Source organism: Passer montanus, unplaced genomic scaffold (genome assembly GCF_014805655.1).
Source record: "Passer montanus isolate IOZ18808 unplaced genomic scaffold, ASM1480565v1 scaffold5, whole genome shotgun sequence".
In the NCBI taxonomy this organism is placed as follows: domain Eukaryota; kingdom Metazoa; phylum Chordata; class Aves; order Passeriformes; family Passeridae; genus Passer; species Passer montanus.
In genome coordinates, this window is record NW_024369929.1 from 14,149,022 (window position 1) to 14,221,110 (window position 72,089).

At 45.1% G+C, this 72,089-nt stretch overlaps 1 protein-coding gene and 1 long non-coding RNA gene across 3 annotated transcripts; one reads left to right on the forward strand and one right to left on the reverse strand.

Moving 5' to 3' along the window:
• Positions 1-3,101: 3,101 nt before the first annotated feature.
• Positions 3,102-44,006, reverse strand: LOC120509032. 2 transcript variants are annotated; one of them, XR_005629138.1, is made up of 5 exons: positions 42,783-44,006; positions 10,822-10,976; positions 9,032-9,199; positions 4,812-4,875; positions 3,102-4,000 (listed from the first exon to the last, which is right to left on the reverse strand). It is a non-coding gene; the product is annotated as an uncharacterized LOC120509032 (long non-coding RNA). The 2 variants fall into 2 exon arrangements; XR_005629137.1 differs by having other exon boundaries at positions 3,102-4,242.
• On the forward strand, positions 43,873-53,230 carry ARRDC4 (arrestin domain containing 4). Its single transcript, XM_039723235.1, has 8 exons — positions 43,873-44,470; positions 45,473-45,539; positions 45,814-45,961; positions 47,938-48,040; positions 48,749-49,005; positions 49,660-49,822; positions 50,309-50,463; positions 50,578-53,230. The coding sequence occupies exons 1-8, from the start codon at positions 44,086-44,088 to the stop codon at positions 50,632-50,634; spliced, it is 1,335 nt and encodes a 444-aa protein (XP_039579169.1). The 5' UTR covers positions 43,873-44,085; the 3' UTR covers positions 50,635-53,230.
• Positions 53,231-72,089: the final 18,859 nt, after the last annotated feature.

Genomic DNA, 72,089 nt, shown 5'->3' on the forward strand with positions numbered 1-72,089 from the left:
GTGGCAGGAGATTTTTATTTGGCTCCATCACTACTTCGGTTTATCAGTAATAATTAATGACTTGTGCAATTGCATTCCCCACTTTAATCAAGGACAGATATTTCCAATTCAGAGTTGCAGCAAGAAAACATCCACAAATGGGCTGTCTTTTCTTTTTCCTTTTCACAGGCAGATGCAGACAAGGGAAAAAAAAGACTTTTTTCTCTTTTTGCTTCAGGTGTATATAAAGCTTTGCAGCTTCACTTCCAAAAGGACTTTCCGGGAGTGAGGTTCCTAAGTTACATGCCTCATTCCCTCCTCCCAGAAGTGCACCCTAAATAATTTGGGTCCTGACTATTAGAAATCATCATGTGAAGCCCACTGAATGGACAGGAAGATTTCCAGTGATTCATCTGTTTTCAATTACGCCCCTAAGAGCACTCCTGCCCTTTCTTCCTGCTTGTAATAGCTGGAGAAGTCATTAGATCTGCTGGGGCTCTGGATGGTCTGCCACCAGTTTCTGGGGACTTGGATCAATGCTCTTTGACTCAGTTTCCCTGTCTGACCTTTAATATGGGCAAGGAGTCTCCAGGGTATGGAAGGTTTTCACCTGAGATGGAAGCTGCTGCTCCCTGGCGACACCACAACTGCTGTCAGTGATGGTAGAGCTGAACCTGCAGATGTGAAATACAGCTGGCATTTCTGATTTCCGTGTCATCCCACCTCCAGGTAAGGAAATAGAGCTAATTTTGGGACAAGCCCACCACATTCAGTCTTCTTAACCTTCAGTCTGGATAACTGCAAAGATGAACAGAAGAATTTTATGCATAACATTTTAACTTGGCTTGATGTGCTTCCCAGTAGCATGTAAATAAACTGCCTGATTCGGAGCACTCTGTTCCTGACATATAACCCACTGCTCATTTAGCAGATTTAATTTTGCAGGCTTTGTGCATTTTTTATGTGACAATGATGATGTGAGGAGGCATGTCTTTATCACAGAGAGCCAACAGCACAGACTCTTTTTTACAAAAGGCCCTTCTTGCTGCTCCTTGGGAGCAGGAGCCCAAGATAATTCTAGCACAGGGTGAGCCATCTGTGACATGGGGCAGCTTTACTTGCAAACTTTATAACTTTTAATTGCTGCTGTATTTCCTGGCACTGTCAAGTAATAATGTCAGTGGATACCAAACCTTAAGTACATAGGACTCAATTATGATCCTGCAGAACACAGAGGCTGCTCAAATCCAGTCCAGACTGTGAACTCACAATCTGCTGTTTACTTAAAGTATAGAGAAAGCACTTGACCTCTTCTCAGTGGCATCCATGTGGAAACACTCGACAATAGAGGCCTTCCTTGGTTTTCTTAGGAATCACATTTCAACATTTTTATCTCCTCTAATTAAGGTCAATGGTCACACACTCCCACTTCTCTCCTCACCCCACTCTTCCAAAATTGCCGGCCCTTACCCAGCTCCAGTTACCCTGGATGAAACAAACGGCCCAATTTGTGCACGCACAGTTCTGGGGGGAATGAAGAGAGTCCTGGAGATTTGAGGCTGTGCTGAGCCCAGAGCTGTGTCTGAGCTCTGGTGCTCACATGCCCGTCCACCACGACGAGCAGCAGAGCCTGATAGCCAGAAGCAAACAGTAGGCGGGGGGTAGGATTGCTGTGAATGCAATTCCACTATGAGAACATCTCCTAACCCGCAGCACATGTTCCCACCCGGTGGGGAAGGTGTGAGCGAGCTCTGAAGGAGGACGGCGAGAGCGAATCTCATCTCCCTTTGCAACGCTGCAAGTGCTAATTGCAGGCGGGGAGGAAGGGTGTAGCTGGTAGACGTCTCAAGCCTGAGGAGCACAGCACCAGAACTCCTGTTGTCATTGTGGAAGGAACCCAGGAGTGCTTCACATCCCAGCATCCCTGGGAGGATTCACTTCGGCACTGCTGTGCTTTGTCTGCAGCCCTGGCTGCCTCTCCTTGAAAACCCTCAGCATTCTCAGCGGGGCATTTCCCAGGAATGAGAATGATCCAGCCAAAGCCATCGTGTCAGGATGCAAAGGGTACCTGCTAGCCCACCTCAAGGCTGAAAGAGCACATCCCACCGACTCAGGGGCTTGTGGGGACTGGATTTATCATCAGAAAACGCCAGCACCTTTTAGGAGGAGTATACATCCTGCTTAGTAATTACCTTTTCTCTACTAAAAAGATTATTTCTTTTCATTATTTTTGTTGAGTAGGTGGCAGCTATGAATGGTTAACAGTGGAAGGCAGAAGTTGGTGAAATAAAACTCTGTGCTTCTAGAAGTCATTTCACATATGTAAAAACAAAAGTGGGGCAGCCAGCTGCAGACCTTGGCATTACTTAGGCTTGTGCCTGATGCATGGCACCCTTTCCCTTTAAACTGACTTGCTCTCATTTCTCACACAGAGCAGAATATCACTTCCAGAAAAGAAAAGAGCTAATGCTGTCCCTTTCCTGTTATATAAAAAAAAAGAAAGAAAACCAGAACAAAACTAACAGAGTTGTGCCCTAAGTGAGATTGTCTTGACCCTTTGCAAAGCCAGATCCTCAGAGCCTCTGCCAGCACACGCTTCCAGCATAACTCTGCTCATGCTGAGCTCAGCCGTGGGTGCAGGATCAGGGCACCTGTTCTCTGTAGAGAATAACTACCCAAAAACATGATTTTTTTTTCTCCCTCTATACTGTTTTTTTAAGCTGAAAAATGTGTGTTTTGTTCTAAGAGAGGAGTAGGGCAGGCTGTGGTGCTGAGCAGCGCCGTGGGTTCCTCACCCCAGTGCTGTGGGGACTGCATCCATAGTTTCCAGGCATCAGGGAGATGTGTTAGAGCCATCCAACATCCCAGAGAGATGGATTTTTCATGTAAAAGTGGAAAGCTATTAGCTCCCAAAATGTTCTCTTGGCAGCAGCAGGGCAGTAAGTGCTGCTACAGGGAAGGCAGGTGCTGGGCCAGCATAGTCCTGCAGAAGGTTTTGTGTTTTCATATATTGAAGAATAATGTAATAAAAACCAAGGACTTTTATTCCTGAAAGAGCTCAGTCACTCATGCCACAAGGAAGATTATGTTTAATTAAATATTGAACCCCTTTATATATCTGTACCAAGCTCTGAATCACACTCCCTCTCCTTACAGCCAGAGGACATTCCAACATCTTCAAAGACTTTACAAATGAAGTTAGTTGAGAGTTTCATTTCCCCTGGAACTGAAATTGAGCTACTTTGGAGATGGAAACCAGCAACTCTTGAAAATCCCTCTTTCGGCAGAGCAGGCCAGGAAGAGAAAAAATATATACAGTATCCCAGAAGTGAGCCCCAGGATGACTTTTTAATAGCAGAAAAACTATATTATTATTTAATAACAGCTTTGCTGTGTTGGGGGGCAGGTTACACCTCTTCCACTGAGTAATGGGCCCTTGCACTTCAGTTACTCCTTGTTTGATTCCTGCAACACTTTCCTGACTCCTTTTTGGAGAAATTTTCATATTCCTGCTAAAATTTAGTCACTGGGGACTGCTTAGACATTCTCAGACCCCCCTCCTTGGATTTAAACTCCATCTTTTTTGCGAGTGTGCTGTGAGTTTTCTTCATTGCTGGGATATGTGTTATCTTGCTCAATTGCATTTAATTTGGTCTCAATTTGCATATTCGCGTCCTGGGCTGAATCCATCAAGATTTTCCCATTACACATTTTGCCTCTGCTGTTCCCATGACACATGTTCCTTCTGCTGTGGCAAGATCTACTCTGTGGATTCATCTTTTCTCCTGAGAAAAGTGAGGCTGCTTCTCCGAAGTTCAGGTTCTCGCCGTTCGGATTTTCCGTGCCTTCCCCGGATCTGCAGCGATGTCAGTTCACGCACGATCTTCCTCAGTTCAGCAGGGATGAAACTCAGAACCCTTTCTCACTTCAGTCTCTCAGCTGGCTTTTGAGCAAAAGCCTGTGGTTTGTGCCGTGTCATCTGGTTTGCTGTTGGGTGTTTGGGGCTTGCTTGAAGCCATTTCTGCAATCAAAAGAACTCGGTTTTAAATACCAGCCAAAGGCTGGGCACGTGTGTGCAGCACTAGGACCCCTTTTCAAAGAGCACCTTTGGGTGAATCACTTGACCTGGCTTTACCTCAGTTCTCCATGTAGAACAGAGGAAAATAATATTAATGCAAGTCTAACTTTCTTCAGATACTGGGAGGCTCAGTGCACGACCAGAGGTGATGTTCTCGGGTATTACAGTAATAGGGGTCACAGGAGCTAGATGGAAAAGTAAAGCAGAAGCTAGTTAAGACTTTCTCAGCTGCAAAGGATTAGTGTTCATTTTAAAATCTCTGGCTCTTGGCAAATTGGGACACTTACTAACCTGTAGCTTAGGAAAAAAGAAAAAAAAAAAAAAAGCCAAAGCAGCTGAAACAAGGGTGTTAGCAAGTCTGGCAGCACAGCAGCACAGTGCACCTTATCTCTATCCTGGTGGAAAATCAAAGGCACATTTCCAGCTGTGCCCGTGAGCACTGTTTGGTCACTGAACAAAGCAACTGGCACCTCGTATCCAACCTACAGAATGATCACAGCCTGCTTCAGGTGCACAAACAAGTGCAGAAATGAGCTCCATGCACAGAACTCATTGTTATTCAATCAAGCCTTTAATTGTAAATGTTTTAAGCAAGGAATTCTCTGTTTTATGAAAGTGTGCTCAGCATTACTCCGCCGCAGACATCTGTCATTCAGCAGGCGCCACCCAATAAAAGTGCTTAAAATGTTCTGTTCCTCAATTAAAATATAAACCAGAGCTGTTTAAGGGCTTTTACGAGGTGATTTCTATTTACCTGACAGATTTCCACACTGGAGGAGCACAAAGCAGGATTTCAGCTTCTGATCAGAGTGATGGCTCTGCAAAATAGTAAAGTTTCAATTGTTTTAATTTATTTCTTTTGGGCTTTGGGGGGTTTTAGGTTAGTTTGTTTGTTTGTTTGATTTCAGGAATAATAAAAATCCATTAAGAAGAAAGGAATTCCTATGCCAGATAAAAATGAGGAAGGACTTGGGAGGGTCATTGCTGATCACACATGCTGGAGGAACTGGGATCCAGGATGGACACTTGGAGCCTGTGCCAGCACCTGCTAACCTTTCCAAATTTCATCAAACAAAAGCCAGGGGAAAGAGTGCTCTGCTCTGGTCTGAAACAGCCTCTTATGAAGAGAAACAAGACTATGGCTAGACAAAATCTTCCATTTTCCCCAAAGAAACACTGCATGAATGCTCTCATGGTTATTACACTGCAGATGGATATTTCATCTCCCATCCTGCCTTACTATGGCTCTCAATGAAATCTTTCTTTTCACCTTCCTGCTATTCAAGCAGGAGTGGATGTTTTGCCAGGTAACAATATATTTTGGACCAGTTTGCCTTGTCCTGCATGGCCATTAAGCCATTGTGACACTTGACCACACCACGATCACAGCTGATTTCTGACAGCATGGGCAAGCCAAGGATGCAGCCTGTGGGGAGGGAAGGTGGCTGGGTTTGCCCCATCTCCTCCATGGCTGGGTCCACCCTGCTCCTCCCTGCGGCTGCTTTTGGGCGCCTGCAGGTCCTCAGAGCCTCCACAGCAAGGCAAACTGAGATTCCACATGGCACCAGCCTAGCCCAGACAATGCAGGCTTCTCCCAGGAGTTCCAGGGCTCCAGTGTTCATCCTGCCTCACCTCGCTGAAGGGACAAAGCTGCCTGTGTCAGAGGTACCAATAAATAATTGCTGGTGCTCAGCCCCAAGTTGTGAGTCCCAGCTGAGCTGACTCAATTAGATTCTTCAGGGGAGATGTTAATTCCCTTTTAAAATTAAGGGAAGGAAAAGCAAATGGCAACTAAACCAAACAACAGGTAAACAAGCAGCTGCTGGATTTTGTACCACAGGTATTCAGAGGAGGCTTTCTGCCTTGAACCACACTGCTTGGAAAATGCTGGGAAATCTGATGTTAGTCCTTAACTCAATGTGGTGTCTGGTTTTTTTCCTCTCCAGCAGCAGCATGAGTTAAGGACGAGGCATTAGCCCTCACTGTGATCTCCACAGTGTCAGTTCAAGTCAGATTCTTCCCGTTATTTATATGTTCCCTTTTGTGAGTGTATCGATTATACAAGTGAGTTCTCAAGTGCCTGGGCACTCAACACAGCCACACAATGGAGGAAAGCATCAGGTTAGCATGGAATTGCACATGTGCTGAGCATGCCAGGGGACAGGAGTAAATAGTGACATGTACAATTCAAAGCCACCTCTTCAGAGCTTTCTGTTTTGCTGCACAGTGACTAAAAATAAAACCTCAATTTCAATTTCCAAGGTGTAGCAATCAAAGATTGTCAGAGTTATTCTTAGCCATGGCAGAATTGCCACCTTCAGGCCATTGCTGAACATATGAGATTATTCCATGATAATCCAAAATCCAGCACAAGCTCCTCCCTCCCCTCTATTTGTTTTACCCTCTGCATTATGAATGCTGTGGGTAAGGGCTGTCTGTTTCACAGGGGGCTTGGTATCACAGGAAGATGGTTGTTGATCTCTGGATGCCTGCAGGCCAGCAATCTGTGCTACAAGTTACCCCTCTTTAAAAAAAAAAAAAAAAGAACCAAAAAAAAGACAAGTGGATAAAACTGATACAAGCATCTGTAACAAGCTAATTGGACCCTTGTGGGCAACACAGCAGATACAAAATTAAAACAAACAAAACATCTCATTGTACAACTGTACTTCCAGGACCGCTATCACAAAGGGACCCGTCTGGATTTTTATTTTAGTTTCATTTTGTCTAAAAGGACCTAATTACAGCCAGAGCTGGAGTATCACAAATCTGTTTTCATCTATAAAGAAAGGATATTTTGCCTCTGAACCTGAGAAATTGTTAGAAGTTGGTAATTAGTATGACTTGTTAATAGAGTTTGGCTGTGATTAAGCTGTGATTGAGTGTGAGTTTGGTTCTTGTCAATGTGAATGCCTGTAAGGTTGAGAGATGTTTAATGAGACACCTGTTGTCAGCAGCACACGGTGGGCTTTGTTGCTCCTGATTGGAATTTGTACCACGGAGCAGCAGCACCAAAACACAGCAGCAGCACTGAAATGCAGCTGCAGCTGCAGCAGGCACAGGCCCAGCTGGAGCATCACTGGCAACAGCCAAAGGTCCAAGAGAAATGGAGGCTTGGACCCCCTGCACTGGAAAGCTCCAGGGATGCTCCATGTCCCACAGGTCACAGTGCCTGGGGTGATCCATCATCAACCATGCAATTACAGCTGACTTGGGCAGTGCAACAGGCAAAAACATTGACATTTTATCTGCTCACTAGGGAATGATGGCCTGTGCTGCTGTGGGAGTCTCTGGGAGATGGCAGGAGCGGGGATGGAGCTGAGCAGGTTTAAAGCTCTCTTCTCCCCAAAATGTCCAGCCCTTGGGGAGCTGGAAATAGTGGGGCTCTTTAAAGTGTGACATTGATGGAGAAAGGTTCTGTCCAGCCTATCTCTTGATCATCCTTCCTTGGGCATTTTCCTCAAGGGAAACTCAGTACTTCTTGGCCTTTGAACAGAGAAAGTTTCATTCATTTATGGTATTTTGTCTCAAAAATCAGCATACTTTTCCACATGACTCCATATAATCACTTCCCACACCAAAACCTGGGCCTAATGACAAATTTTTGTACTTGGGGCTACATACATAAAATACAATTTCCCCCTCAATATCTATTAAATACTTTCAAGTGGCTGCAACTTAAAACATACCTGGGTTTTACATGCAAAAAGCCAAAGAAGCTGGAAGAAATCACGATAGCCACTGTCGCAGCCTTTTAATGTGAAATGCCTGAGCTGGGAACAGGAGCAGAAGCATTTCTGCTCTGGAATGTGCCTCGGGAAGGAGCCCTTGGCTTTGTGATGGATCGGAGCAGCCACTGGATGGCATCGCTCTACACGAATGGACCTGCGAGACGAGCGCTCAGCACGGGCTGCCGTGCCAAGGAGATTAATTCAGCCCCGAGAGGCTCAGGCCACCGTGACCTTACCAATTCTTTAAATAACATTCAGAGTTCCCCTGGCTGCCTGGCCGGGAGCTCTGGGCACAGAGTTTGGTCAGAGAGAACAAAGCCGACACCCTGAAGCAAACCTATTTCTAGGCTGAGCGCGTTTGTCTTTCATTTTACGTGAGATCAAATATTCAGCCAGTTTTTGATGGGTTTCCCTCTCATGAGATGGGAAAAAGAGTCATTTGTAATTTCTGGCTGTATCAAACCAGTGCAGAGCAGGCGTGCCCGGCCAGCGAGCGATGGCTTGACTGAAGCCCTGGTGCTGGCCAGACAGCTCTGAGCAGGTTATTTGTGTGTAGCAAAAGGAAAAACCAAAGAAAAAGAAAAAGCAATTGTTGTCTGGCATGTTCTGCTTTGCTGTGAGCTCCAGAGCGTCAAGCCTGGGTTGTTACCCACGTGTGGTGCTGCTCCCTGTGACAGCAGCCTCTCAGCACGTGTTAATACAGCTTTGCTTTCTGCTACATCACTTATTGATAAGGAATCAGCTGGTGGCCAAATAACCTGATGTTCATATTTTCCCTGGGGTTCTCTGTTTCTTTCATTACTGACACTCTGCGTTGGCCTTGTTCTTCCAGTGGCCAAGCCAACTTGAGAATGTCACTGGCCAAGTTCATGCCCGAAAGAAATCTGCTGCTGGCTTTGGAGGTGCAGCAGGATATTTGGGACTGCCGCCCCACAGAAGGTGTATCTGAAGGGGGATACACCATTTGTGGGGGTCAGTTGGCAGTCATGGCCAGCAGATGTATCTTCAGTTAGGACATGACACGTTCAGGTGAGTGCTTGTACATGGGCCAGTAGGTTCTGGGCACAGAACCTCCTGTCAGTGCTGCCCCAGTGTTGACCAGTTTAATAATAATAAATTTAATTATCATATTCAATTATATGATTGAATTTTAATACTAGAATGGTATGATGAAAAAATTGCAGTATAAAATAAATGCTACATTTGTTTTATGATGCCATTTCTCTCCTTTTTCTGGACTTACCTCGCAATCCAAACAACAAGAGAACTGTATCCATCTTGATGTGCTCAGCAGTCCACTGGTAAATGCTTTCTGCTGTCAGAAATGCTCAGGCTTGGTGGGAAATTGAGGTTACATCAGCAGGAGGCTGCTCAGGTCCTGCTTCTGATGGCCACAGCTCTGCTACAGCGGCTGTAAGAGGAGACCAGAACAACTGACAGTGATTGCCTGTTTCATGTCTCCTGTTTGGTGCCACTGCTTGAGGCCTGGTTTGGTGCCACTGCTTGTGTCACCCATGGGAAGGCCTCTGTGAGGTGGCACCAGAGAGCTCAATGGTTTTAATCTCTTTCATTGACTTTAGAGGAAATGGCAATTTCTTCCCTACTTCAGCACTTCAGGGCTGTGTTTGAACACAGGCAGGATACAAATATTTAATCAGGAGTGTAAAGTCTAAAATAAGGGTGTTTCCTACTGTTCCTGCATTGCATGGCAGGCTGTGTTTGGAAAACATTCCCTTAGACCCAGCATTTATGGGATGGCAGAAACCCCAGCTAGGGTACCCACTTCCGTGCTGGCTGTTCTAGGGGAGAGCTGTTTTAATGCCATCACCTCAGCACACAAATTTACCCTGGATCTTTCTAGACTCAGGGCAACACTCCAGATCTCCAAAAAGTCAAGGTGTCCTTGGAAACTGCAGGGCAGCCCAGAAAACTGGCGGGCAAAGGGAATTCAGAAAAAAAAAATCAAATTCTAGACTAATTCCAAACCATTACAAAACTATGAGAAAAACTGAACTGTATCTGCTGAAGTGTCTCATTCTGTTTGGTGGCACAATGTAACAGGGGATCTGTCACTGTCAGCACTGCTCGTGTCTCACTGAAAGCTGTGGTGCCTTTCACCACCACGACATAAAAATTCAAGCCAGCTGTCCCACCTGCCGGAGCAGCTTCTATTCTGGGCTCCCATGTGCTTATTGATTATCTGGGGCTTATTGTCCCTTGACATTGTTAGGGAATATTCTGCTGGTTGTAGTCATTGGAACTGACACAGGCAGAACATTCCGTGCCAGGACGGGCTGTGCCAGGCTGTGGCTACATGTCCAGGTTAGACTGAGGTGGGATTGGTACAAAATGAAAAGAAGCTTAAAAAAAAAAATATTGTTTTGAGAAGTCACCCATGTCAGAAAAGACTGGGGGCCTCCGTGACTCTGGCTGTCAATAAGGTGTTAGGTAGGGGAAGATTAACACCCTTTAGCAATGACACAGCTGTTCCATTGAAGGTGATAACATGCAATCAGGGGAGGGAAGAGTCTAGCACAGAATAATGAACAGAGCAAGCAAAGATCAGTAAAAGGGAAGGTTTTAGCCCAAAAAGCTGAAATAGCCTCTTAAAGCTGATTATTTTAGTGGGTATAAATAAGTATAAAAAGGCCCAGAGCCTCACTTTAGGTCTGCACAACGAGCTCAAATATTTACCCCTCTTTCTAAAATCAGCCTGGCTCCTAAGAAGAATAAAAATAGTGATAATGTAGAGAATAAAGTCTCTTATCTGCCTTGGCAGTGAGCGTGCAGATAAACACAAAAATCCTTACCCTAAAGACAGCATGTAGCACTGAATCTTCTCCTCTGAAAGCACAGAAAAGTATGATAAGAGTAGGGTTGGGAAGACAATAGATTTAATAATGGAAACAACCTAGTATTTTGTCGACTCTTGTCTTCCTTGGAAAGGAATCAGGACAATGAATTTATCCCTCCACTGTTGATGGCTAAAGGTAGAAATTAGTGTTGTGATCCACCCTCAGCTTTGCTGCTCACCTGAGCATGTCCACTGCATCAGGAACCTCCAGGTCAGTAGATTTCCCCAGGGGACTGAAATATCAGGATGCTTAATGCAGAGTTAGTGGAGATAATGCCAGTCAGGGGTGCAGTTCCAGCAGATGTGAGGCCACCATTGTAACATCTCTGCTCCCCTGTGGAAGAACAGTAGATCTTTAGCCACATGGCCTGTTCCATGATTAGATTTTGGCTGGACTTGAGGAAGATGGAGGTCTAGCTGGGAGATGGAGCAGGAAAAGCGATCACCCCTTTAAAATGCAGCTGGGTTTAAGCTGCTCATGACCCGTACTGTGAAGACAGCTCAGCCTTCAGAGGCAGTGTTGGGGGTCTCAGCTAACACACACATGCAGAGAAAATCCAAATCCCATGGCTCTCACTGAGAGACCACTACCAAACTCTTCAGAGCCCTGAATTCCTGCTGGGTAGGAGCTGAGAATTGCCTGACCCACGGGTCCTTTCCCACCTCACTCTCCACTCCCCATCCCGTGGATTACACACACACACTGAAAAGCGATTACTCTCAGCCCCCCAGCCCAAAGGAGAAGGTCCTGTTTCCTGCTGCTGGACACAGGCCAGTCACCCAGCTCTGGCCAGACCTGCCCATGCCCCTTTCACTCCAAGCTGCCCCACAGCCATCCCACAAAAGCTGTTCCAAGGAATGAAGTGAGACAGGCCGTGCCACTGGCTCACAGGGATGTGACAAGAGCTGCATCTGCTCGCTCTCCGCGGCGCCCAGGAGCTGTGACATTGCTGTGGGTACAGCCTGGAACAGAGCAGGCAGGAGCTCCAGGGAAGAGGAGAGGGTCTGGATGGAAACAATAACAACCACAGGGACACCACCAGCACCAGCGGGAGCAAAAATGTTGCTTTACCACTTGTGAGTGCAGCAGAGCATATGGCCAGTCTGGGACTGTTGTCAGCAGCCCAGAATGGGGTAGCTCTGTTCTGGCAAACTCCACTTTTTGTCTTTATGACCAAAGAATGGTTGCATGTTGGAAGCTCTGTAGTTGCTAGGGGAAGAGCCATTAATATGCTGGTGACTGAGAAGTCAGCCAAAGCAAGTGCTGAGATAAAATTACTTTTTCCCACTTCTGTTTCACCCTGAGTGTGTTATTCAGTGTGTTTTCTCTGCTCAGGGTACCTCACACACACTGTGCTGTGCTAACTTCTTTGTCCTTTCTGATTATATTTTTCACCTTTTCTAACCATGACTCCAAAGAATAATACTAATCTGACAGACTAGAAAGACTTTTACATCATAAATCCCTACTTACTGGCAGAGTAAGACTGCAGACTGTTTCTCTCCCATAAAAAACCCTTTTCTCTAATAGTCTGAATATTAAGAATAGAAAATAAAATAATAGTGATGGAGATGGTGCTAAATCAATGCATGAGACTGGGAGTACATCCAAAGGAGGGTGATCCTACAGAATAATGGATAATTTGGTGAAGGGGCTGAAGGATGCTACCTGGTTCCCAGCACACAAGAAGTAGAGTGCTTCTCCCTGCCCAGCTCCTGGGGCAACTGTGCATAATCTCATTCCAGAATAACAATTGTTTTTTCCCCCTGCAGTTTTACTCTGCTGGGGCAAGCAGTGCCTTCCCAGGTAAGGCTCTCCCCTCCCACACTTGCAGCCTGTTTCTCCATACAGATCACTGCAGCCCTCAAATCTTGTCTACACAAGGTGTCAAGTCCAGTTCTGGAGACATTTATTCCAAAACAGAAATGAGTATTCTTATTCCAAAATAAATACCTCTGTAAATCTCCTGAGTGGTGGAGAGAATACAAGGTGAGCACCCCCTGAGCAGCCTCCCTCCCTCCAGCTCAGTCCCATCATAAATAACAGTGGAACTGAACTATACACAGAAGATGACTTTTTTTTTTCCCCAAAGCCTTCGTTTTAAAGCAACTGTTCCCAATTCTCTCCAGTAATTCCCTAGACACGTCCCCTTTCCTCTGGTACACAGGAGTATTGCTCCAAACCATTCTTGAATGAAGTCAGCTCTGCTTTGCCTCTTTCCACACCACTCAGATCCACACCATTTACAGACATTTTCAAAACTGGGAAACAATACAAAGCCACACTTTGTGTGTGCATGCAATACCCTGCAAACACAACTATTCATTAAAAAAAATAGACTAGGCACTACGACTGCCAGCTCCTGACTCTGCTGTGACACAGACACATTTTTTTTCCACCAGAGGATTTTTTTTTGCCATGAGACACCGAACAAAAGTCACGAGCAGTTCCTCTGATCAAAAGAAATCTCTGTGAGAGTGTGGCAGCTTCGCCCCATCCCTTCATGCCAGCCACTGCTCATTTCCCTGAACACTCGCTCTCCTCTGCACTCTTGAGAAAGTCAGAGCAGATTCAGCACTGTGCAGTAATACACTGAGAACAAATGTGTTGTTTCTATCTGTGGAAAAGGAGTTTAACTATTCCTAGGCCACAGAAAGCTCATATACAAAGCCAGGATCTGTTAATATTTTGCCTATACCATCGATATGGATGTACCTGCCCTTGTGGTGCTGATCAGTGGTGTAAATAAAAATGTTATTAATTTATAAAATGCTTTGCCTTTATTTAACAGATCAATTAAAGTCTTAATAAAATTATAACCATTACAATAACCAGTACATCATAAGCTGTATGGAAACCTTCTAAATCTTAAGTTCATTTTCTCTACAGATCTTCATTTAATCACAGGGTCAGGGTAGGATTTCAGATGCAGAGCTGTGTCCCCTGTATCTGCTCCCTGGCAATATCAACACCTCCAAACACACCAAGTGACTTCAGTCTGCTCCACATGCAGATACTGTGCAATAAATAATGAGCCATATAATTATAGTTTGAGTATTGAGTCAGCCTGTGAAAGCTAGAAGTGTAGGAGGTGAGTTTTGTGAGGACAGGAACAGCATTTCCTGAATGTACTTGGGATAATTTCAGTCAAACCATGAACAAGAGTGCTTTGGGTAGAAAGATCTAGAGAAAAATGCATCTCTGTTCTGCATGAGACTTGACTGTTTTTTCCATTGGCTTCCACACTAATTTGGGGCAAAACCACACTGACCTTTTCCTTTAAAGAAAACAAAAGTGAGTCTCCAAGGCAGTGGGAACCATGAAATCAGGAGCTGGAATACAACATTGTGGCTTCTTTTTAGAAAGCCAAAGAGCAGCTAGGAACCTCAAAGCCTAGAAGAGACAGGAATCCTGGACCACCATCCTTACAGCTGCTGACTTCCAGTGTAGGGATGTGGAAGGAACAAGCCCTGATGTGGCAATCCCTGATGAGTGCCCTATTGTTGTAAGTTCCCAGCTGACCTGCACCAAAGCCATAAGCCTTGTAACACCAGCTGCCCACTTCATCCTTTCCTCTGCAGGAAATAAAGAGGCAGCTTGGGATCCAGTGCTCCCAACTTCTGGCTTCTCACTGCCTTGGCAGATGCACAGCAAAGGAAGCAGGAGCCAAGGAGACCAGTGGCTCCCAGAACCTCCCCAGGCAGCTGTGATAAAATGAGCTAATTGGTAGGGAAAAGCAGATTCTCTTGTAACTTGGACAGCATCTGATCCATCAGTTTTCTTTAATGGAAAACTGTCCCTTGAGGGATTTGCATTGGCTCCAGTCACTAATGTCATGAAAACCACATGGGTAACCATGAGCTTTATATCATGTTTGGGCAAATATTCCATCTCCATGTCTTTCACAAGAGAAGAAATAAATCATTATTCAAATTTCACACATGGTGAAACTGAGGCACCACGAGGTGCAGCACCCGAACCAGTATTTACAAATGCACTGGTCCAGCTGGGGCAGGTTGTCAGCTCTGCTCACCTCTGCTCTTTTAGCACAGGCTTCCAGTCATCACTGCACACAGGCAGTCACAGTGGCAAAAGATCACGGATTCATCTCTCTCACCTTTTGAATCTGCAGCATCACTGCTCAAATATGGCTTCATACTGAAATATTCAGAACTTTTTGTTTAAATGAAAGGATGCATTTCAAGGTGAGAGAAGAGTGAGGCTGATTCTTTGTCCGGAAAAGAATACAATTGTCTCAAGAAAATAGCCCTCATTGATTCACATGGAACAATTGGGCCGCCGTTAATAGCTATTAGTTTGGTGATGAGAAGGCCCTATTTAGTGAGGCTAAAGGATTAAAGAGGAAACAATTTGAATTCTGTCTCTCACAGCACACCCCCTCCAAAACCTCCTCCGCAATTCGACCACTGCCCGGCTGACTTTAAACTGCCAACGCTGACAAAAAGGGGATGTTGCATCTTTTACAAACAGCCTTTTGTTTGCTGCTCTGACACCTGCGAAAAGCAAAATTGTTATTTTCTTGCTGCTTGTTGCTAGTTTGATGCCCGCTCTGGGGCCCTACATCAGAGACACAGCTCAGAACAGGTTGCAGGGGTCCGTTTCCGTGCTGTCTGCCGATGGTGCTGCCTGGAGGAAAACCATGGAAACGGAGTTTGACAGGCTCGCGGGGACCCGCGGCTGCCAGAGCCGCTGTCTTTGAGCGCCTGATGAAGACATCACAGAGCAAACACAACATTAAAACACTGCCGGCTGCTTTGCATCACTTAGAATGCAAATCTCTTTGTTCTGCTCGGCCTTTGCATTTGGTAGCCAAGGAATCTGTGCCATGGTCGAACACGGATTTGACGACCTTTTTTTCCTTCCCTGCACACTGCCCCAAAAAAATAATAAATGATTTGTTGCGGTAGGGAGGTTTGTGTGGAGATGTACATGTGAAACAGCCCTGGATTTTTGCAGTTCCTGGGATTTCTATGCACAAATTAAATGCCCACATTGCAGAGAAGAGCAAGCTGGGCTGCTTTGTTGCTCCCTGTGCATTATTTGATTTGGATTCATTTACATGGCAACTCGCAGGGGTACATTTTATGTCATCTTTATGTCATGGATCAAAAGGCAAAAGTGATCTTTATTTGAGCAGTATGCCCCTTCTGACCTCTTCAAGCCACACAGATGAAAACAGATGGGGAAAACCCCAAACCCTCTCACCTCCAGAATTCCAGTTTTACAACTTTTAATGCTAAATTTGAGGAGCTGTGTGATTATCAATTCCCCCTTCCCTTTGCAAGCAGCCTCTATTTTAGCTGCAATTTCTGACTGCCTTGGTCAAGGTCAAAATTTTTTGCCTTGGTGCTCGGATGTGCCATTTCAGCAGCTCCTGACAAGATGTGCTGAACCTGGGGCAGCCTGGAAGCTTTTGGTGCTGATTGGAGAAACTCTGGTGAACATCTGCAGAAGGACAGAGCTGGTGGGGTGCAGCAAACAAACTGATCATCCTCTCAGAAGCAGGAATTTCTCATTTTGTTCTCCCTGTGCTGCCTAACTCACCCAATACTCAGGCTGAGAGGGGGTGATCCTCACCCAGCTGGCAGCAATACCCACCTGGGGGCTACAGGCCACAAGTTATTATTTAAGCACAATATATAAATCCACCTCAACAAATATTCAAAAAGACTTAAATGGGGATTTAGGCTAAGATCTTTCTCAAAGGCTTTCCTGAAAATACAGCTGGAGGCCTTATCTGGGTAGCTTCTCAGTAAGATTTGCGAAGCTGGCCTGAGAAAGGAGCTCATGATGGGATCAGTTCTACTACTGGGAAGAGAGAATGGACACAAGGATAAAGACATTTCCAAGTCATGGCCAAGTCCCTTTTTTTCCTTGTCACTGCCACAGTGGATATTGGTCTATGTCATCTGCTGGTCCAGATGATCCAAAGTTAGGATCTTTCTATAAAGCTGGAGAAGAATGATCTGCCCAGATAAGGTTTTCCTGCTTCCAGTACTGATCCCAAGCTGCTTTGAGTCCCTTTTCCTTCTACAGCCTGGGAAGGACCCACTTTACAGCACAGTTAGCTGTGCCTGCAGAAACTATTATTTGTAGGTGAAATTAGTGTAGAGTTATTGGAAAAATATGGCTTCAAATCTCCATAAGAGTGTTGAAATGTCACACTGTATTTTGGCAGTCACCAAGGAGATCATGGTGCTCTCATTTCTCTCTGCTTCCTATGCTCCTTTGGATTATGCAAGTCTTTCTCCTTTTGAACTCTTTTCCACCCTTTTTATTTCTTTTCAGGCTGACTCCTGGAAAGACTTTTCATTTTCTTATGGACTCATTGACGGAGCTTTCCTGACTCAAATCCCTCTGCAGGACTTTGCAGAGATGACATCAAAATATCACCATTTTGAGGCCACATGCTTTTCCTGCCCACTGACGTCCTTTGAGTTTGAATTACAGTGTTCAGTTTTGACTGTGAGTCAAAGCTGGCGGTTCCTGACTAACCCAAAGCCAGAAAAGAAGAATGGAAACCAGAAAGGCACCCCAGAATGTCTGAGCAGAAGACAATCAGATTTCTGTGTCAAAAAGATGGCAAAACTAAGGATATGGGACTTGCATGAAAAACCTTGTAGACAGGGGTTTTCTTTCCTCTTCCTTTTCTTTCTCTCACAGTGGGACAAATTCCACTTTTATTTCAGTTCATCTGTAAAACATGAGGAACCAGCTGAGCATAGCATTGGTTCAGAATGAGGGCAGCTGACAAGGGAAAGGTAAAAGGAACTTGTAACTGCTGCCGTTCTCTCCAAGAAATTATTGCAACATGAAAAAGAACCCCTCAAACTAAGTTCTAAAAGATAAAGAAAGGCATCAGGACATCATCTACCATTCCCTGACACAGAAGACTCCAAGGTATAATTATTAATGCATTAGTCATTTAAATTTAAATATAGGCCATCACCTCCTGACCTCTCAGGTTTTCTAGAGCTTATTGTCCTCTGATGCTTGTTTAGGATGGGCTGCAAACAGGGAACAGGCAGCTCTAAGAGTCTGGGAGCTGAGTTACTGCTCAGAACTTGGGTAAGGGTGGAAAAGGAGGATATGAAAAGGCAGAAAAAGGTTGAGACCAACAGCTTTAGCACACACACTAGATGTCTGGGGTATTTTGGGGTGAATTTTAAGTTCCGTAACTTTTCATACATGTTACCTCAATTCAGGGACTGAGATACCCAAAGAATAAAGGCTGCTTTTTGTACCCAAGGTACTCTCCAAACTCTCCTTCATCTTCAAAGACTTTGGAAATTAATCACCAATGCAAGCTGTAAAACCTGGCTCATCTATACCACATGTCACTTCCCAGGGAGCACAGAGAGAGAGGTGTGATGGCACCAGGCATTTCCCAGGGAAGTGTCCCCACTAACAGTGACACTGCTCAAGTGGAGCCTGAGTCCCATCAGTGGGAAAGACCCCTCCCCTCCAGACAGCAGCACTGATCAGAGAGTTTGGGACTCCCAGTATGTTACAATTTGCAAGTCCACAGCCATTAGACAGAGAGGGAGATTCAGAAACAGCCTAATTAGTTGCGTTTTCTTTTCTAACCCCAGTCAAAAACCAGTCAGACTGTGCTTTAGATTTGACATCCTATTAAATGCAGAACACAGGCCAATAGCTTTCATTTTCCCTTGTGATGCCACAGACTGTTGTTTTTATAGCTTGACAGAGAGACGTAATTAGGCCTCAAAAAGGACAAGTCTAGACTATTAGTTCCCCACAGAGGCTCCCTGGAAAATCAGAACCCACAATTATTCTCCACTTTCCCACTGAGGCAAATTTGTGGATATCTGCTCTCCTGCCTCAGATTTTCTGCTCATAACCTTTAAGCCTGGAACTTCATTGTCCTTTCACTTGAAGGGCACAAGGGAAGAGGCAGGGAAGGATGGAGCTGTGCTGGATTTTCCAAAGGGAGAAGAACAAGTTAAAGACAATAAATGGCACTACTAATGCTGTAGGTGTGGGTGCTTCTCAGTGCTGCAGCCAGACTGGCAGAGAAATTTATTGCCATGGTTCTCAACTTGCCTTGCTGCCCAACAAAATTTGGCTTCAGAAAAATACATTTTACAACTTCTTACTTCAATTACATGTCAAATGAACCAGGCCAAAGCAGCAGTCTGACTGTGATTCCTCTCCTGGTGTCACAGCAGCTGTCATCAGAGCAAGGCTTTTAGTGACACTTCTCACTGAGACCCTTGCTTGTTCTCCTCTCTGCTTCTGAGTTACCTGCTGCTTCACTTTTATTTCCTCAACCACTAGGAAGCAGATTCAGGCTCTGGCTACACAGTGTCTCCCTCACAAGCAATTCCTCGGTGGTTTGGCACACACCAGCTGCCCCTTGCTTAGTTTCCAGGGGCTTGGATGGTCCTGTTGAGCTGCAGCCTTGGACACACCTGATGCAAAGGCGCTCTCAGCCTTAATGTGAGCATGGGACACTTTTGTTTCTGCAACAGAATCATATTTCAGATGCATCTTGAGTGTATAATCCCCAGTAATCCTCAGCTCCTGGTCTGCCTAGCCAGCAGTCCATGATTCTGTGTAAACCATCCTACAGCTGTCTTTACTGTATCACATATTACTGTTTTCAAGCCATTTCCTCAATCTATCAGCATTGCATTGAATTCCACCTTCCAAAGTGTTACTCAACACATTTCCTGGGAATTTGACTCACAAGGAGCATCAGATCCTGTTCCCTCTTGCCACCTGCTTCCCACTGCAACCCTTGGTGCACGATATGTTCCTGTCCCAGGGAGGTGCAGTGCAGAATACGCTGCAGGTTCCTTTTCGTTGTGCATTGCAGCATTTTCTTTTCCTCTCTGAGCTGTCAAATTTACTCAAGACTATTTTGCTCCATGGATTCATGGAGTCATAGGATCACAGAATGGTTTGGGTTGAAACAGACCTTGAAGATGACCTTGTTCCAACTGCCCTGCCATGGACACCTTCCACCAGACCAAGGTTGCTCCAAGCCCCATCCAACCTGGCCTCCAGCACTTCCAGGAATGGGACGTCCAAAGCTTCTCTGGGCAAATCCCATACCACAAAAATTAGAAAAAAATCTGGGCAAAGCTTATCTGCCATTCAACAATTTGCCTCTCAACAAATGCCAGAAAACGTTTTCCATTTGTAATAATCCAGGTTCATTCTTTAGCCATGGGTTATCACATCCCTACTAGGCAGCAACAGAAACCTCAGCACCCCAGGGGTGTGTAGTTTCTAAATGTCCCTATTTTGGTGACACTGGCACCTTTCCTGGGCTGAAGGGGTCACAGAGAGCTGTGCAGATGCCAACTGCAGACCAGTGCCCTGCAAGCACTCAATTAGCCCGGCCATGTATGCTCAGCCTCTCGAGCCCTCAGTGGAAGTAAAATGCTTACACGATCCCTCTGCCTACAAGGCCTTGAAATCTTTAGGGGGCCTGGCTTTGCTGCCTGGTTTTCCATTGACAGGCTGATAGAGACATCACAAATCTCTCCAAAGGCCAGTCACTAGGCTTCTTTCAACATCAAAGGGTGTCAATGTTCACTCTGCCTCAGAGCCTGAGGCAATATAAATCACACATGGATATGTGAACTGAGTGTTTGAGGTTAAATTCTCTCTGTATACACAAAAATTTCACCTTGGGTAAACTGATACTCTGGTGTTGTCTCCCCATCAACATCAAATACTTTCTGTAAATCATAATATCCCAATGGAAAACAAAGTTTTATAGGTGAAAAAAAAAAACAAAAGAAAGAAAGGAAGGAAGAACTAGGGTGTTGTGGGAAGAGATTATTAACTCATTTTAAATATATATTGTAATTATATTGGAAAAAAAGTCAGTAAACTGATGGGGTTTTGTTGGGCTGTTTCAATACTCAGTTACATTCATTTCCTCTTGAACTGAACTGAGCCTCCAGTCACAGGGAGGTGAACAACCTCCCCTGGATCATCTGTGGGCTGTTCCTGCCTAAAAGCACTGACCAGCTCAGGACTTCCCATGCAGCATCTGCTCCCCACACCACTCCTCCCTCTCCCACCCGTCACCCTCGGCAGGAGCTGGGCTGCCCAGATGCCACCTCTGTGTCCAGCCATCAGCTGGACAAGGCAGAACACCCAGGTGGTGCCTTTGGGAGAGCCTGACCCATCCTGACTGGCACAGTTGTGGCACCTCTGCTCTGGAGAGCCTCTGCTATTATTATCAACACCTTGATTGAAAGGAAGGGACTAATGTCAGAATAAAAATGATTTACTGCTCAGATAAACATCAGTCTCAATGATTTTAGAGATTTTAGAGGAGTAAGAGTTCAGCCACAGCTCAAGGTAGTCACAAATTTCTTCATTACAAGGCAATATATAACGTTCTAGTCCAATAGAAAGTTGCCACAAAGTTTATTTTGTTTTTCTGACGTACCACCTTTACTTAATTCTGCTGCACTGCATATACTTTCATCCAATGGGCTACTACTATACATACACACATACACTTCTATTATAACATCTGGACTCTTAGCTTACTCTATGCAATTACATTACTACACTATAAATTGCATACTATACTAAAAACAGTTTCTTTCTTACTTAAGGCATACTCTTACTTACAACTATAGAAACATAAATTTATAATTTTTCTGCTTAATGTCTGCGTACTTTTATTTTTACATCAATCCAAGCTTCTTCCAAGGCTGCAAATCAAACATTTCAGTATCTGTGGAAGCATCTATCTTCCCATTTCCTTCACTCTGCCACTTGCAAACAGGAGACAGGACAGCTGGGGCTGTCAGTAAATGACACTCTGGTTCCTGCCTGGCCTGGAGCCGGGTGGCACTGCCACATCAGCACATGTGCACTGCTGCCTGCTCCCCGCAGGACCCGGGCCAGCATCTTGCAGGATGCTCAACAAACCCCCCTGTGCCAAGCCTCCCGGGGGTTCGCTGTTCCCGGGAAAGGAATGGCTATTAAAGTCAGGCTGATGGCTACCCGATAGCCTTGCTTGGCTCCCTGCATCTCATCTGCGCTCTCAGCAGCCCGTTCTATCCCCGGCTGGGCTGGGCAGGAGCAGATGGAGCCCAGCAGCCTCTGCCTCTCCTGCAGGGCTCACCTTTCCCTCTGCTCCTCACACCAGAGAGGGATTCCTCCCTTGGGCAGCCACCCAGACAGCCTCCGAGGCTTTGCACTAAGCAGACACGGGAGCTGGGAAACTACCTGCCTTAAACGGTGTGGGTTTAATGAGATTTTTTTTATGACCTCTGCAGTAAATTGCCTGTGCTCGGCATTGTGTTGGAGTGAGTAACACCCGGCAGAAATCGTGGCGAGGCAGTAATTGCGGAGTAGCTGCCTCAGATCTCCGTGCCATCAGGCAGGGATTTTCATTTCATACATTAGTCACAATTTGCATATAATCACAGTCATAGTTGCATATAATCAGTACATCCCTTTGAATGTGAAGGAAAAAGGGGTGAAAGCTGCCCAGCACTGAGGAAATGCACAGAGTGGCTGTGGGTTTTATGGTTCTCCCCATCCCTCCCAGCCTGCCAGGGGCTGCATTGCTACTCAAGTCACACACCCCTTAGCACAACCTCTGGATTAAGGCAGGGAAAATGTGTTTGCTTGTCCATTTCTGGAAGGTTTTAGTGAGCATTGGGTGGATTATACATCAGATTTTCCATTATTGCCATTGCCCAAGCAGCAACAACAGCACATTCCCAACCATTTTTTTTTTTTTTCCTGGAAAGCCATTTCATAGAGATAATGACTCCTCAAAGGGATGGGGGGAACATCTCCCTGCTTTGTCCAGTGAAGCCCAAGCACACACACCTCAGCATTACAGGTACCTCAGGAACAGTAATTTTTGTTCCTGGCCCCCTCCCTTCTCCCACCAAAACATCCTCCTGCTTCTCAGGACCATGTTTGTGCTCTGAGTGATGCCAAATGCACCCAGCAGTTCCCCTGTCCTCAGAAAGATTGTACAGAAAGCAGCTTGAAAAGTCAGAGGTGATGGTCAGAAAAATGTCCCTATCACCATGTTTGAGGAGATACTCATCACCTCAATGCTCCATAGCCAGCAACCACAGCTTGGAAAAAACTACATTCTGGCACACAGAATCCTTTTTTGGCACGACACTGTTAGAGGCAATATTTCAAGCTGTAACTGGGGGAATTGTGGTTCACCAGCAGCCTGAATATTTACACTTCTGTGGTCTGTGCTCTTGGATGTTCACTCTGAGCCCATCACTCAGGCACCTCCACACCTCAGTCCTGCCTTCAGAGTCTCACCCAGCAGAAGGAGCAAGGCTTTTCCTGGGATTTTGAAAAGCCTTCAAAGACCATCATGGGATTTTTATCTCATTTCTGCCCACTATTGTAAAATAATGACGTGAAAATCTTTATGTCTCAAATAGCATTTGTCTCTTTCTGGTTCTTTTTTTAAACTGCAGTCTGCTCGGCTGCAGTCAGGGGATGATTATCTTGCAGAAGTTGTACCTTGCCCATTGATTCACTGGGCCCATCTCATGTCTAGCTTAAAATCTGCATAATGAGAAGAAAGCCATTTTCCTTGCGATCCGTTCTCCTTTTCAAAGCTCCTCACGTGCCAGGTTGTTGTTTTTTAATCACACAAAATGGTATATATTAATGAGCTCTGAAGTTACATAAAGATAGATCTGAAGCATAAAAACACTAATATGCCCTGTAGCATTCAGTGCTTTGAACACGGAATGGCATCTGTGTGAGAGTGTGATTGCAGGCAGCTATGGAAACCAGTGCCAAAAAATGAGGAAATGCTGAACAAGACGTGCAAGATTGGAAAAAAAAAACTGGGAATGAAGATATTCAATTTGCATTAAAAGGCCTAGCTCGCTAGCAGCCCAAATTGTGCAACTTTCTGCAATGATTATTTTCTGGCATTCTGCTGGCAATGTGGAGATTGTCTTATCCCTGGAAGAAAATTTCCTTCCCCCTCCAGCCCCCAACAGAAACAAAGGGTGAGCCAGTTCCCAGGTCAGTTGTGGCTATTCCAAATAGGACAAGTTTTGCAACTGTGGAAAAGTGCAAGGTCTTCCCTCATCTTTGCATTAATCCTGAGCAATTTCCTTCTCATTTCCAGATGGTGCCAATTAAGAGTAAGAACCCCTGCCCTAACAGTTGTTAACAAAACAAGCACAATCTGAAACTTTAATGAGTAAAACTAGAGGCACATCCTAAGCCCAAGAGAAGCCAAAATGAAAAGAACGACCACAGTTGGCAAACACTTGGGTGGCTGCATCTGAAATTCTAAAATGCTGGAGGTTTTCTTACCACGTTTTAAAATTATAAAAGGCTAGATTTTATTTTTTGTACTCAGGACTGCCTTCTACTGCTCAGTTCAGTGGGATTATTTTGAGTCTTAGAGATAATCATTTGGATAAACTATTCTAATCAGTGACTGAGGCAGGAACACTGGGGCCATGTGTAATTCATATTAGAAGGTATATTTTTTCTAATATATTATTTTTCTAATATATTATTGAGGTAATTTTATTAATCAGGAGTTGTTAATTAGGATAGCATTCATACTTACAAAAAAAAATCAGATAGTCCTGGTTAGAAGAGATCACCATTGAGACATGGCTAAAACTACCAGCTAGAAATGGAAGCTACCTGAACTCTGACAGCAAACCAGATTGACAGGGTTTATGTCAAGGGGAGGAAATTAACAATTTTCACCAATTACCTGGGGATGTAATAGATGATCTGCCACTTGAAAACCTCACCTTGCATGTGAACATCACCAAAAAGCATCCTCTACCACAGCTGTGTGCAACTTTTCTCAATTCACAGATTTCTCAAAAAAAACCCCCAAAACCAAATATGGATGTTTCAGCTCTTGGATAGCAAAACTTACACTTGCCCTGTTTGTACCTGTTACCTTTTCCTGACTCTGCACAAATAAATCTTGAACTCTGAGATTGTGGACCATGGTCTGAAAAGCTTAACCCAAAGTTTTAAACTTCATGGAAGAATTTCTGACATAATACCAGTGTCAAGCAAAGGTCCTTCTGGCCATAGTCTATAAATCCAAAAAGACCTGTTGGAAATGCAGTTGAGAGGAGTTAAACCAAGATCAGATAATGCACAGCTTCACCTCCACTTCAGGGAAGGGACAGAGGTGGGGGTGCTCTCCATGGTTCCTGCCCTGTCACAGCAGCAGAAACAATGCAGTGGACCAGAAGAAATTAATAGATCAGTGGAAATTAATGAAGGACATGGGAAATAAGGAAAGTGCTGTGGGGCAGACCAAAGGTCCATCCCAGTGATTTCAGATGTCTGACAGCAAGTACAGAAAGCAGCAGGTACCACAGGACAGTGTTTTATGGCACACTGTCCAGGAGATCATCAAGTGTAACACTTGCCCATTTCCAGTTCAAATCTCCTCCTTAAGCCTCCTCTCCTTCCCACCCCAAAACCACCAAGCTTATAATATGGTTTGGGAAGCAAAGCAGACATTCCCAGACTGTTCTTCAGAGAAAAACATCCACCTGCCATGTCACCAGAAGATCCAGGGCAAAACCTGAAACCCCTAATTCCCTCTGAGGGACATGTAACTCCTCAGAAAATCCTTATTGCCAAGGAGTCTTCTGAGAAATTAATAAATTTCATGGCAATTCTGACAGTGAGGTGAGTCCCTCAAGCTCAGATTCAAATTCTGCACAAGTGTAAAGGCAGCTGCTGTAGGTGGTGGAACACAGGGATGGGGGCTCCTACAGCAAATCTAAGGAGGTAGATGGGAAAGATCCTTTGGCTGGGGAGGAAACCCTGGGATTTTGTCCAGACACAAGGAGTCCGTTTAGAAAGCAGATTAACACCATACACGGATTTCTGAGCCAGCAAGCTGAGCTGTGCTCCATACTGCAATCAAAAAAATTAGAGGCAGCAAAAGGTTACATCATCCAGGTCTTAATCCAGAGATACACGTAGTAAAAATGTGGCACACGGTTAAATGCTTTGCTAGGTCAGAGACCTAATTTGCTCCCTGTCAGTAGGGCTGTTCTCTATCAGTGAGCTCTATGGATGGTGTTTGGGCTAATTACACTCTGCTCCTGGCCACTGCAAGAGCAAAACCCAGGGCACGAATCCTCTGGCACTTCAAAGTGCTGTCAGCACTTTACAGATAACAACAAATGATAATAACCACCTTTGTGCTTGAGGTCTGTACTCAGGGTGGTTTCAGGGGTGATCAGATGTGGCAGAGAGATTTCCAAGCCAGTCAGGACAGAAAGATGTCCCAGATACAAATCTGGACACAGAGTTATTTTTGTGCACTTTCTTGCCTCGCCTACACTTTCAATTCCTAAACATTTCAGTGGACCATGCCTCCCCAAACCATGCACTTTAGATGCTAAACTGTGCCATTGCTGGATCTGATTTTAGGCTTGCAAAGTACATTTGCCCTTGCATGACAAATTTGCATTAACAATTAGCTCATTTGCATGCACCTACACAGTGAACTATGCTCTTTTAGGTGCTCTCCTGCCCCTGGATTCACCCACTTCTTTCAGGTGCCTTGTGAGGAGGGGACTGTCTTGGCCCTCTGTGTGCCCAATTCCACTTCCCTCACAAACATCAATAATGCCACAAATGCTCGTTGCACCTGAAAACCTGACACATCACTGGGCATATATTTTGGGCATGGAATTCCACAACTGCTTTCCTGACAGTACTGCCACTTTGTTTTCTGAGATTCAGGTTCATTTTTAAACCTTGTTTGAAGTTGGAACATCTCCTATTCCACCATGCAATGAAGAAACTTCACTCACCTAAGGTAGTATAACCATATCTCAAAGACCAGTAGCATCTGGTTGGGATCAATTACAGTTTGGTGGCTTGACTGCATTCCCTTTAGTTTCTCTAAGCTGTTTCACAGCCTGTCACGGTGCTGCCTTGCTGGGCCAGGGCCGCCAGCCAGGGCTGCAAACACTAGATGGCACTTTGCAGCAAGGAAGGTTAGGAGTTTATGCAAGTAAATGCAGACCTCATTTACTGCCCTCATTCACAGGGCAAGATATTTTGCTCAGTGTCCTCACCACCTCCTTGGTTCTAACTCAGTGTTAATCCACTGAGAAAAATCTGATCAGTTCCCAGAGAAATTCTCAGCTTCATCAAAGGATGGCTCCTTTCTGGTGATGTAATTATTTAATGATGAGCTCTAGCTTACATTAATGTCAAACTTTGCATTTTGTCTCAAGTTGGAGCACATGCAAGGAGAATCTGTATGATAATGGCCTGGCCAGATACTCCAAAAGTTCCAAATCTTCCTCCTGATTAAAAGGCAAAACTAGACCTGAAAATGACCTTGTTACCATTTACCAAATGCAGCATAAGGAAACGAAGACACTGCTTCAGGTTTAGGGATTCCTCCTGCCTCTCATACCAGGTTATGTCTGGCACCTCTTGGATCATTTCAAAGGGTCAGATGTTGCCCTTGGATTGTGCCTGGAATTTGCTGGCCCAAGGGGAGCCCAGTGATGCTGTGTTACAGCCACACTGCCACAGAGCAGAGAGAAAATGTTCCAACCTGGCAGAATGGGCTCCTTCTTGGAACAGTGACAGGGAGCCATGCAGGTACCTCAGCCTCTCCTGGGTTGGGTGAGGACAAGGAGCTGCCCTTTCCCTGCTGACACCTGGGCCAGCATTCCTGTCAACGTGGCTCCTTTTATTTATCCCTGTGGCTACACTGGAATAGTAACCCACAGCCAGCCTCGGCCTGCCTTGCAGAGCAGGTACGTGAGCGTGGTCTGGGCCATCCTCCTCCTCTCCTGGAAGCTGAGGTTTCACCCCACCCTCTCCCAAGCCTGGCCTGCAGGCTGTGCTTGGCCAGCAGGGCAGGAAAGTGGGCTGAGGCCACAGTAAACAGCTCGCTGCTGCCTTTGGTGCAAGGGTAAAGGGGCACCCATTACATGGCAAACACAACATGTGGAAGGCTTAAGGCTGCCCTCAAGACATATGAGGAGCTGTAAATGCCCACTGTCCCAGCACTGGGACACCAGTGCAGGCTGCAGTGTCACAGTGGTGGCAGGACAGAAAAGGCAGAGGTGGCAGCGCTGGCCAGAGGGCAGAAAGGCTCTCTGTGATCTCAGTGCAGGGTACAAACTGCACCATGGGCTGGAGCCAGTGCTGCTCTTCACCTCCTCCAGACATGTCCCAGAGAACATCCAGGGTAAATCTCCCACTTGTGCTACTTCACCTGTTCTGGAAATCTTTCTTGTTCCTTTTATAGCTATTATTCCTTCATCCTTTTCACTGTCAACTGTTGCTACTCCCTTAGAGGAGCAGGGCTCCTGCCCAGCCTGATCTTTCCCAAGGTCTTTTTAGCTACTTTCAAAACAGACAATGCACTTCCCACCTTTTGTAGCTTTATCCCTCTCTTTCAAATTAAAGATTTCTACACGTTTGAAGTCATCACCTGGATTTTTTTCTTTTTTTTGTCTATCTCCTCACCAAGGACAGTGTTTCACTGCTTGGAAGTATTTCTTCCTCCTTCAGGTCACTGTAGCAGATCCTCTTTTTTTTTCCCCCACAACCAGTCAGGAAAGCAACTTGCTTTTCTCCAAAGTCTCAGCTATGTGGTTCCTGAACTAACCAAGTTGCTGGAAGACCTGATGACACATCCGCATAGTTTCCCTTATTCCAAAAGGAACTGGATGATTCTCAAAACCAGTTCAAATTTCCCATGCTACCACAAATATTATCTTTTCCTACCTCAGCTGAAGTCACATTATTCTCTCTCTTGCTTTGGCCTGCTTTGACATCAGTTTCCATCTCTGCAGACAAATTCCAGGCACATTCAGTAGCATTTTTGTCTAAGGACTGAATAGACATCTTGAAGTTTTACCTCAGCCCCACAGCCACAGTTAAACAGCACCAGTAAGCACCAACACACTGCTGCTGGCTGGCTTCACCAGCAATGGCAGAGACCATGAAACAGAGAGAGAGAGGACAACAGAAGGGCACTGGCCTGGAGTCTCCTGGGGCCAGACAGCAGAAGCACCAAGCCAGCATGGAACGAGCCTGGATCATCAACTGGGACAGAGGAAAACTCCCACTCTTGGTCCCTCACTGAGAGCATGCCACAGAGCTGGAGGCTGGCTGGTCCAGGGCCTCCTGGCTCTTGCTGACACCTAATGCCCATCACCCCCATCCAACACCCACAGGGCCTCATCCTCCACAGCCCCGGCTTAAAAAACCCTCCAAGCCAACCCATCAACCAGCAAAACAGCAACAGATCGTAGCATTCTCCTCCACTCTTTCTCACCAGACTGTAAGCCCTACTAACCTAATAAAGATGCTTCAGTCTCCTTCCAGTTCAGGAGAATTCCCCCCATTGTTCCCACAGAAATCTCTCGGGATGTACTGCCAAGAGCGTGCGTTTGCTGTCGCGTTCCAAGTCACTTGAAATAACAAAGAATTATCCTTACAATTAAGATCAGGCTGTACAGTTTAGATACGTGCCTTAAAAGAGTTATTATTCTCTGCCAGAGATGTATTGTTCTTCCCCATTTAATTTTATTTACTTTTATAGTGGATGCAACAGTTATGCTGTCATTTATCGGAGAAGAAGGAAGCAGCAGCTGCAGAGCTGTGTATGTAAAATAAACACAATGTGTATGAAACTATCAGAAGCTCAGACTTCAAGGAGGAGAGGGGGAGGATTGCTTTTAATAAGATCTCATGTCAGTAAAGTTGTGAGATGGAACGGCAGGGTCATACCCTATTAAAAATAAGAGTGGGAACAAATTCTCTTATTTAATGGAACAGCAGTGCGAGCTGCGTGCGTACAGACAGAGGCCTTAATTTAAAAAGTAAAAAGCAATTTGGTCATTCATGTTCAGACTTCGGGCACTCCGCAGAGCATGCTGAAAGCACTCATTTCTTTTTAACCCTTTGGCTGCAAGACCTGTACAGCATGGGGGAGACAAAGCCAGTGTGGATTTATGGTTTGAACAGGACTTCTTTTCTCCCCATGGTGCTGTGCAGGCAGCTGGCTCATCCCAGGAAAGGCAGGTGGGAGGCAGGCGTCCTGCTCCCAGCTCTGATGCTGCTGGCTGTGTTAGCTTGGGTGAATCATTTCACCCCCCATCAGTACAAACACAGATGCTGATGCTATCAAAGGCTGCTACTTGTTTATTTGTCTGTATTAAGCCAGTGACTGAGAACCCCCAAGCATGAGAACACCCAGAGCAGAGGGCAGTACCAGAGTCAAGTGCAGTTGTATTCACCAACACGATGTCACAACTCAGATCTGCCCCATCCCTCACACACAAGATGCCTGAAGTTCTCCAAGGAAATACAGGCACAGTTTTAAAAAGGCCAATTCTAAGCCCAGCAGGGGCAAGCACAGACTGGGGCTTGGTCCCCAGACTGCCACAGCAAAAGGGGGCAGTGGCTCACAGGTGCACCCCCAGCCTGTGGGCACCTCACACCATGTGTCAGAACCATTTTTGACCACAAAATCAGGTTGGATGAACATCCTTAAATCACAGGCGTCTTATAATAAAGCTGAACATATTTTTAATAGAGCTAGATTCACCCAGAGGTGATAACAGCAATCCCACACTCACTCCTGTGGTGTAGCAGGCTGCTCCAGCAGCACACAGAGCTGCACGAGCTCTGGGTGACTCCAAAACAACCAGCCTTGGTGGCATTTTCCAAATGTGCTTGCACACACACACAGCTCTATTGCAGGCATTATTTCAGTAATAGCATAATTGTGCAAAATATGTAAGTATTTTCTGTAATTGTATAATCAGCATGTAATTACATAGAGGAGAAAATATAAACATTTATTAAACAGGTGAATGCATTTATTATTCAAATATAAATTTCAGTGGTAACTGAAACTGAGCCAGTCTGTACCTGTGTGTAATTATTAGAGGATTGCAATTAAATACATTGTGTTTTTATAAATACCTGATACACCTGAGGCCACCTTTGGACAAACCTAAGAGATCACAGTGACAACACATGATCATCAGAAGATGGCAGAGGTGCAGCTGCATGAGAAGCCTGGCTCGAGGGAGTTTGAGGGATCTCTCTCTCTCTCTCCTCTGCAGAGAAATAAGCAGCAGTAACAAAAGGAAATAGCCAGAGCTTCTGTGGTGCAGCTGCAGGGTGAGCCCTCCTGGTGCAAAGAGACCACAATGTCTGACTCTGGAGATTATAAAATCTCTGTCTGGACCTCTTAGACCCAACAACCTGACCTGATAAAAAGCAGCACAGAAATTCTGAAAGAAATGCTGTTAGATCTCTGACCTCCTTTCGCTCCTGCTTCTCCTGACGTCAGCTGTAGTCGGCCACTGGAGGCAAAATTAGGCCTCTAGGGTTTTATGTCTCATCTAGAAAAGCCATATTCCAGAAAAACAAACCCATCAGCCCAAGCACCTTCCAAAAGAAGTATTTTATTATATGGAACGGCTCAGGGATTCAGCCTTCACCAAGGACTGTGCTTCGATCACAGATGGGATCTTGGGAACTGCACTAAATCACAGATGGTATATTTCTTCCTATAATTCACAAAATGGGCTATTTCCACTGCTTGCTGGGGGTTTTTTCCCTTCTCTGATTTTTATATTTTGCACATGGCAATTGCAAACACAGCTACAATTTTTTAAAAGGGCCCTTGAAAACATTTTATTTTAATGATGCCTGTAATCTTTTCCTGTTCAGTAAATCTAACACCAAAATATCAATCTTTTCAGAAATTAAAACATACTTAATTTTAATAGGATTGCATTTATGCTTTATATGCCTTGCTTATTTATCTTCTGTGTCATTTCTGTTTTCTTGGATAAGCTCAACATTCCCTTGTTATCTCTTGAAATACTGCATCAGGCACAAGCTACTGCCTAGGCTGAGACAGAGCAGCTCCTGCTGCTGCCCACTCACAGGCTACAGTAACTGCTGGATCCCACACTCCTACTCCTTACAGCCTCTGACATCTTAATCCTGGTCCAGGGCCAGATAAAGTCACAGCATTGCCCAAATCCACCCAATCCCTTCTTGTGCTTGCTGGGGTGATGTATTTCCGCACTTTCTAAAATCCCTGCACAGTCAGGAAGAGGATGGAAGGAGGGAAGGGGGAGAAGGGAGAAAGGAGCACCCCTGGCACATCACATTCTTTGGAGAAGCCTCCCTCTCTCTGTCTATGCAGGGAGCCTAAGGCAGGCAGGTACTTCACCAAAGTTGGAAAAGGGAAAGGAATTTGGATATCCTCCAAACAACTTAGTCTTAAAACAACAGATGGAAACAGAGAGATATGGGGGTCCATGAGCAGTCAATGGCATTGTGATAGGAGTTTGCATAATACATGCCCAGCTCTGCACATCAGTGCATCTCCTCTTTCTAGATGCTAAGTGACAGCAAAAAAAAGCCAAAATTACATCTAATACTTTCCTGAAATTGCTTCATTGCTTTTCCATGTAAACTGCTGCTACAGCTGGCACAGTTTTTATTTGTTTGCTGGTAGGATAGGAGGACAGCCTATACAATCTGAGCAAGAGAAAAGGCAGCTATGAGTAAACATTTCTGTTCAGCCACTACCCAAAAAGATTTAGAGCTCCACATGTTAATATCAGCACAGTAACAACTGGGCTCCTACCAGCATCACACTGAGATCCAATCTCTGAGGATCCTCTTCCATATCCATTTAACTTCTCCACCTCATTTGCTATCACAAGATGCTCAAATGCTGTTGTCATTTTGTTTCTGGTTTGTATTTACTGATGTTATCAAATATTACACTTCAGTGGAGGGTAATCTAGAGAACATTGAATGCCCTCTTCAATACTGAGCTGTTCAAACACCCATGTGCCAGCCACGAAGCTGAACAGCAAATCAAAACAAGATTCCATGCAACACAAGGGCAATCTTTCTGAATCAGCCTTTTCAGGAGTATTTTTAATTCACACTAAATCAGTATTTAATAATCCTTCAGCACTGGTAAGAGATCAGGATGGCAATGACACCAAATCACACTCTGGCTGAGGATGTTTGTGACCTCTAGACTGTCACTGTCTTGTGCCATCTTCCTGACCCTCAGGGAATGCCCAGCAATCCCCTGGGGTCACAGATCCTGATTTTGAGCCACACAAGAGCAGCTCCAAATCCCACCATCAACACTTGCACCTCAGAGGTGATCATGGTTACTAGCATGATCTAATTGTGCAAAATTCACAACCTCACTTCAAATCCTTGCCAACACTCTCAGTGCATCTCGGTGGGACTCTCCCACCGCCTTTCTTAGGGGGAAATTCATTTCTAACACAACACAGAGGAGTGAGGCCAGCTCAGATCCTGCAGCACCCACCCACACAAACTCCAAACAGACAAAAACCAACATGGTCCCCCCACAGAGCTTGGAGCAAAGACCCAGTGAACCCATCTGTGCTGGCTCCAGTGCTGCTGGCAGGTAAATCCACAGCCAGCTCCTGAGAGGGTCTCCTGCTTTCTCTCAATCAGGATTAGGGACTTCTTGAATTAGGAGCTGCTTCTGGACAACCATGTTTTGTGGCCAGGACATCATCTTCCCTCCCTTTGCCCCTCATTTAACATATTTTCTGTTGTTTGCCTCAGAATTTTCCTACAACCTTCCATGACTTATTCCACTATTTAAATACACGTGGTATGAACTAACATTTATTTGTGAGAGGATTTTTTGCATTCCATTGTATCCTGCTAAAGTATCCACTTTCCTCAGTCTTCCTCAGGTAGAAGTGGTGCTGGACTATCAATCTGGTTGCCTTTTGGCTAACAAGGTGAGAAAAGACAGGAAGGTGGCCAGGCATCTCTATTTTCCACAGATCCAAGAGGATAAGTTGCTAGTGAAAAGTGGTGTGTGAAGGGTATTCTTGTGACTTAGTCTCTGAAATCTCCCCATAAGGGAGCTCCACAGCTGGAGTGGATACTGCTCTCAGAATTTAATGTCCAAACCCTCTCCCATTCAGCCTTTATGAGGGTGAAGTGGTTATGAGCCTAAATGTTTTAGATGCAGTGAGTTTGTAGTCATGCCACACATGATTTAGTGAATAACTGATGCAAGGCAAAAAGATGGCAGAGCTCTGGGATCTAACAGCTGTGAAAACAGGCTAGAGAATTTAAAATTCAGGAAGCTGTATCTCCAGGAAAGCATTTAAAGAAAAAAAAATCCCTAGTGCCACATCTGGTGACATCAAATTGTCATTATGACATGGTATTTAAGATGATTTAATAGGTTTATTGCTGAGTAAGAACCTTGGAGTTTGCTTAAACTACTGTGCATTAAAAGGATGTAACTCTTTAAATGATATTCTGACAAAGTACTGCCTAAAGAGCTCATTATGTTCCACGAACTCACTTGTACGTACATCAGCACATGCGTGTGTGGAAATAAAGAGATCAGTAGTCAGAAATTTGATTGAGAGCTGCATGTCCCCATACACATGTATTTCATGATACTCTACACAGCCTCACGTGTTGTGAGAAATAACTTGAAAAATTCATTCAGCCCCTCTCTGCCTCTACCTCCTACACATCATACGTCCATACAGCAGGCAAGATTTCTGCCCACCTTAATTACTTCTCCACTTAGGGCACTGAATCAATGGGTGGTTTTGAAACAAAGGATTCAGCTACTAAAAACAGCCTGGGAAAGTGCCTGGGAAAGGTTACTGATTATAGACAGCTTCTAAGAAAAGGTGTCCAGAAAAAGAAAAGGTATCTCTGTTCTTGCTGAATATTTTTTATGTGACTTAGTGTTTCTCTCACCTTTAGTTCCCAGAACAGTTCTCATTTCCTCTGAATGTTCTGACTTCTTATCTCAAACCCTTTCAGCTTGTTGATTTTAAATTCAGTCTGGTTAATTCAAATTCAGGGCACGTTGCTCCTGAAGTCTTTCACCATTTCTGATTGCACAGAATAGGACTGTTAATGCTGTGGGGTTTTGTTAGCCAGGAAGGGTGCAAACTTCCTTTTACACTTCTTCCTTTCATATTAGATTGACACAACATGTCCTGGGCCAGTCAGACAATCTTGTGTTGGGTGTCTCTCCCTGGGGGTTCTCTCTCCACTGAATTACTGTCCTGGCTTGTAAAATAAGCATGTATTCTATTTTTGCCATCTGTTGGGGGTTAGGCAGTTTTTCTTATCTCTTTCAAGAACAATGACACTGCCAGGAAGATAATCTCCTGCTAATGGGCTATTGAATTACTCACTGTGGCTGGTAAGATTAGTTACATCATCCCATTGGGAGATGCTCCACCCAGAGGGAGGAGCCAAGCATCCCTGCCACCATAAAACAAGCATTTCTGAGACCACAGACAGCCTTCTTCGCTGGATTTCCCAGAGGAATCAGGAACCGAGGCCCAGCTGCTCCTTCGCCGCATTTTCAGAAAGGATCTACACCCTTCTGCAGATCGCCGCTCCAGGAGGAGCGGCCACCATCTGGCTGGACTACTATCAGCACCCTGACTTCTCAGGGTGTCAGGTTTTTCTCACTCCGCCAGTGGTTTTTCGCTTGTGCTAAATTACATTATTATTTAGGTTTTTTTTTCTTCCTAGTAAAAAACTGTTATTCCCATTCCCATATCTTTGCCTGAGAGCCCTTTTAATTCTGAAATTGTGATAATTTGGAAGGAGGGGGTTTACCTTTTCCATTTCACAGGAGGCTTTTGCCTTCCTTCACAGACTCCTGTCTTTTCAAACCAAGACAATCACAAAACCACTGAATAGTTTGGGTTCAAGGGGCCTTAGGGATCACCTTGCTCCAACTCCAGCCATGGGCAGGGACACCTTCCACCATCCCAGGGTGCTCCAAGCCCTGTCCAACCTGGCCTTGGACACTTCCAGGGATCCAGGGGCAGCCACAGCTTCTCTGGGCAACCTGCTCAGATGCTTTAAGTGAACAATGAGGACCACCACCTGTGAAATTGTATGATGGAGCACATTTGTCCAACCAGACAAATTCTTGACTAATTCCATCAAGTCACCATGAGCTTTTCCATCATCTGGGGCAATTTTCCACCATTCATGCATTTGCCTCTTTGCACATGAGTAAGCTGCCAAAGCACAGTTCTGCCTCTGGTACTCAACCACATGTGCACAGAGCTGGGAAATAAAAAAGGCAGTTCTGCTTTGTTCCAGGCTGAATTTGCTCTTTAGACAGCAGGAGTGGCCCAGACAGGGTGAGATCAGAGCTCTGCAGGGACCTGCCTCTGCTGCTGAGGAAGAGATGTGTCTGCCTCAAGGGGGCTTCTGCTGCTCAGCCCTCCCTGTGATCCCCCCAACAGCTCAGGGCTCACTATTACCAACAACCTGCCTGTAACATTTGGCTACCTGTTCACAATCTGCCTCTAATTTCTATGTATCTATAACAACTTCTATTTATTTTTCTTTCTTTTTTTCCCTAGCAAAATCCACCCCTTCCAAAGCAGGAGGGAGCTGAAGTTTGCTCCTTCTGAAAGTAAGTCAGTTTCCATTCAAAATCAGAAGAGGTCTTCAACGGTCAAAGGGTCTTTTTCCTTTTTTTTTTTTTTTAGGAAGGGTTTGATAATGAATAATTGGAAGAGGGAAAAAAATCACCTCAGGTTGTATATTGCCACTTCCTTTTGCATCGTGGTTAATGCAAACCTTTGATTAGCCTGCTGAAGAGACCACACATTCAATAATTTGAAGCAAAAGGTTAATGGTGTTATTACAACTATTATCCCTTTTAAAATCATTATCCTCTTGTTTTTTATGTCTATATTACCTTCACCTTTCCATGAACCCACTTTACCAGCTGTTTCCCTCCGTCATAAAGTTTGCTGAACATCATCCTAGGAATAGGATAAATGCCATGTTTTATCAATCAAGCCTAAGGGAATTCTCAGCTTCTCATAACCCAAACTGTAAAGGGAGATTATTACAAAGTTTCTATTTTGATTTTTAAATTGGCCATGAGTGAAATACATGCTTAATGTCAAGGTGCACAATGTTGCACTTATGACACCATTTTTCTTGGGAAGTTTTACACATCAGCCAAGTATGACAACTGAAGACTTAGAAGCAACTAATCAATTATCATTAATTTTAAATAGGTTCTTCACTTGAAGGACAAATAGTGTCTAGCAAAATATACAGAATGACTAAAAGATAATGAAAACATGATGGATGTGATAACCAGACCCATTTCTAAAGCATCTTTCCAACTCAGCACCAAAATCCTACTGACTTTTATCCCTCAAAGTAGAAAATGTGAATTAACTTCCTAAAAATTTTAGAGTGAGATTGATTTCTAAATCCATAGCAATGTCTCAAACACACCTAAAAATCCTCCTTTTTTCTCCTGAGAGGATCCAAATTGCCTAACTTCGGTCTCCTGAAGTCAGTTGCTCCCTCAGCATTTGAGCTAAAACCTTTGCTCTCAGTAATTGACTTCCTTGTGCAGCTGCTTTACAGTTGGCATCTCCTGTCTTATCCATTCCTCAATTTTTCAGTTCCTGTGGATACCAACAGTCAGTGTCCCCATGAGTTACACATGGAGCCCAGGCTGGAACACTGGGCCTGGAAGAACTTGTACAAACAGAAGAAATTTCCAGTGAACCTAATTAAGTTTAAAAAATGAAGTGTGGAGAGAAATTAAAGGCCTTAAAACAATCAAATTTTGTAAGTGCTCAGACTCCATTATGCCAAATAAAATTATCACACTCTTCCTGGAATTTGAAAAGAATCTGTTAATGATAATGCCTCTACATGAAAATCCATTCTTTACAGAATGGCAACAGTGCAGCATTTACTGAGCTCTTACTAAAATAAATGAAGAGCTCTGTGATTGTGTCCTTTGAACATGGGAAAATACAGGTAGTGCATACTAATGTTTTCCAACAATAGTGTCAATCAGAAAAAAGCTGTGATCTCTGCAGATATTTAAGCAGAACAAAATGCAGCCTCTGCCTATGCCATTTTTATAATCATGGAGGCACAGCAAAAGTTAATACCTGCATAACTTAGAGCATTGGTGGCAGCACAAGTGAGATTTTTTTTTTTAAATTTGGAACATTTTTGCTCCCAGCTTCTGAGTAGTATTTCATGATGAAAAAAGAGGAAAGTTTCCCACATTAAAGATGTAATAAGAAGCAAATTCCTACTACAAAAGTGCTGTGATTGACATGGTCTTGTCATTATCATTGAAAATAATCTTCTGGTGTGCTATAATGACAAGAGGATGTGTAATGTTATTCTGATACAAGAAAAGCCTGTGTACATTCATTGATCCAAAGAATTCTAATTCACCCTGTAGAGGAAGATAAGAATCACAGCAGCAGGCAGTTAAAAGTCCATCTAGCCCCATATCCTGACTCTGACAATGCCTAATATTTCATATTTCAGAAAAAGAAACTGTACAAATAGCTGCTTCATTGTGTGCATGTCTAAAAATGAACAGTATTAATGGTGTCTTCTTATCTCTCAGGCTTTTCACAGCCAGATGACCACTGGTGGCTTCCACAACAGTTACCATGGCAAGTGGATTTGATGTGAGGTCCAGTATGTGAATGCATTTGTACAACTCCCCTAACATCACTTCTTCTCTCTTAATATCCCACAATCTGACATCAGGAGCACCTGAAAACACACGGATCATAAGGACAGAATCACACTGTGTCTACATCTCAAATCATGCTGAAATAGCAGCAAAAGCTGAATAACCCTGTTCCAAGTAAAAGCACACATTCCCATCAGCACAGCTCCACTGTGATCCTAGGCTGCTCCCTGTCCTGCCCATCACTCGTGTTATCTCAGGCTGCTGACTGCACTTTCCATCCATTGTAGCTCTTCCTCTACATTCCCTTTTGGCATAAAGCATTCCATTATCTCCATTTTCTGCTGAGGTAATACCTTCCTAAGCCTGGGCAACAAAAACAGCCCAGACTGTGAAAAAGGCTTCATGTGGAGCACCTCTGCATCTGCAATTGCTGTGCTGCTGAACCATGTCACAAAGGTGATGGCTTCACCCACACGTTTGCAGTAAATATCTCACTTGGAACAATCTCTACAAAGATTCTGGATATGCCACCTGTGTTTTCTCAGGGTTATGATCCACGTCATTGCTCGGTGTGAACTCGTAAGGCTGAAGTGGCACCACAAGGCTCACATTCCTGTTTACAGGAATGCTCTGCCAAAAGGTGAGCTCAGATCCAGGCATGCAGTTCCCTTCAGTGTGAGGTTTTCTGGTATGAAATTCAGGTTCATCACAAGTTCAGTCTTTTTCAGTTTAATTTTTTTTCAAAAATGCACTTCACAAAGACCTCAAACCCTCAAATTACAGCCCATACAAGGAACCAGCTAAAGCAGCACATAACTAAGAACCCAAATGAGTCTATTAATTCCCTTTTCCTTTTCTGGCTTCATTCCATTGAGTTGGAACACCAAACCACGATCCGCACATGAATAATGCAGCTGCTGTTTAAGAGTTGATTCAACAACAGGAATTTGTATCCTCTCTCCATGTCATATATTTATAGGAATATTCCTGACCACCTTGCTTTGAAGTCACTGAAATGCAGAGGGGTACATGATACAATTGTAGGAAGCTCTTCCTCCAGAGGAACACTTCCAGAGGGCCACTCTAATTGTGCAGGAGCCACAACCCCAATAAACCTTTCTGTCCCCAGGGGACAGCAGGATGAAGAGATGTTCTAACCACATCCATTATTTTTCTCTACTCACACTCCTTGCAAAACCTATAGCAGCTGTAAACATCCAAAACCACCCTGGAGCAGTCCTCTGCTGCCCAGCTGAGCGCTGGATTTAGATCACTTTTATATGCAGGAACGAGCTGTAACAGATCCTGCACTCTGAATCACTATATAAATATTTAAGTAAACAACAGGTCACTTGAGTGTTTTCTGTACCAGCTCATGAAACAACACGATGGTCCATCACGTGCTGGGATGCAATCCTGGTGCACAGAACTGGGGACATTTATCCTGTGGGCCTGCTTGGTGCTGCCACCTCATGAGGTGACAGAGAAGGTCCTGGCTCTGCAGGAAGGACCCTCTGCAGCTTGCACCACCACCTTTCCCTCTGCCCAGCCTCCTGAGGCAGGGATGGGACACACCTCTCTCATCCTCAGAAGGTAAGGATGGGATGTGTGGCAGTTGTGTGAGCCCATGACTCAGTGCACGAGCCTTGATGGTTTGTTTCTCTGTCATCAGCCTCGTGCAACCTACTGTCCTTCCTCTGCCTCAGATTTCCACAGGGGCCCTCTACTCTCATTTGTGATTTTTCCATTTTCCAGACATAACCTTGAGCTGACATTGGTCTTTTGGCCTTCAAGACAGTTGTGGTTTGTTGAACTGGGCTGTGTGAACTAACACCTGCCCAGATAAAGCCCTCAGATTGCTGGGCAAGTACCTCAGAATTTGCTTTTCTCAATACAAATACAGTACAACCCTTAAAAACATCCATCCTGGTGCTTTACACACTGGCTGTACTGACGTACACAGACTAGCTGGGCAACATCACTTAGAAAAGCATCTCTGGCTCCTCTCAATCTCCTCTCTCTAAATGTCACTTAATTGTCTAAGGAAAATTTGGCTGACCTTTCAATTACTGGTAATAGAATAAAAGCAATAAAAGACTGTCCATGACAGCAAGTGTCACCAGCACCCATTCGTTGCCTTCTCGTGCTGACTGGGAGGCCAGGGAGAATTCCTGCTGCACTCAGGGCTGCAGCTCTGGCACAGTGCTGATAAAGGAACTCACTGGTAAAAGGCCAGGAACTAGGGAAAGAAAGGAATTGTCTCCCATGCTTCCCTGTCCTGACTCCATAAACAACTCCAGAATGAGGATTTCTGGGTATCTGGGAAAACAAAAGCCCTTATATTCTGAGGGCTTTTGTGGAACTCCAGAGCCTGTAATATCTGCTTTCAGGGGTAAATGTTGCTCTCAGCCAACTGCTTCCTAATATCTGCCAGAGCCACTGAGACAGCTGAAATTCCTTGCAGATAAAGGATGAGGTAAATGTACAAATCCCCCCTCCCATGCAGAGAAGGCAGGATTTGCATACTGTTCACCCACACACATCCTGGCTCATGGCTCTTCCACTGAACTCAGCTGCAGCTCAGACACTGGGGTTTTGCCCCTTGTGTTGGTACTGGCTAAGAAAGATGCCTGAATGGACGTTAAAGCACAACAATCTCAAATAAGGACTGCAATTTGCAAATTAGCTGTTAGCAGCTCTCATAAACACTTCCCCAAGTCCTCTTCCAGTAGCAGAAATAGCTCTTCACTCTCTAAGCTGCCAGGCTATTAAGACCAGAAAGGCTTAGTTGGCAAACTCCTGGTGCCTGACTCATGATGAAGAGCTGTGTCTCAGCTCCCTTCACGCAGGAAGAAGACAGCAAATACTCATCAAATTTCTCACTTCCTTCCCAGCTCCAGCTTGGATTCTTGGAAAACAGAAACCTTCTTGGCACAAGAAGCTGTTACTGAGACCATTTCTTATCTTATATCTTCCACCAAAAAAAAAAAAAAGGTTATTTACATATTGTGTGTCCTTCCCGTTGTGGAAAGTTGGAATAATTTCCACACTTTCCAAAACTCTTCTGGCAGGTTCAAGCCCTGACAGCCCTGTTTACAACATAAGAACTGAAATGAGTTAAAATATAATTACTTCATGTAGAAACTATCCAACTAAATTCAGTGACCTGACCACAGCAGCCATTTCTAAATTAACCAGCAGAGCCAGGATATTAGCAGCTACTGCAGGAAGATGTTCTCCTACTTCCTTTCCCTTCATGATGAGTCTGTGATTATTGCCAGAGCTGTTCACAGCTTTGTGGATACTCTCCAATGAGACCTTTTCTTTGTGTATTCTTTACTCTTACAAGCTAATTTTTGCATTATCCAAGTTTTTCAGGCAGCTCTTTCTAACACAGTCCTGAATAAAGCAGCAAAATGAATGGAATTAAATATAATCAAGCATGTTAATATATCTCCTGCTCTGTCACACCTACTCCCACATTTAGATAACCAGGCACACACAAACACCCACACTGTGAGTGTTCATCTCCTCTTCCTTCCTTCTGGCTTGTCAGAGACTAAAATAGTCATGTAGTGGCTTCCACCATTCATGCCACAACGTCACTGTGTGGGCAAGTTAAAATGCCTCAAACACCAAAAAGATGGGTTGATGAGAAAACCAATCACTCCATGATAATTATAACAAGTACTGGGTTCTGATTTTTGCTGGAAAAAAGAAGATATATTAAAGGGCAAACAAACATCTGGAACAAGTATCACCTGACTGTGACAAAATGTGCCTATTAACTGTGTCCTCTACAGGCTAATTGCTGGAGTTACTGAAGCCTCCCAGCTCTCCCTAATTCTGGGTAATGTTTTGTTTCATAAGCAATTTGCCATGTTTATTCATTTCCCTATCTAGCTCATTTGCACTTGCAAAGAATGAAAGGGAGGCAATGTTTGAATGGTCGCATAAACCCATAAGAGAATTAATTACTTTTATAGAGGATCTAATTCATGCAGGAAAAAGGGAGTTGTGGGATTTTGATTTTTTTTTTCCCCACTGCATCATACTCTCAAAATCAGTCTGCATGCACACATATTGTAACTAATGAAATTCATCAAATAAGCAAATATTCAGTCTGCACATCCAATCATGGTCTCTTGGCTGACTACAAAACTAACCTGATACTTGTCAATGTGAAAAACTGCATACAAGGAAAAGATTGATGCAAAACTAAGCATGTCTAAGTTTAATTGAACTTTAAAAATACCAAAATAGCACAGTTTTATACACCACAATTCCCAACTACAATGCAACATTTACAGTTTCTGTCAATATTTATTTCAAACACACAAAGGGATGTGAACAGGCAACAATTCTTTAAATGTTCAAACAACCATCACCATAACAGAGTTATTTTCTTTACATAATTTTCATCATGAGCTGGACAATGCATGGCCAATGGTTGAAATAATACCCATGAGTTCACCCCATCTGTAAGCACATTCCTTTTCCCCAGGTCACTATTGATTAACATGGATGAGTGTATGAACCTATAACAAATAAAAAGTGTTCCAAAGGCCTACCTGGCTCTTGGCAAATTCCTCACAGAAGGAACTCTCAATATGAGACTACATTTCATGGGAACCACGGGCGCTCTGTGAAAACCTAGATTTATCTCATTGGCTATTTATTTAAAAGCCAAGGGCCGAGGACAAGTTTTGCTAATTTCAGTAATTAACTGAGTCAGCTGGGAAGCACCAGGCCGGCGTTTTGCAGCGCCCCAGAGGGATGGAGGAATGCAGGAAGATGCAGCTGTGAGGAGCTTCCAGCAGGCAGGTGACGGAGCAGGAAATGACTCCTCGGTCACCCGTGGAAAAGCCATCACCCACCCCACACACCTCCCGGGAGATGCCTGGGCCACCGTAAAACGCCACGAGGCCAAGAACAGCATTAATTGCAGTACGTGTCCAGAGGAATCGAAGCGTTTTGGTTTGCAGCACGTCTGGGGTGGGTGAGGGTTCCCTCACCACTGTGGGAATGATGATTCTGCCCGCGCCCACCCATCACCTCAGACACATTCACCACTCTTCCACTGCCCACTGGGGTTTCCTAAGCTTCTGCCTCTAAACATAACAGCAAAGCTTTGCATTTATTCTTTATTCTGTCTCCCAAGAGTTACCAATGGATGATGTGCTCAGGTGGGACAGCACACAGCGGAGTGCACCCATTTCGCTGCCCAGGTACCAAGAGGGGTTGTAATAACAAGTTCTTGAACCAGAGCGCTTTTTGCGTTACAAGGTGCAGAAACACACATGATTTGTGTGGACACGAGGTTTCCACACTGTAGGCAGGTAATCCCCAGGCAAAGCAGAGGGGGAGCAGCAGCACCACATCGTTTTTCCATACTTCACAGTCCCAGCCAGCCCGGCTGTCAGCGGGAGAGGCTGAGACCGCCCCAGAGCGCCACGCTGCCTCCCTCTCTCCCAGGGCAGCACCCGGGGGACACCGAGAGACACGGTATCCCCTCAGCGCGGGGTCACCAAGGGCACACGGCTTTCCCAGAGCGCTGGGCTGGCGGGCAGCCCAAAGGAAGGGGCGAAGCGAGGGCCAAGACCCCGAACCGCCGCCACCACCGCCCGGGTTCCGTCACGGAGGGGCGTGAAGGGGTGAGCGGTGAGGGCCCCGCCCCCGGCCCCGCCCCCGCTCCCTGTTTACCCACAGGCTGTGCACGTGGTGGCCGCGCCGCGCCATTGGCCCGCGCGCCGGGGCCCTGCCGCCGCCCCGCCAATCGCCGCGCTGTCCACGCGCCCTCGCCCGCACGCGATTGGCCCCGGCGCGGCGATCACGCAGCGTGACGCACTCCGGGCGTGCGCCCGCCGAGTACCAATGAGGCGGGGGCGGCGGGCGCGGTTCCCCCGCGGCCGGGGAGCGATGGCGGCGGCCGGGCCGGGCCCCGGGGCCGGCGGCGCGGTGAAGACGCTGGCCCTGGTGCTGGAGGACGAGGCCCGGCGCGGCGGAGGCGGCGGCTATTGCAGCGGGGACACGGTGTCCGGGCAGGTGCTGCTGGAGCTGGCGGGGCCGCTGCCGCTCCGCGGGCTGCGCCTGGAGGCCGCGGGCCGGGCGCGCGTCGCTTGGAGCGAGAGCCCCGGCGCGGTGCCCGGGGCGGGCACGTGGGGGGTGGCGGTGCGGACGCCGGGGCCGGGGCCGCGGCGGGAGGCGGAGGTGCGGTACCTGGACATCCGGCAGAGCCTGCTGCGGGACCCGCCCGAAGGTGAGGCGGGACGGGGGGGCGCGGGCCCGGCCGCTCCCGCAGCCGCGGCGGGGGTGGGACCGGGCAGGGCTGGGCGAGGCGGAGGGGGATCGCTCCGGGTGGAAATGGGCACCGGGGGCCGGAGGAGCGGGTGGAGGGCACCGGCAGGACAGCGCTGCCGCAGCGCTCCGCCCTGCGCCCGGGACGGTCTCTCCTCATCGCGGCCACGCCGTTTGTTGCCTGTGTGGGGGGTGAAAAACGCCGAGCGGGACTGGAATAAAGTAAAATAAACTGAAATGAAATGCGCAGCTCGATTCCCTGCGCTGTGTGGGCGTCGTGCCGGGGCTCGGCCCTTCCGTGGGTCCGCCGGGCCCTCGGCGCTGGGTGCGCGGTGCCGGCAGCGCCTGCGGAGCTGCCGTGGAAGAGCCTGGAAGCAGCCGGCGGATGGAGGCAGCCGGGGAAGCTGCTGTGCCGGAGCTCTGCCGCTCACACACTGCTGCGTTGAAAAAAAAAAAAAAATTAAAGACAGCCCAACGACATTTCGTTGCATGGTGAAACGCAGCTCAGGCTGATCTGTAGGGAAAGCAGATTTAGGCCTTGTGAATTGTGTGGCAGTAGGCCCTGTATGAATAAATTGGGAGCTAACGTATTTATAGTGTTTCTTCATGCTGACCGTAAATTGCAGGTTTTTCGGCACAGAAGTTAAATTGTTAATTGGAAAGGTAGATTAATTGCTGTCCTGCTGAAAAGAAACTTGCTTTATGCTTTGCAGAAGCCATTTTGGATTAGAAATTGGCCAGAGTCCTGAATTGAATCGCAAGGTCTCCCATGTTTCCTTGATTCTTGTTTTTCATTGAAATCACATCACAGCATAAATAAAGTATGGGCCACAGTCCAGAACCCACTGGGATCAATAAAAACTTCTTGCATCTGGGTGTTTTCGTACATAAATAATTTATAAAAGTGTCTGCTTTGTTCTATTTCTGGAATAACTAAAACATACTATTCATTCTCATCCTACAGGTGAGGAAAACTTAATTCTTCTAGATGGAAGACACGAATTTCCGTTCAGCTTTCAGCTCCCTCAAGAGTAAGTTCAGTAATCCAACCTGAAGGGATTGTGCTGGATGCTGCTTGTAGTGGAACATTAACTTAATGTAGTTTGACTTGTGTTTTTTTTAGTATCAGCTTTATATATTTGTCTTAATCAAGCACCACGCAGACAGGCCTCGCTTGCTTCAGCTTCCCCAAGGCCCTAAAAGTACAAGCTGTGAATTGGGAAATGTTTATTGTGTGCAGGAAGTGTTAATGTTTGGAGCTGAATTATTAATTGAAGGTATTGCTTTTATGACTGCTTGTTTCAGACCTCTGGTGACCTCTTTTACTGGGAAGTATGGCAGTATCCAGTACTACGTGAAAGCAGTGCTGGAGAGGCCTGCTGTGCCTGACCAGAGTGTGCAGACAGAGCTGCAGATCATCAGCCATATCGATGTCAGCTCACCAGCTCTCTTGGTAAGAGGGTCCCCCACTTCTCCTCCGCCCTGTAAAACCAGCTGCAAATAAACCATTCCCAAGCAGCATTCACATCCAGCCATAACCCTTCCCATGTTATTCCAGAGCATCATTTTCTGACTTCTGAAAGCATATAAGCTCCCTAAGCTTTTCTCTATAAATAGATTATCTTAGGTTGTGTGAATAGCAAACAGAGTGGCTTTTTTAATACCATTTATTACATCCCTGCTGGCAGAGATGCTCCTGCCAAAAAGTTAGGCAGGCTTCAGATGCATAAATCAGGCTTAATAATAGTAATGTGTGTGTGCAGAGTAGTTACTCTTACCAGAGCAACTACATTCACAGGGCTGCAGTGTCCTAAACTCTACAATAATAGTAGGTTGAGGAGCAGTAATTAGAGAGAGTATTAATCATGCCCAGCCTGTCATTTAGGCTCTGGCCATTATGTTACGTATCCCTGCATTTTGCATGTCGTTTTCTAACATGAAGTGTGTGCATGCAGCTGCTCCAGAGATCCTTTCAGTTATTTCCCTGTGACAGATTTGGCCACATTAAAGCATTGAGTTTTTATAATCACTGGAAATACTGTAGAGTAATAAGAAAGATCAGGCATTAAGTAATGAGTAAATAGGCAAGATGGAAGCTAATGAGCTGGATTCTTTTATCTCAGCCCATATTATGAAAATAATATAAAATTATACCTTGCACTTTCATGATAGCAACTGGATCTAAATGGTTATTCATTTAAATATGAATGAGTCATTTCTATTTTATTTAAAATGGTAGGATAATTTTAACATCATGACGTGAACATAGAAAAGAGATGTTTTGAGCAGGCTTTTTTCCCCCTCATTACATGCTTACATTTTAATCCATTCTAGAGAGAACTTAGGGTATTTTGGCAGTGACATCTGTAAGCAGAATAGTCTTTATCATTCAGTAGTTAGGAGTTTGAAGGCATCATACCCACATTCTGTAAGGACAAAGCACACCATAGGTTATTGCACAGAAGACACATCAGGAGGGCAGTGCCAGTCTTAATGGATTCCAAAGCTACCACCAAAAATGCAAAACAACAGGGTTTTTTCATTATAATGAAGAAAATAAAAAACCACTTTGCGTTATTGTATTGACTGAGTGTCACTGCCCAGTAAATCATTTTGAGTAGCTTTGATCCTGCCTTGGATACTTGGCATGTGTGCTTGTGAGTTTATTCTAATGAAAACATTACAGGCAGTGTAAATGTCATCCAGTGTGACAGCCCTTGAATAATTAAGATGGTTTTTGTCATGCTTCTGCATTTTTGGGGATGTTTTGTGGCTTGCAGGTAATGAGGGTGCATCCCCTTAGCCCAGTATCTATATATATTTATCCCTTCTTGGAGATACAAAAGTAAAAACAAATTACCTGCTTAACTGTTAGTTGTTTGCAGATAAAATTAACTCTGCATTCTTCTGCCTTGAGAAACAGGGAGATAAACACCACAGTACTCCATTGGGGATGTTTTGTGGCTTGCAGGTAATGAGGGTGCATCCCCTTAGCCCAGTGTCTATATATATTTGTCCTTTCTTAGAGACACAAAAGTAAAAACAAATTACCTGCTTAACTGTTAGTTGTTTGCAGATAAAATTAACTCTGCATTCTTCTGCCTTGAGAAACAGGGAGATAAACACCACAGTACTCCATAAGACCTGTAAAAAGTTCATTTTGAAGACCAAGCACATACAAAGACACTGGTCTGTGTTATTTAGCACAGTCTAAATACAGACTTGGGATTTCAAAAGAGAAATGTTCAGATTGCCAAACCTTGGCTCCATTTCACATGGTGGCAAAAACTGCAGTTGCACTGAGCAGTTCAGGGATTTGGATCACGTGGATTTTAGAGCTGGGTTGCAATGACTGATACGCATAACACTGAAACTGCAAGTGATTGAGAGCTTTGTCCCATAAAATGAAACATACTCTATATTTTATAGACACCTGTTCTAAGAAGTCAGGAGAAGATGGTTGGCTGTTGGTTTTTCACCTCTGGGCCAGTGTCTCTCAGTGCCAAAATTGAGAGGAAGGGATACTGTAATGGTAAGAGCAGTTATATTAAAAATGTGAATACTAAGCATTTAATAGATTGGGATTTTTTTTAATCTCAGTGAAGCCAACACTTTGTAGTTCAAGGAATAATTCTGTTTAATAGAAGTAAATTAAGATCCATATGAATTTAATTTTTTTTAAAAATCATCTTACCTTTCCCCTTGGGAATATAAATTTGAAAGGAAGTCCTGTTAATAATCTTATGGAAAATCCACGTACATTTGTGTGTAAAGAACACCAAAATGTTTTTATCTGGGGATAAAATACTTAACTGGGATGTAGTTAGGTTTTTACATCCTATTTTTGTAGGTTTACACTTTGGTAAGAATGAGCTTTAGCAGCTTCTTCTTCATCTTGATAACTTTGGATACATTGAGAAAATAAAACATCCTGAAATTCATTTAATATGAATTTCTATATAAAAGGACGATTGGGGTGTAATTTGCAAATAAAGTTTTATAGCTTGTTCATATTATGTTTAATGTTTCAAAATGAATCACTGTTTATGTGTAAAACATAGTAGGTGGCTATAATTTTGCCTAGATACTACTCTGAAAAAAATAAACTGGCTTGAGGAAACTTACCAGGTATTGTTCTCATAACACTGCAGATGATGTACGTGCTGTGCAACATGCTTTGATACTCCCAGAGGAAAGTTGGTAAATACCAATTATTCATTGGACTTTTTCTGTCTCTAAGGGGAAGCCATCCCAATCTATGCAGAAATTGAGAACTGCTCTTCTCGTTTGATTGTTCCAAAAGCTGCCATTTTCCAAACACAAACTTACCTGGCCAGTGGGAAGACAAAAACCTTCCGTCAGATGGTTGCCAATGTCCGAGGAAACCACATTGCCTCTGGGAGTACAGATACCTGGAATGGGAAAACTCTGAAAATCCCACCTGTATCCCCATCTATACTTGACTGCTGCATTATTAGAGTAGAATATTCTTTAGCTGTAAGTATTGGGTTTTCAAATGTACAAACTTTAGGTATTGCACTCAGTTGGGAAGAGAAGAATTTACTGAGTAGCTGTTAGGTTTTCAGCTTGGGAACTACAATAAATACAAATCTAGAGAAAGGTGTCCCAGCCTGCGAAGGGGGATTAGAACTTTATGATCTTTAAGATCCCTTCTAACACAAACCATTCTATGATTCCATGAAAAATAAGTATCATCAACCACATACATGAGAGACTGAAGGTCATAAAATTATTCTGAGATTAAAAGATGGGAATAGTGTGGAAAAGGGAAAGCTGAGGAAGAAGCAGCTTAGTTTCAGACATGCAGGGTTTGTTTCGGGAAAGCATTTCAAGCTGAATGGGATCCTCAAGTGGTCCTTTCCAGAAATGGGAAGATAAGACTGAAAGTCAAGTGCATAATTATGTTTGTCAAGATGGTTTTTATTTTTTAATGTCACTTAGAGACAAGTTACAGAAAGAAGGAAACTGCTGTCAAATAAGGAAAGCTGCCAGGGTATTAGCTAAACATATCTGGGATGACAAAGCTCTTATTTTTTAAATTTGCAGTGTAGGGAGCAGGGCAGCTTTTAAGAGCAGCATTCAATGGGGTCTCATTATGTTTTTTTCTTCTGTTTGGGGGTTGTCACATAGGTGTATATCCATATTCCTGGTGCTAAGAAATTGATGATTGAAATGCCTGTGGTGATTGGCACTATTCCATGTATTGGATTTTCAAGCAGAAACTCCAGCATTACCAGCCAGTTTAGTATGGATATGAGTTGGCTGGCATTGACCATGCCTGAACACCCTGAAGGTAATAAATACATATTGAACTGTCTCTAATCCAGCACAGCACTGTCTGCAGCAGATGGGTGCAGTGCCAGTTTAAGGGCACTGCCAGGGATGTAGGCAATGGAAATATGACTCACAAAGTTTAAGAACTTTAAAAGATCCAAAACAATTGGTGAGGTTACCCCAACTCCAGCCTTCCTGAAGTCTCTCTCTGTACCCCATCTGACTGAAACAACTAACTTCTGATGGTGGGAATATTCTACTCATTACTGAGTATATCTTGATACAACACAGGTTTGCTGCTGGAGTTATTCTAAAAGCACAGCACTCTCTGTATTCCTACTGAATCACCTGAGTTTACTGAGAACATAATTTTAGTAACAGTGTTTCTGAGTTTAGTGCACTTGCAATACAGTTCTTGTGGTCCTGGATATACTGTAATGCAGATGTTCTTGCTGTGAGTGAGTGAATCCTTTGAAATATGACAGAAGCATCTCTTGTGTTTCAGCACCACCAAATTATGCTGATGTAGTGTCTGAGGAAGAGTTTTCCAGACATGTTCCTGCTTATCCACCTCCCATTGACTGTGAGGAACAGTTGTGTTGTCCTGTCTTTGCTTACATACAAGAGTTCCGGTTTCAGCCTCCACCTCTTTATTCAGAGGTAAGAAAATAAATAGCAGGTGGTGTTTTTATTGTCAGATGGCAGAAAAAACTCAAACACATACCTAAATGCAGGAATTGCAGGCAGTAATTGTTGTCTTTCTTCTCTACTTAGATTGATCCACATCCAACTGATGTAGAAGAAGTTCAGCCCGTTTCATTCATGCTCTGAGGATTTGTAATGAGCATCATTGTGATGAGTGTCTTAATCTTTCTGCTGCTTAAGCTGGTAGTGCAGCTAAAAAGGAAACAGTTTTCTTTTTCCAAACTTCAGTCTGTGAATGAGAAAGGCAAAGGAAAATGGAGAAGGAGGTATGAGCACGTTTGGTGATGAAAAGAACCTGCTGGATTAGTCTGCACAGAGGATAACGGGAGCAGCTGAGCTTGGGATGCTTGAGAAGTACCTGAAAATACTGAAACAAAAATGCATCAGTGAAATACTGAATGTTTTCCAAAAAGTGGATACACTACACAAAGTACGAGGAGATGATGTGTGGATCTTCTGAAGAGAAAAGAATTTATATTTTGTTTGCAATGCTCTGGAAGAATGTAATAGTGATGTCGAGAACTCCTGTAGCAGAGCAGAATGTGGGGTAAGAAAACATTTCCAAAAGATGCCAGTGTTCAAGGGGCTTCAGCTTTGCACTGTCTGCATCCAAAAAAGGAACACTTCTGCAACACAGAGCGAAGTCTTAACTTCATGTTTGATGGGAAGCTGCTCTTCTCACGACTGCCAAGTGGTACTATTTCCTCATTCATCTTGATCCTGAGGACACCGTGGATGACAGAATGGCTATTATGCAATATCATAGAGGCAACCATTTCCTGAATGCAAGACACAAGTGTGGAACAAACAGTGAACTTTCAGACGAGCTTATGCACTATGCTTTCTTTCAAGGGATTTCTTAAGGGAATTATTCTAACCTCTTCTACTGTGAGTTCTTTTTCTGCATCTTAAGCCTATGGATAGCATGATAAGGGGAAGCATGGCAAGGGAGAATCCTTTTGCCAGCAGCAGGTATACTTAGCAAAATGGACAATATTTATTTATTCAAAAGCCTTTATAAGCCTACCTCTGTTTTGGATATTTACTTACGGTCAGATTTGAGACCAAAAAAAGTCTTGTTAAAGCTCCAGTATACTTCAAGGTTCTAAAAGGGACCCTAAATGGTTTCTGTGGTTAGTGAATGAGATACGAGGTGTAGGGAGAGGTGTAAATATACCCAGAATAGACATAGCTTATAACTGAAGTGAAAGCAGACATCAGGGGAACAAAGTCCTCTGGGAATGGCACAAAGCTTTTCATTACTCCTGCATTTTTGTCTAAAGATCTATTGTCAGGGGCTGCACTGGTCATTTGCTATCCATTCTATATTTGTTGGTGTGTTTCCTTGTTTGTTTTTGCTGTTTAATTTTGTTTTGGTGCAATATTTTGATGTTTTCTTCCTCAGGTCATTTAGAACAGTGAGAGTTTGTTGCTGCTAAGAGTGAAGGCACAGCATTTACTTGCCCTTCTGCTGCCTTCATTTAAAAGGAGAATGTTTGCTTCCTGCCAACCATCAATTGGGATCAGTAAACAATCACCAACAGATCACTTACAGGAGCAGAAAACAGCATTGTCAGCATGCATGTTTACAGTCCTGTCTGAAGTACAGGGGATTTTGGACTACTAGAAATACTCCATATGTCTTACAGAAGGGTTTGGGGTTAAAACCCGGTGCTTCATGTGATAATTACAAAAATAGCAATTCAGTTTCCTTCATTCCATCAATAACTGCAGTTTAAACAAAGTCTAAATGGTTTTTTATGAAAGCTGTCTTCGCTTAAGAAGCAGGGATTTTTCTACAGGCATACATGGATATATATTTTTAGTCTTCTTTTACATTGTCTAATTAACTTCCTTACATTGTCTAATTTCTAGCACTTCACCTCAAATCCCTTTTGCATCAGTGTGAAAGACAGACTGGTGGAGATTCACATTTCCAAACTGCAGTTACTCCTTTCATTTGCAACATTTAGTATTGTTTTCTATAGCAAATGCAGCTTTAACCAAAATTTGAGTGCAAGATTTAGAAAGGACATTCTAAAAATGATTATTTAAGTCTCAAGGTGTAGCTCTCATGCCTTTTTATTTTATGTGAGGGCCTGCCCATACAATCAGTGCAGGATTTTCATTCACATCTGGAAGGGGAACAAGCATCTTTTCCTTAAAACAGATACCATTATAGCTACTTGAAAAGTCATTTGGTTATGTAATAACTTGCATGGTAATAATTCAAAATATTAGCTTAAAGAACATTAGGTGCTTTTTGGACTGTAATACCTGATAGGTGATGTGTGCTACCTGGTATAATCATGGTCAAGCAAACAGCAGTATGAAGGGTAAAGGTGTGCTTTTTTTTTTTTCTAAAATCTTTTGAGTTGTTTTCTATTCTTTGCAGATAAACTGTGGCCTTAGATTGTTTGCTGCAAAAAAAGTCAACTATTATGTGTTTCTTAGGAAGCACACATGGCCCTTCAAAGGAGGGGTGAAAACAAGATTAAGTTCTGCTCTCTGGCACTTGGCTTAGTGCAGAAATTGATCCTTAAAAATAATTACTGTTTGCACAATAATAAGTTCAATATGCAGGGGCTTTGTTTTGATAACTGTGAAACAGTTTAAAAGAGACAAAATAAAAAAAGCTGTTTAACATACAGGAACATGATTGTATTTTGTACTAATGAATGAGCCCCATGGGTTCTTTGTTAATAAAAGTGTCAAATCTGCATTGTGCTGTTCATCTCTGGTTTGGTGCTATGTCAAGAAATACCTGTGTTCTACCCTACAGCTCTCTAATTCTTCCCTGATCTGGGAATTATGCCTTCAACTGTCACTGTTTTAGTTCCCTGAACTATTCATAACCAAGAACTGGAACAAATTGATCAAACAGGGCCTCCTCCCACCCATAGCTATTATGTAATAGGGGCTCTTACCCGTAAGGATTGAAGGATGTGAGCACTAATTGGATCTCTCATCTCACATATTAGTCTTAGAGGATATTTTATTGTTTCCTGTCGACAAGATTAGAGCAACAATCTAAAGATAAATACATCAGAGCAACCTTAGAACCAGAGTGCAGAATGAGTGAAGCAGAGACCCTGCTGGTGTGGGGAAAGAGGTGACAAACTGTACCTGCCCCACTGCTCACCTGAGCCAGGAGTGAGATGATAAATCTCCATCAGGGTCCTGCCTCCCAAGGGTTTGAGGAACAACAGACAACAGCTGATTTCTTCTTCCTGTTTCCATTTTTGAGGAAAGATGGCAAATTTCTGCATGGAAAGTCGAGGTGAAGATGCTGTTCAGGATTGTGGAATCACAGAATAGTTTGGGTTGAAAGGGACCTTAAAGCCCATCTTGTTTCCCCGCTTGCCATGGCAGGGACGCCTTCCACCATCCCCGGGTGCTCCAAGTCCTTTCCATCCTGACCTTGGACACTTCCAGGGATCCAGGGGCAGCCACAGCTTCTCTGGACCACCTGTGCCAGGGAGGAATTTCTGGGCCTATTCAAGCACCAGAACCAGCAGTCATGATTCATGAAAATTCAAAACCTCAAATACTGGTCCTAGATTTTTTTTAGAAAGCTCACTAAATGATAGTTAAATGTCTTACCATTAAATTCACAGTAGCAATTCCACTTCATCCACTGCTTGCTTTTATAGGGAAGTATTTCAGTTGACAAGCTATTGTCTATTAAACTGTCTATTAAAATATGTATGGTGTTTAAACAGGTAGTAAAAAGCCAGGCAGAGACAGAACAGATCCTGCAGGCTCCTGTGTGCAGCTCTGACCCTTGTGATGTTTGCATGGAAACGCACAGTTCACGTACAGAGCAAGAGAGATCATTTAATCAGCTCCTGGGGCATGTTCCAAATTATCAAAATAGCATGTTCCATGACTTCACCACCCACTTTGGACAGCAAAAGGGAACATCTAACTCATTTTGTAAAATCTCTGCTATATATATAGCAATAAAAACGTGTTTGGAGAGCACAGTTTGCAAACAATGTTGATTTGGACATAATCAGTCATTCTACAAGTCCTTACAAAACCCAGGCCTTTGTGCTCTGTTTTCTAGTCAAATTCTGCTGATTTTCAGTGCTCTCCTCAGGGTAGTGACTTAGCACAGGGACACAGAACCCAGCCTTCAGACTGCTGCCTGTTCCAAAGCTGATTATATAATATGTTAACATCAATATGGACAGTCCAGGCTGCTGCACAAAGTAAATTCTCCAAAGAACTAATTAGGTCTAGGATGAACCCAGTCCACTTTTAGTATTAATATTTTATATATGGCATAGACAAGGTGATAGTCTTGTTCCAGATTATGTTGTCACTATTTCTAAGGAATTAATAGGAAATGACAGTACAGAAAAGCTCTGCTAGAATATCACTGCATTATTGACATTTTAGGACAAATAACTAATAATAATTTTAAGTCAAGAAACTGTGAAGGGTGGTTTTATGTGAAATAGAAAATGGCAGCTCAGGTGGGATTTCACTGGAGTAGCTGCTCATGCCAGCAAGATGCTGTGGGCCTTCTTAGCTACACAGGGCAGGTTCAGCTGTGCTGCTGATGAATCTCCAAACACCCATCCCTTCAAAAGAAAAAAAGATCATTGTTAGTTTTGGCTGACATTCAGCTACCTGGCTGCCTGTAGGCTGAGGAGAAAAATTAAAGACAGGGTGAAAGTTGGAGCAAGTAGGCTAAACCCAGCCAGTTTTTGGCAATGAAAAATTTGGTTTTTTACAGCACCTTGGAACAGCATCAGCCTCCCCATAAATGAGGCAATGCGCATTGACAAAGTTGAGAACAGAAGCAGGATTTTGACTGCAAGGTCTTAAACAGGATTGTTGCACACCCAGACAGGTCCCAGGTCTCTGTACAGGCCAGTCCTATTTGATGTCATGTCTAGAATCAGGTTGTGTTGGTCACAACATGTCAGACCCCAGCAGGAGGAGAAAGTGATTCCTATTGCTGAACTAATTAGACTAATCAATGCACAAAAAAGAGTGCAAGTGACAAAAGTCACAATTTCATTTATATAATTTAAGGCCTGAAGTGCTTTTCTCCTACGTCTTAATGTGATGTGACCAATTCAGTAGCCTTAAGAAATTAGAAAGATACTAAAGGAAATGTTCTGCTGTACTGAGTGTAAAATGAGAGCAGAAAGGGAAAAGCATTGACTGACCTGACAGATTCTCTTTCTACAGTGTCCTGGAGGAGCAGAGAAGTGTCTGACAGGGTTTAGTGTCCAGACAGTCCAATGAAGTTTTACACTCTGTGCCCCAAAATGGCATTTTGGTGCAAGCACGTCTCTCCCTCACTCATATCCTGGAGCAGGTTGGCCTCACCCAGTACTTGCCATGCACAGCCAGAGACAAGGGACAGACAACAGCACCAGGGAGGAAGATCAGAAAGGCTGGAATTTAAAAGAGCCCTCCCAAGCTGCAGCCAGCCCTTCTCCCACGTCACAGGCTGGAGCAGCTGTGCTGTCACCTGAAAGGATGGGAGTGACACAAGGAGCTCCTCCGACCCTGCCTGGGAGCCTCACACCTGGGGGCAGAGAGCTGGAGATGTCTGCTGGCAGAGGTGTGAAGCAGAAAGGTGCCCAGGAAGGGCAGCTTCACAGCCCTTCCCTCATGTGATCCCACCTGCCATCGCTGCCAGAGGACTTTACACTCATCCAAACAAATTAACAATTCATTTCCAACCCTGACACGAAGATTAACCCTGCCAATTAATTCCTTAATCTCTTGCTGCTGACAAGGCTCACAGTTGCCATGTGGATGCTTGTCCACTGGGGCCTGGAGCGGGGCCATTCTGTTTAATTAATGCTGCATCCAGGAGACGGCGGAGCTGATGCTCCAAGAGATTCCAGCAACACAAACCAGAGCTGCAGCTCACACACCACCCAGCCAGCCTGTGCTGAGCACCTCCACAAGGGCACACACCATCTCAGTGCCGCATAAAAGGGGCACTTTAACCAATCCAGACACATTTAGCCATGGCTTACTTGTAGAAAAATGCTTCTTGATCATCTCCGCAATAGATGTGAGCACGTTTCCAGTAGCAGCAGGAAAAAAAAACAACTCGCAGAACTGTGTCAGTCTCCTTCCTCCTGCCTCAGACAAGATGTTGGGCTTGGGGCTGCAGGGAGGAGGAGCAGCCACGCTGAGGCTGCTTCAGAGGGAGAGGATTAGATGAGAAGTGAGCTGACACGAGTTTGGAAATGTGTGAAGTACAGTAAAAAGAAAAAGCAATGCTCAGTCACCTCGGGGAATCTTTGTAACCCAGCTGTAACAAATTGGGTCAATTTTCTTTTGTTTCTATAGGTTTTGCCATATATAATTAAACAGACACTGCCCATTAAGGTGCTTTACAAAGTGAACTAATACTCAATAAAATCTATGAATAATATTAAATTAAAGGCTAAAACCTCTGGACATATAAACCAGGAAATTGCAGGTGTATAAACTAAGCAAGCAACAAAACCCCCATAATTTAGTGCCTGTTACAACTAGTCCAGTGGGTGGAACAAGTGAAGGGATCCCAGAACTGCAGGGAACACATGGATTGTATAAACCCACACGTAAATGGTGTTTACACAGAAGGATGAGGAAGGAGGCAGGATGATACACTGGACAGGACACTCTGCTCCACACTGAAGTTGGGTAATGTCTGCCTTGGGGTTTTGTTGTTGTTGTTGTTTTTCATGGATTTGTCTCAGTCCTCAATTATACACTGAACTCCCTTCACCCAAGGAGGGTCAAGGTCACCTCTTTGCAATGACACAGGCAAGAAAAGCCTGGATTGTTCTACAGACCTCTGCCCACCTGCTCCTGACTGGGCAAAAGAAACATCTGCTGTTGGGGAGTTGCGAAAGGAGAAACAACTTTCGATGTAAAAATTGCATCTACCTGATTGGAACAAGCCGTGCAGGTACCTGTCACTGGTCACACTGGAGAGGTGCTGCCTTCTTCAGTACATCCTGTTTTAAGGTGTGCAGCAAAGGCAAGAGCAGCTTGAGGGCTGGCAGAGATCAGTGTTTCTGCAGTGGAGGTGGTTTTGCAGACACCCGTGTGTGCCATGTCCAGGGAGAACCAGCTCCTCTTGTCCTCAGGGATTGTATCCATGGGACTCGACAGAAGGGCAAAAACCTCATGGGCACCTCATGACACAGCTTTTTGTGCAGGAATCTTAAGCTGTCCTTGTTGATTCTTCACAGCATTACCTTCATGAAGTCACTTGGTACCAGTCCTCGGCAGGGTCTGGGGCTCTGGGCACGCGTGGCTCCCGTGGGTGTGTCTGGCGAGGGGTTAATTTGCTGCTCGCTGCAGGATGATTTGGCAATTCCTTGTTTTCTGGAGTTGTCACACTGTCTTCTAGGAGCTCCTGCTATAAATAGCTCTTGGAAGGGTGCCAGGGATGTATTTTATCCAGGCAGAAGCCCAAACCTAGCAGTGAAATATTTGACTATCAAACATGTCACACCAGGAGAGGGACGGGGCAGAGGGAGAGGATCTGCTGGTTGTGCATCATGTGAGTTGGTAGGAAAGCCCAAGCAATGCTTAGAGCAGCACCATCCTTCCCTCTTGCATTCAAATAATTTATCTTGCTTAAAGTTGTTTATCCAATGCAACTTTCTGCAATCCACACCAAACACTGAGCAGTGCTCAAGCCATGCACAGATATTTTGTCCCCATGCTCAGCTGAGCCGTTCTGTCACCCCCTGATGCATTTGGCACATCACAGGCTGAATCCTCCCTCAGCCCCACTTCAATCCCTGCCTCAGGCCAGTCCAAAGCAGAGAATTTCCATGAGGACTCAGCCTCCCCCTTCTGCTCAGATAGGCTTCACCCAGCAATCACAGCAATCACTTGCATCTCCTGTCATTATCTGCCTGTTTGATCCCAGCCAAACTGCCCTTATGGGGATCTGGCACACACTTGGGATCCAGGCATGTGGGGAAAATTACTTTGAGGCTGTTTAGAGAGGTTCCCATGCCTACAACAGTTCAAGGGGATCCCCATCTCTGCCTGCAACACTCACTGTTAAACACATGCTGCTGGAAAACTTTCCTTTGGGGAGGGAAAAGCATGACAGAGAACGGCCTGACATGGAGTTCAACAACATCAGCCTTGGCATGTTTTAATTTAACGCAGGATGGAAAGCCAGGATGGACCAGGCTTGGTTGTTTACCATCCCCTCTTTCTCTCCCCCACCCACACTCTCCATCCATTACAGTGGTGCCACTTTTCCCAGGATCAGCCACCAGCCGCAGGCCTGAGCAGGCAGCGATTCCTCCCACTCCTTCAACTGCACCCTAACTACTCCCTCCTTCCCAGACAAGGGCACGCCAATCACTGTTATCTTGGCTGCATCACAGCTCCAATCCCTGAGCAAAGATGGGCCATTCTATCGCCAGAACCTCAACTGTTCAACCCTTCCCTGCCCCTCACACCCTCACACGGATCCTAAAATCCCTGCCCAGGGCAGGGGGTGGCAGAGGAAGGCAGGGCACAGGGCTTGCTGTGCTCTTGCTGTCACAGCTCTCCTTGCCAGCTGAGCTCCTGTGAGCCAACAGAATGAGACCATCAAGGCTGTGCCCCAGCCTCTGCTGTGCCGAGTGGGAAGCGATCCTGCCATGGCTGGCACGTGTTCCTGGCTCTCTGGCTGGCAGGGCTGTGGGAGGCATTCTGGGGTGCCAGGAGATGCCCCTTCCTGGGTGAGCCACCATTCCAGGAGCAGCAGGGCAGCCCTCCTGCCCAGGGTCTGGCACCAGGACACAGCTCACACACCACAGGACTGCTCCCGTGCCAGTGCTTGTTTGAATAATGACATTTTCAGGCTGACACCTGCAGAGATGTTTGCATTTTGCTCTCTTGCACCTCAGTGTTTTAATTGATCTCACAGCCTGAGATTTTCCTAAAATATTCTGTGACTTCATGGCCTTGCTTTCCCTTCAAGAGACTGCAGTGCACAGTGATGTGTCACTTTTTCTCTTGATCTCAGGCTTTCTGGGCTCTGCAAATCCAGATGCTGGCTTTCCTGCCCTCATCCCTTGGCATCCTTTTCCTGCTCTCATCTCTTGGCAATGAAATGAAACCAATTTGCAAGAAAATCTACTGCAGACAGGGCTGTCTTCAGCTGAGCAGAAACTCCCAGATGCTTTTGCTGTTGCTGGCTTAGGAACATTTGTGGTTTCTGGCATGTCCTTGACAGGTACGAAACTTGTACAACTGCTGAGTCATGAGCTGCACAGGGAGTGACACAACACACCCCACAGTCAACTTCCAGAGGTGGCCTTTGGCTGAAAATTCACTGGGAGGAGGGAGAGGTGAGCACCAAAAGCATCTGTGGGGATGGTGAGGGCCCCAGGCCAGCAGCAGCCGGGAAGAGGTGGCCCTAACCAGAAAGGGGTGTGTGGCTTCCACAGCCTCCTGGAGGATTAGGCAGAGCCCCTGGGCAGGACAGCTCACTTGGAATGCTGCTCCTTCCCTGAGTGATGCCTGTGAAGGGGGTAAATGGTGTCACACCTGCCTGAGAGCCAACAGCAGAGACTCCTCTCACTCCTACCTACCCAAATAAACACATGTGGCATCCCGTTCTTGCACCCCAGGGCACTCCTGGCAGATTTTTAAGGAATATAATTGCAAACACTATGAAGAAAAAAAGGTGAAAAACATTTAGGCTCCATCAAGGACACACTTGGAAGGAATTTGTTTTTCTGTATTGATTCTCTGATAGCCAAAGGACTCACTTTTTTGGAAAGCATCCAAAATCCACAGCTGGAAGTCTGAGTTGCTTCTCTCTGTCTTTTAAAGCAGAAGGGAAGGAATGGCTCTGGAGAGCCCCTGCCACTGCTGGGCAGCAAGGAAACAGCCGGGGCAGGTCCTGTTTGGAGAGGCACATGTGAGACACTGCACTGAGTGAGCCAGGCTGGAAAGGATGGAGGGGAACACAAAACCACCAGCACCACACAGACCTCGTGGCCACCTCTCCTGGTGAGGGACCACAAGTACATGGCGCAGTTTGCTTCGGGATAAACAGGCAGCCCAGTAAATTTGTCCAGGGTTAGTCATGCCAATAGCAACCACAGCCTATTGTAACATTACCAGAATTCATTAGGTGCTTCCCTGCCATCCATATGAGTAATAATAACAACAACGATTAATACTTCACACATGAACAAGTTAATCCTGCTCTTTTAAAAGCAAAAATATTGCTGCCCTTATTTTAAGGGTGGGAACCTGAGATAAGCAAGGAGGGTGACCTAATCATTGTTATTCTGTGGAGTACACGATCACTTACGGTGTTTCGGCGCCTGGTTCATTTAGGTAATTATTTTTCTGATCCACCCATAAGTAGAGCAACAGCCACAAAGGTTTGGAAATGGAGAACAGACCATGCTGCTTTGTGGGGTACTGGATACTCTTCTCATTACCTCTGACTGGAGGCAACAGATACAGGAGTTTTGGGGAAGAAAAGCAGGATATACTAGAGGAATTCTCTCTGCTTAGACCTTGGCTCCAGACCTAGTGAGCACCACAAGATTCATGCATGTTTTTACCCTACCGCAAAACTCTTGATGTCAGAGACAGGCACAAAAAGGAGACAAAGATTTTAACATCTGTCTGGAATTCAGCCATGGCTGGATCCAGCACGATGTAGAAAGGACAGAGGGTCACCCACCTCTGTGCCCACAACCAGAACATGAAAAGATTTCCACCAGGAAGAGTCAAAGCTGTAGGTGCCAATCACTCTGTACTTCTAATAAGCTTGTCCTGGAAAACCCTCCAAATGCTACTGATCCATCAGTCTTTACTGCATCCTGCTTTTTGTGCTGAATTCACCGAGCACACAAACCTGCTACCACTTTTACCTACCTCATAGCTGTTTATTTCAGATAGCAGAAACTTCTGCTTTTAGCTTCAAACACTCAATCCCTTTATTAGAATAAAATATTTAAGCCTTCATACCAAAATCTCCAATCACTGCATAAGCACTACAGTAATCCCCATAATACATATCCATCCTACAGCCAGCCTACAATCTGTACACATCAAAGCAGTTTTCCTGGGGGATTGAGGAGTCAGTGGGCTCCTAAATCCCATCCCTGCCTTGCTCTCTAACAGCAGAGGTGACAGGGGACAGGCCAGGAGCTGCAGTAGTTTCTGTGTGGTCAATGAACCATTTCACCCTGTACCTACATCAGGCACATTTCAGGAACACTGGAAGCTGCCAAGCTGGAGAAAACCTCAGTGGAGGAGGCACTCAGAAAGCTTGGGACTTAAACAGCTTGCTCCTGACCCTGCTGGAATGGCCCCGTCAGCACTCTCAGACCTAAGCCAGGCTCCCACCAGAGCAGCAGGATGCAGTCCACAGGGATATTTCTCTCACTTGTAGTTTCATCCTCATTCTGAACTTAGTCCTCCTTAAAGGTGTCCTGTTTTCAGCTGGGATAGAGTTAATTTTCTTGTTATTAGCTGGTGCAGTGCTGTGTTTTGGATTTAGCCATGGGAATAATGTAGATAACACGCTGATGTTTTAATTGTTACTTACAAATGCTTACCCCAAATCAAGGACTTTCAGTTTCTATGCTCTGCCACTGAGCAGGTACACAAGAAACTGGTGGGAAGCACAGCCAAGAGAACTGACCAAAGGGATATTCTGTACTAGAGAATCTCAGGTTCACCATATGAACTGGAGGGAGTGGGCTGGGAGCTGCTTGGGGACAGGCTGGGCATAGGTCAGCATATGGTGATCAATTGTGTTGGGTTTTACTCCTCTCTCTCTCTTTGTCCTTACAATTACTATTGTTACAATTAGCATGAATATATTACATTTTATTTCAATTAATAAACGGTTCTTATCTCAACCCACAAATTTCACTTTTCTTTCTGATGCTCCTCCCCACCAGGGAGAGAATGAGCAACTGGGTGTGCTGCACTTGGCTGCCAGCTGGGGCTAAACCATGACAAAAGGTGACAGCAGAAACCTGTGATGGTGATGCACGACAGAGAGGGGCATTCAACAGTTCCTGGGAAAATCCACCCTGTCCCAGAGTGCTCCTTTTCCCACTGACACCTCTGCCTGGGGGCAGGCACAGTTGCTGCTCAGTTTATCTAAACTGGTGGCACAGGCAGCAGAACAACTGACTTTTGCCCATGCTGCTCTGGGATTTGTGCAATCATATCCAGCAGTTTCCAAAGCTTTGGGATTTTGCAAAGCAGCAGGAGACCTTTGAGAATTGAAAAATCAGCTCAACCACATCGTTGTTACTTGCTGGCAAAAAAACAAAACGTCACCTCGGTCACATGCTGAACTGTGGAAAAAGGGGCTGTTTTCTTCATCTTCCTGCCCTGCTAACCACAAGCTGAGTGATGTGAGGAGAATCATGTGCTCTCCTGCAGGTTGGGGCTGGTGGAGAGAGCTAGGGAGGATGGTGGAATTTCAGATTGGGTTTGGACATGCAGCCTCGCAATGCCAAGTCAAGAAATCTCATTGGGTTTGAGCAATGAACATGTCTGACAGGGTTCCAGGAGAAAGGGAAACCCCAAAAGGATGAGGAACATATTCAAACTCCTTGAGACTCATGGAGTCCTTTTCCAGAATCCAACAATCACTGGTCCCAAAGCTCTTCCCACCCTGACCCTCTCCTCATTGCCCTGTCAGTGATTTGCTCATTGAGCTTTTCCTGAGCCAGGTGCTCTGGAGCAAAGGTGGGAGGCCATAACTACATCTGACTGCAAGGTCCTTTCCAGGGAGCCCACGAGCCTGGCATATCCCCAGAAAATTCCCAACCTCACCCAATTCCCAGAAAGGATTTTCCAATGGAATAGCAGATGGAGCATCTTTCTACCACACTCAGGTGCCTTAATTCAGGAGAAGACAGTTGTACCTCCCTCCTTTCTGGTTTCTCTCTTTCCAGTCCAGAATCCATCAGTAAGGGTTTGGACAGCAAGGAGCAGTGTGGCACTTCATAAAGGGGAGTGGAATGACTTCCCATCCCAAAGCCCATGCCAATCCCCACCCTGGTGCTCTGTTCACCTTGTTCAGCCATGACTGATTACTGGCTGAACTGCAGCTTCCACCAGACACATTAAACCAATGCTTTGAGGGGCATTTCTACTTCCAGTTACACTCCAAAGCAGAGTCCACCTGCAAAGTCCATTATTTGCAGAACTGGGGGGACAAAGGGTGTCAAATGAACCTTTCTAACATCCAGACAACAAAGTATTCATTTGATATATAAAGTTATGATTGCATTGCCTCACACACCCTGTTCCCAGGCTGCAGAGGCCCCTTTTCTCCTCAACAGCTCTGGTCAACACCAGACCTCTGTGCTCAGCCTCTGCCCTGGTTTTGGCACAAGGGGAGGCTGATAATCCTCTCTGCTCCACACACACATGACCTGCTTGGCTCTGCCTTGGACACCAGCTGCATCAAGCTGTGGTTTTGCCACCTACGTGATATAAAAGAGCAACCCTGTGCAGCAGAGGACTCTGATGGATCAGATTGAAATAGCAAACTAATGCTGGTCTATCCAGGCCACTAAGAATCAGAAATCAGATTAGGGAGAAGTCACTTACTGCACTGTCCTCCAAACCGGAATTATTCAGGGGATATAATGAAAGTGGAAAGACTATTAGAAATGAAATTAAATGACCATACAATGCTCAAACGCAGGGTGAAGTCTCCACCCACTGAGGCACATTGAGCAAAGGCTACATTGCTGGGTGAGGACTGACAGCAGCAACCTTTAATTACCCCCAAACATGGCACTCCATTATTCTCTTCAAAGGTGGACACTGGGCTGCATAAGGGTTCAGAAAACATTAATTTTAAATAGTTGGGAACATAATAGTAAGGACACTGCCATTCTGCATGTCAAGATCACATTCCCACATGTTCAACCCAGGGCTAACATGACTCTGCTCCCAATCCTGCTGGCCAGGAGACTCCTCTCCCCAGCTCAGAGGGGTAAGGATCACCCATGGCTCTTTGCTGGAACAGAAACTGCCTCCCTGCAGAAGAGCTGTGCTTTGCCCCTGTATCAAATGGTCAGAAAACTGAGATATTCACTGGCTGTGTGCTGTTGTGCCCCAGCTGCCAGCACTGGGGCACCCAGGGAGCTGGGGTGTCACAAGGGCTGCCTCAGCAACCAGCCAGCCTGGGGCCAGCAGCCTCAGGTTGGAAACCATCAGGAAAAACAGACCATGTCCCAAAGGCTCTTTGTATATAAACAGCTGAACTCCAAAATAATCCAAAAAACAAATGAACCCTCAGAGCTCTCCTCCCTTTACCATCAGCTACACTTTGTCTTAGTGTTGGGAGCACCACAAAGCTGATGACTGGAGGGAATATAACAGAGCTCTTGATCAAAATCCAATCCTATTATTTTCCAGCTTGCAGAACAGAGACAAAACAGCATTTAAGTGTCTGTCATTTACCAGTGACCTTTGAGCAGAAATGCCCTGACAGCCTTGTTTGCATTTCCATCGTGATGAGCTGCTCCACGGCTCTGTGCTGCCAGGGAGGGGGAGCCCAGGGAGGGATGAAGCCAGGGGGGTTTCACTTCTGCCCCACCTGAACCCTCAGGTGGTTTAAATATCCTTTAACTGCCCTGTTAATGCTTTCAGAGTCACACAGGCTAGCTGAGAAGACACAAATATTTCACAGGCTGAAATTCCATGGCTCTGCAGAAAGCAAAAAGGTCCAGGGGGTCCCGTTTGGTCTCACAGAGTTTAGAGCATGACCATGGCTGGATTAATCCCTCCAAGTGCCAAAAACACCTTTGGAAAACAAGGCTTCCCCAGTCATTAACTCTGAATATTACCATTATTAAATTATCATTATTAAATGCAGTCACCTGAAAACAGAGGGACCTGACAGAGCAAAGGACTGCAAGTCTCCCAGCCTTTTCTGACTGGCTGAAAATACTGAGAAGAGATTCTTTTGAAAAGATGTGAAATGCTGAAATAACACTGCTTGGTGCAAAAGTTGTTTGGAATTTAGATGCAACTCAACAGTATAATCTTTTGTAGAACACTTCTGAATAGTATAAGATTCATTAAATATAATCCTAAAGAAATCCTAAATTATGTCCTAAATTTTCCTTAGCAGTTTTAGCTATTCTGTTAAAATAAAAAAAAAACCAAAACTCACAAGAATTTCAACGTTAAATAAAGTGTCAAAATAAAAATGAGCCTCTGATTTTGAGCAATTTTAAGAGATTCTCCTGGAAGCAAATTTGAATCCCTGATCCTGTGCCACTTGGTACTGGTCTCAAATAGTTCTCCTTAATCATTTCATTTGTGAGGCTACAGTAACTTGAGACTTTGGGAGAAAAAAAAACTTAAAAAAAAAAAAAAAGGGAAGAAGAATTGAACCAAACCTCACAGTGAGACTCAGAGATGCAGAAAGCCACAAGTGTTCAATCAGCCTCACATGTTGAGGTTGCCCATTCATTCACACCATGTCTGTGTGTGGCTGATCCTGGCCATGCTCTTGGACACGTGGCTGGTACCTCCAGTGGCCACCAGTCCTCGTGGCCATGCAGCTCCTGCCAGACTGGGGACATCAGAGATCTCACACAAACTCATACAGTGCCCACAGCAGTGACAAAGCAAAACGGGAACCAGGGATGGTTACTGGAAAAAAAGCATTTCCTTCTCACAAGGCCTGTCTGTGAGGTCACTTCCCAGAAGAGATTTTCATTGCAAGTAAAAGCCTGACTTCTGGAAAATCCAATGTTTTCACTCCTGGAAAGGGCTAGGGCATGTAAGCCATCCACAGAGCACAGTGAGAATCCCCTCCTTCCCAAGCCCACTTGGAGATGCAGCCAGCATCCCAGAAACACCAACTCGGGCTCTTCTCAAATAAAGCCAACCAAAGACAAAGGACAGACTGTCCCTGGGACACCTGAGGGTCCAACTCCACCAGGTACACTCAGCTCTTCCTGGGGCTTCTGCTTCCAGCAGGATGGCAACAGCAACACCCCTGAACAGACTGCACATCCTCCTCCTGATCCAGCCTGTGCAGCCACATCCCTTGTCCCTCCTCTTCACCCCATCTGGGTAAGAAATCCTCAGAGCCTTCAGGGTTCCCCAGGGAGCACAGTGGAAATGAGATTTCTGCTTCCAGTGCAGAACTGTCTGCTGTGCTCACATATGTGCCAGGGGTACCCAACTCTAACCTCACCAAAGAGCAGCTGTGAAGGCTGTCCCTGGACTATTTTTCCAAAGCCCTGTACTAGCACATGGGGTTTTTTCTACCTTTGTCTTCTTTCCCTCTCCCCCATCTCTAAAATGTTTTCCTCAAAATCCCAAGACACTTTCCCAGTGTGTCACAGAATGAATTTTGTTCTGGTGGATGATGGGTCATTTTTCGTCATATCCACTGTGGCAATGCAGGGCAGATGCCCAGAGCTCTGCTTCAGTTCAGACACACTAATCAGTGGGATCTGTGAAGAAACTTATGGTCTTTCAAAACACACACATGATCTCCACCAACAGATTATATTGCAACAGGACTCTGTGGTTTTGTTTCTTCATACTATGACACTGCTGGAATAAAAACATTTCATGACCTCAGGATAAAGGGGGGAGGATCTTACAAAAACTACAACAAACAAATGACACAATCCCTCCCCTAAGCTGTGGGATCCTCCTTCCCTTGTTCTTTTTTCCACTTTCAGTTTTGCACTTGGATGTTCTCAGGCCTCTGGTGAGCTCAGGCATTGCAGTACCAGGCAAGCAGCTTGGTAAAGCCTCATTTGCACTCTAAATACTGACCCAGCTCTGAGTGGACATGAGGGCCCCTGCCCAGGATGGCCACTGACCCTGGTAATGAGCTGCTTTACACAAGCTGAATTAAAAAAAGAGACTGGCTCTGCTACCATAGGGTACCTACAAAGCCAGAAGAAATCTTCCTGCTTCCTGGCACCAAAAAAGACAGAAGCTTATTAAAATAGGACTTGTTTTCTGAGAGGGGACACTGCTTAGCAGAAGCTTCTCAGCAGAGCAGCTCTCTGGGGCTCCCATCCAGGCTGCATGGCTGTGATCACATTTTGCCAGCCCTGCTGAGAAGCCCTGAGCCAGTGCAGGAAGATTCAGCACATTTTATGCCTTGCCTGAGTTTTGAGCAGCAGTGCACAAGCCCACCTAGCTCCAGGTTTCACTCAGGCGTGCTGGCTCATGAGCCACAGCCCCAAAAACCTGCAGAGTTATAAACCTCCATCTGTGCTCCTGGGAGTCCCACAGCTGTGGGTTTGTAACGTGGAATAGAACAGCATTCCAGCTTCTTTATGGCTTCATAGGCAAAGACCAGACCCAGAGACAGGACAGAAAAAAGGATGGCAGGTCCTGAGGGATGCACGTGTGCTGACCTGGAGCTACTGACTCTTACCCATCCTATAGCACAGCACAGCGGCAAGGCAGTCTCACTTTGAAAATTTCAGATGGCATTTAAGACACACTTTCACTTTGTGTTCCAAAAATATGTTAGTGAAATATTTCTTCCAGTTCATCTCCTGTTCTCAGAGTAGGAAGGTGTAGGCTGATTTCCTGACAACTTACACTGAAAAAGACCAGGAAAGCAACAGATTTCTCCTTCTGATTCTACCTGTAGGGAAGGAATTTCTTTGCTGCCATCACTGTGTTTTCCAGTGCCACTATTTTAGAAACCCAAGCAGCTCACTCCTATAGCCACTGTCACAGGTGAACACCAAAAGAGGACAGAGAATGACTGATTGCTTCAGAATTCCTGCACATTTATAAGTTCCTGAGTCTCTCCTGGTGAGTTTCCCCACCATTAGTGAGTCCTTGCTGGAAGCACACCTCGACCTGGACACTGGGACTAAACTGAACTGGCAGGAAAAGAAGGGAAGGGAACAAGTGCTTTGGGCACACAGAGCACTGGAGACAGGAATGCAACTCAGCAGGCAGTCATGGTGGGTGCAGGAAAAAGCAGAGAGGGATGAGGAGAGAAAACACAGCCCTGAACACTCTTACTCACAAATACAATTCTTACTTGCCTGAGAAAATGATTCAATCTTGTAAACCATGTGAGGATTAGAAGGAGCTTCCACTCTTTCCCTTACACAGAGATATTTACATGTAGCATCATTCTCCATATTGCACTATCATGCATTTCCCCAAAAGATTCAGGACTATCAATAAAAATTAGGATTTGAAAGCACAAAACCAATCCACTTTATCTGTCCTTTCTGCAGATGCCCAGTGCCCCGATCCTGGCAAATGACCTAGATTCCTTGGAGAAGAAATTTAATCACTCACAGGGAGCTGATGCTGAAAAGATCACAATATTTGTTCTCTGATCCAGTCACAAAGACGTCATCGAGCTTACAGCACTCCAACTCCTCTTGAATAATCTGCACAGAAATATCATCCAGGAAGCTCTTTACAGGGAACAGCAATGTGCAAATACTATGCTGGGTTTTCAGCTCCATGGGCATGTGACACTGTTTTAATTTTATGTTCAGTGTCCCAGCCAGAAATCTCATGTGGCAGCTGGTCTCCAGCATTCTGTAATATGATAATTAAATGTCTGCCTATAAACAAGTGTTTGCATTACAAGTGCTTTCCCATGGTATTTATCTGTGCAGCAGGAATCTGAGGCAGGCACAGAGGCAGTAGCAGTTTTTCTTGGGTTTAAGCAAGTCTCCTATCCCATGAGAAACAGAATAACTCAGTCCTAGCAATAAAAATAATTAGTTCTATTACATTTATATGGGATATGTATCTTTTTTTCCAAAGAATTCTCAAAGCTATTCTATCTCAGCATATGAAATTGCTGCTCCATCATGGGCCAATTGCAACCACAAAGTCTCGTGGGGAGTTTGCAGAGTCTCTGGCTCTTCTTTGGGAAGGAATGCAATGGTTGGTACCAAAACCTCTGGAAGGAGGGTAAAAATAAATCCCATGCCATTAAATCCAGCCACTTCTGAAAGACAGCTGTGCACAGAAACTTGGGAGCCCAGGACAGATCATGAGAAAAAGTGTCCCCGGCAGCTGGAAGCACATGTTGAATTCAGGTGGCTGGGAAAGCACCTCCTCCCAGGCAGAATCCACATGAGAGGCTGATCCAAGAAGTGACCCCACTGTCCTGTACACTCCAGCCAAAGGCTGGCACAGGAAGTGACCTGCAGTTTCTCATGATGTGGGTACTGAAAGGTTGGGACAAGCCTGACACCAGGAAGCAGTGGTACAGGGACTGTGGCTGCCAGCTGTGACCGTGTCCTCCCTCAGGCACTTCCATGGACTCTCTCATGGGGGCTGGACACTACTCTGGGCTAATACACCTTGTCCAAACCAGCAGAGCAATGCAGAGGATCTGAGTGGCTCCCAGCAATTCCCTCTCCTGGCTGACTGAGCTGATGTTGAGCCTGAGCTGAAGCAGACCAAAGCTGTGTTCGTGCTCACATAACCTCCTGGGTGAGCCAACAAACCCTGACAGACACGAGCACTGACTGCAACTCAGAGAATCAAGGCCCAGACTCAGAGCTATGGACTGGACACCAACTCTACCAACTCTATCCCAGACACTGAAATTCTGCCAAGGTCAGACCAGTTCAGAAAAGTGCAGGTGTAATTTTGCCTGCTGAAGGCAGGACTGCATTTTAAGTGAGAACAGATTTAATTAGTGCTATTTGAACATGATAAGTTCAATAATTAGGAAAGGGGGGAAATAAAAGCAGACAGAGCTCCAACAAGCATAAATATTAAACTTCCCACTGCGAGCTTAAAAAATGTGGGAGAGTTGAGGAAGAGAAGAGAAATTGCCAACAGGAAATAATGTTTCTCCTAACAAGATGTCCTGTATTAAACCACAACACAAGATAATGCAGGGTTTGGGAAATAAAACCAGATAGAAAACGCCTGGAGTTAAGAACCCTGCTGCTTAAAAGCAGCCCTGAATTCCCATCACTGCAGGTTACACTGGAGTGGTTCTGCTTTGCTTTGTATTTAACACTCCACATTCCACTCCTGCTCCCGAGGAAAGCCAAGTTTGGATGTGGGATTATGGCACAGTGGCTGATGACCACATTAGCCATCTGGTCTCCTGCAGGTCCAAGCACAAGTCCAGGTTGTTTCTGAGCCAAGAGAGGCTGGCTAAACGAGGTGACACTTGTGACTGGCGTGTCGGCCGCCCCCAGTGCTGCGCCTTGGCCGCGGAGCCGCGCTCCAGGCTGCGGGAAGCCGAGCCCAGCTGCCAATGGCTCACCTGGCAGAGCTGCTGCCCCTGGCCAAGGCTGCCCTTGCCAAGCCCAGCATGGCTTGTGATGAATGGAGAGCACATGCAACAAGTCTGGCTGCAGCCAAGCAGCCTCAGCCCGCTGGATGGGAGCTGGCAGAGGCAGCACCACGCGTTGTGTGACACACGGGGACAGGGAGCGAGGCCCGGCACCCCAGCAGCAGGCTCAGCACCTCTTCCCCCTTATTTATGGGAGACCTGTTCTGCCCAAGGTTCATGCTCCAAGAGCTAAATATCCACTGACATAAACCCCCAGTGATACCTGGAATTAGACTGAAACACATCCTAGTAATTTGCAACAGGGCAGGAACTTTTATCTGCTGTAAATCGGAGCAAAAGGGAATGAAGCAGTTCCAGGCAGATCTGCTTTGTAGAGGAAATGCCTTAAATAGCCAGAGGAGCGCAGAATAAAAATGGAAACAGCCTGATATAAAACCTCTGACGTCAGAGGGACTGTTTCCTCCAGCCTCAGCCAGCCCTAATAAAAATCCACTGAGAAGTTCCAGAAGCAGCATTTGCTTTGGAGTCCAAAAGGCTTATTCAGGCCCTGCTATAAAAATAATTTTGAGAACTTATTTATGGGAGCTGGTGGTCACCCTGGTGTGCTTCCCTGTGCCTCCTGCTGCTGCAGACTGACCCACAGCCATGGATGGCTGCCCAGCCCATGGTACCCAGCCATCAGCCGTGTGCTTACTCTCAGTCCCCTGCTCGTGGGGGGAAAAGCAGCAAAATAAATTAATGAAGTGCATTTCCTGGAAGCTGCAGTAATAATTCCTTCCCCTCAGAACCGCAGTTGGTAAATCTCTCATACAAGGGTTGTTTCTGTCTTATCACATCACCCTGCAGAGAGTCACAGTCCTCTTCCATGCTGTCCTTTGTGTATGCCCCCGGGCAGATTCAGTGACACAAGGGCTGTTACATCTCACAGCTCACCCTGTTAGTCACAATCCTGGCTGTTTTCCTCATCCTTACATCCCCACTCTTTCTCTGAAAGACTCAGCTTGCTTACATCCAGCCCAGGTCTGAACATTTTCCTCTCCACCTCAGGGAAGGACACCCACTGGGGGACAGATGAGCTATGTAATGGCCTCCTGACATTTTTGTAAGGCAATTTGAAAGGTGAAAAAGTAAATAAAGCCCTCGTGCCTGGGGATGTTTCTCTCTGTGGTGCTTTGCTCTGCCTGGCTGAGTGCAGGCTCAGTACTGGGGAGGAGCTCCCTGCAGAGCACACGTGTGCACACACCCAGTGCCCACAGTCCTCCACAAGAAACCAGGCCAACTTCCAGAGTATTTATAGATCTTGAAAAAG

Bases quoted from the DNA above. Each gene is read 5' to 3' on its own strand.
- ARRDC4 (XM_039723235.1), top strand. From the start codon at position 44,086: ATGAGGCGGGGGCGGCGGGCGCGGTTCCCCCGCGGCCGGGGAGCGATG. The intron at 45,962-47,937 runs GTAAGAGGGTCC...TATATTTTATAG, and splicing joins TCAGCTCACCAGCTCTCTTG to ACACCTGTTCTAAGAAGTCA. The intron at 49,823-50,308 runs GTAATAAATACA...CTTGTGTTTCAG, and splicing joins CATGCCTGAACACCCTGAAG to CACCACCAAATTATGCTGAT.